We start from the raw sequence: 72,089 nt of genomic DNA, 5'->3' as shown, positions 1-72,089 counted from the left end.
TTATCTTAGATTTGTTCTTAGCAAAGAACAAAATCTACGCACACTCAAGAGCACTTTTACGCACATTTGAGTGATGACAGTTTGCTCCAAATAATTGGTTACTGCATTTTGTTTAATTCTACAGTCGTTTACAATGATAGTATTTTACTGTAATGTATTTGTTGAGAAAATTACATCTTCAATTGAGCGACGTTGTCCAGAAACAGAGTTCACGGTATCCGTGATCTCCTTTCATGCCTCCGTTTTGTTGGTGGCTTTGAAACCACTGGAAACACTACTAAACAGGGGTGTAGCCAGTGTATTTTGAGTGTATTTTTATTATTATGAGTGTAATATTATTATTTTATACAAAGGTTAAAATTGAACAAATAGCCAAGGAAACAAACAACCACAGACTAAATAGGCCTATTGAACTGTCAGACAATCCAAAACATAGAGATATGAAACAAGCTTACTTCAGATTTACACAAAAACAAATCCCAAATGCTTGCCTGAGCATCCAGAATGGAGAACAAACCAGGAACTGACTAATCAAGTGAAGCTGGGGGTTAATCACGTTAAATACAGAATTGATGAGACCACAAAATAGAAATATAATTAATGTGCATGAGCGTCACAAAATTGCTCGATCATTATAATTCCTCAAAGCATGCGTGACATGTTTTATGGCTTCATATCTCGGCGTGTTGCAAGGGCCGGGTTTCTTCGCACATCACACTAATGGGATTCCAATTTTAGGAACATCATTTGGAAAATGTCAATGTTCAAGTTCCATTTCCCCTCCAACCCTCGCAGGATCCAATCCCTGACGCACGTCTTCAATTCAATCTCACCTGATGAGGCTCGTTTTTTAATCAGACAAATCCCAGCTCTTTCTTTATAGGGCTTCTTTGACCCAGAAACGAGACATTACTGGAGTACCGTTACATAACGTTTACTTGAGAGAAATCTGAATTAGGTTAAAGACCGCAGCGTTATTCTGGAACCTGGATTGTGTGATTCAGAAACACAGGCAGGGCTTTTGTGTATATTGTTAATCAATAATTATTTACGTGAACTTGATGTATATGTTTTGCCATATCTTGGGAATCTTTCTAACCATTTTAATAAAAATATACAATATTGCTGTGGTGTTCTGCAATGCTGCCCTGTTGTGGTTTGATATGTACAAGAAGGCTGAGAATATGGAGGAGGACGGTGTAAAACAGCAGGCAGCGTGAGTCATTGCTGTAGAACAGGTTTATTGGTGTCAGATAGTTCTTTAGAGTCATTATTTCCGTATTATTCCATTTTGTAAACAATTCACATCAATTTAACATTGCCAATGTTGAAGTGACTTATTAAGAACTAGCAGGAGTAGCCTATGTAATGTGGTTTTTAGAATAAGAGAAAAATATTGTAAATGAAACCTCTGATGAGAAGTTCAATTAAGTACCTATTTACCCTAATGGGTAAAAATCCCTTGTGTCTGACCTCATTAAACCAGAACACCTTAATGGTTTTCTGCTAGATCTATTCCAGAAGGGGTTTTGTTACATAAATGTCACTCTGTGTGTGTGTGTGTGTGTGTGTGTGTGTGTGTGCGCTGTGGAGTCTGCAGCAACTTTAAAGTCTACACTTCCTGAAGAGTTGTGTGTGTGTGTATCGCATCATGAAGAGAAGGATTTGACTGTCCTCTAGTGGTCTGTGTTGATTACTGCAGGAAGAGTTCTCAAGATCCATGCTCTTTCTTTACTTCACTCTTTCTTTAAAGGGATAGTTCACCCCAAAATAAAAATGATGTCATTAATTACTCACCCTCATGTCGTTACAAACCTGTAAGACTTTAGTTCATCTTTGGACCTAGAGATTTCTGTCCCTCCATTGACAGATACGCAACTTCCACTTTCAAGCCCGAGAAAGGTAAAGACATCACTGAAGTAAACCACGTGACTCCAAGGGTTTAAATGACATTTTATGAAGCGACGCTTTGTTTGCACACACACACACACACACACACACACACACACACACACACACACACACACACACACACACACACACACACACACACACACACACACACACACACACACACACACACACACACACACACACACACACACACACACACACACACACGCACACACACACGCAAAAGCATAATTTACCACTTTATTTACAAAATATCAATCTCCAACGATACAGCGTTCAGTTCACTTCTCTTCTCCTCTCTTCTCTTCTCTTCTCTTCTCTTCTCTTCTCTTCTCTTCTCTTCTCTTCTCTTCTCTTCTCTTCTCTTCTCTTCTCTTCTCTTCTCAGTATGGCTATATTCAGAAGGTTAATGTATTTTTTTTAAGTTGGGTGTCCACCGTAGAGATAAATCACCATATTTAAAATGAAAAAACATCATAAATACAAATTATGATATTAATGATACAATGTAATATTAATCATTGCTATACTTTAAAGCCATATTCAGTTATTATGGGATCTCATTCTAACAGTGTAAGAAACATTCAGAATCTTTGCTATTTAAATATCTTTTCTGTATTTTTTAAAATAAACATACAGTATAACAGTGCCAAACACACATTTCAGAAACACTTCTTGCAAAATACCTGAGCATTATTATTTATTATTAATATGACTATTTCTCAAACAATGAGTACTTTTAGCAACATTGATTGTGATGTTCCACTGACATCTGCTGGACTAAATGTTTACAGACTCATTTCTGAGGAACTCTCTCAGAACAATCAAGAGAAAGACACACACACACACACACACACACACACACACACACACACACACACACACACACACACACACACACACACTTCTTTCTTTCTTTCTTTATTTTTTTCTTTCTTTCTTCCTTTCTATTATATTATATAATTATCTTCCCATTCGCAGATGATATCCCACACACACACTTTGTTTTTCTTTCTTTCTTTCTTTCTTTCTTTCTTTCTTTCTTTCTTTCTTTCTTTCTTTCTTTCTTTCTATTATATTATATAATTATCTTTCCATTCGCAGATGAAATCCCACTGATGTTACAAAAGTTCTGAACACTAGTAACTTTATCACTTTTGATGTTACATTGATTTTGAATACGTTTTGAAGAGACTGACACCTAGTGGTAGAGAACTGGAACATCCGCTCTGCTGAGTGAACAGAACAGAACAGAACAGAACAGAACGGAACGGAACAGAACGGAACGGAACGGAACGAAACGGAACGGAACGGAACGGAACGGAACGGAACAGAACAGAACAGAACAGAACAGAAAAGAAAAGAAAAGAACAGAACAGAAAGGAACGGAACGGAACGGAACAGAAAAGAAAAGAAAGGAACGGAACGGAACGGAACGGAAAAGAAAGGAACGGAACGGAACGGAACAGAACAGAACAGAAAAGAAAAAAGAAAAGAACGGAACGGAACAGAACAGAACGGAACGGAACGGAACGGAACGGAACGGAACGGAACAGAACAGAACAGAACAGAACAGAACAGAACAGAACAGAACAGAAAAGAACTGAACTGAACTGAACTGAACAGAAATGAACGGAACGGAACAGAACAGAACAGAACAGAACAGAACAGAACAGAACAGAACAGAACAGAACAGAACAGAAAAGAAAAGAAAAGAAAAGAAAAGAACTGAACAGAAATGAACAGAACTGAACTGAACTGAACAGAAATGAACAGAACTGAACTGAACTGAACAGAACTGAACTGAACAGAACAGAACAGAACAGAACAGAACAGAACAGAACAGAACTGAACAGAACTGAACAGAAATGAACTGAACAGAACAGAACAGAACAGAACAGAACAGAACAGAAATGAACTGAACTGAACAGAAATGAACAGAACTGAACTGAACTGAACAGAAATGAACAGAACTGAACAGAACTGAACTGAACAGAAATGAACAGAACTGAACAGAACTGAACTGAACTGAACAGAAATGAACTGAACTGAACTGAACTGAACTGAACTGAACTGAACTGAACAGAAATGAACAGAACTGAACTGAACTGAACAGAAATGAACAGAACTGAACAGAACTGAACTGAACAGAAATGAACTGAACTGAACTGAACTGAACAGAACAGAAATGAACAGAACTGAACTGAACTGAACAGAAATGAACAGAACTGAACTGAACTGAACTGAACTGAACAGAACTGAACTGAACAGAAATGAACAGAACTGAACTGAACTGAACTGAACTGAACAGAAATGAACTGAACTGAACTGAACTGAACTGAACTGAAATGAACTGAACTGAACAGAACTGAACTGAACTGAACAGAAATGAACAGAACTGAACTGAACTGAACTGAACTGAACAGAAATGAACTGAACTGAACTGAACAGAAATGAACTGAACTGAACTGAACAGAAATGAACAGAACTGAACTGAACTGAACAGAAATGAACAGAACTGAACTGGGCTGAGTTTCCCAACTTAAGCTTACGATGCTTTGGGAAACGCAGATATGCACTGGTGATGTGCACCTTTATCGTGGTGCTTCTGTAATTGTTTCAGTTCCTGTGACAAAAAATAAATACATCATGTGCCTGAAACATTGTAAAAAATGATATGATCAGTAAATCATGGCAACTTGAACAATTTTACTTTGACTCATCAAAATAATTTACGAAATGTCAAAAATTTTTTGTTGTTGTTGAAAGTTAAACGAGATTACTCGAGTTTAATATAATTTAAGTCGAAATGACTTAACCAAGTTGATTATACTTGCAAATCTAAGATAGCAACTGATGATGAAAATCCAGCTTTTAATGTTGTTTATGTGTTGTTTATATGTCTATGTGGTGTTTTTCATAAGCTTTAAGACAAACCATGTGTAAATTCATTAGTCGACACCATTGCTGAGTATTTTCTCCTTAAAACTGCAGTGAACCAAAGACAGTCTCAAAAGCACGCTTTGAAATCGCTGGTGTTTCTGACGTCACAAACTACCTTGTAACCAATCAGATCAACGTGTGATCGTCAACCAGTGGATCTCTGAGCTGAGTGAGTGAGTGGAGGCGGGGCTCATTTGCATATTCATAGAACCGTGTATACTAAATGAGGCAAGGGTGTCGAGTTACATTCAAGCTATTTTAAGGCATGAAGAATTTTGCAATTCCAAATATGTCATTTTGGTGATCAAAGATGAGTTTTAAGGGATAAAATGTTTGACTATAGGGAGACTATAAGTTTTTAACTTGAAACAGGTGGAAATGCATTTGTGCAGATCTGTTGTGATGTGTAGTGCTTTTCACATTCCATGTTGTCTGTAAGCAACTTTACTATTTTATGTTGCAGACTTAATTTATAGAGAGGGAGGCTTTATTGCATCAGATACTGTATATGCCACTTCTCACAATCTCTTTCCTGGAATATCCTGCAGTTTGCCTGATGGTACGACATGGATCTAATAAACTTGGGTATAACATGTATTGAATCGTAGGCTACGACACAAGTTAGTATAGAAGGATAAACATCATCAGCATGCGCTAGTGGTGAACAAATAGAGCAAGATGAATCGCACTTTGGCAATTGTGGTTTTTAGACGAAGCGAAAGTGGAGAATATGGACGTGATCACGGCTAGAGAAAAGAGGCCGACTTGGTGTAATGTTTCGTATTCCAGTGAAGAAACAGTTTTATAACTTGTTATTGTCCTTTCAGGTCCATATCAGCAACCGAACATCTATTACACTGGCATCCAATCTCTACACTCTACAGGCACTGTAAGTGTTATACTACTGACACCTAGTGGTTAGTTTCAGTACTTACAATTTATCACCACATCCCCTTTCCTTTAGAAGTAAAGAACAAGTTATTACAATTAATTATTTAAACTTATAGATTAGCTAACCACTAGCAAGCACTGTACAAATTATACAAGATGAAGACGTAATACCTCACAATTACAATCTCATGAATTATTTACATTGCAATTACTGTAATAATCAACAGATTCCATTTTGCATTTGATTTGAATGGAATTGAATTTGATGGATTTGAGCATCCTCTGTCCTGACAGTGTAAGATCTTGGGTTCACCTCCTCCAGGACTGTGGCTCCTTTAGTCCAGGTATTGCAGTCCTCAAGTCTTACTGTGTCATTTTTGGAGAGTGGTTCTTGGCATTTTGACACCTTGTCATAATTTGCTTTTTGTCTCCGTTTCAGGTGCTTTTGTTTCCTTTTTAGGTATTTGTTCTGGTTTAGTGTTGTTAGGCCAGGAAGTGTGGTTCGTATTCTGCGCCCCATTAAAATTTCCGCAGGAGACACACCATGTTCGAGTGGAGAAGCACGGTAATTCAGCAGCACTAAATTAGGATCTGACCGACTGTCCACTGCTTTCTTGATTAGTCGCTTCACTATGTGTGCTCCTTTCTCTGCTTTTCCATTCGACTGCGGATATAATATGTCACATGTTGAAACCCATATTCCTGAGCAAAGCATCTGCCAGACTGTACATTACCTCCATATCATATACCTCTGCAATCGCATCATCATTCGTTGGATTCTTGGAGACATTTGATTCAAGTTATTTTTAATGATGGCTATTAAAGGGACGGTTCGGAGTAAAATCAACCTAGGGTCCTTTGCACCATGACGTCGAGCCAAACACCCCCCAGAAGCTTTTTTACCTTGGTCGAACATGATTAAAGTTAAAGCTTATTTAGAGATATCAGCCGGATGGTTTAGTGCAGGCGCTAATGGATCCAAGGTTGTATCTCGTAAATTACCCCACTAATAATGCCCAGAATGGCACCAAACTTCTACAGTAGTACAAATAGGTTCTGTACTCATAAAATGAGGCATTGGAAAGTTTGTAAGTACATCAGGAGTTTATTTAAATAACACTTGTCTTACGGCTCATGCTACCGCTAACCCGGACGTCGACGTCACTTCAGTGGTTTGGGAAAAGCCTGTAAAAGTCAACGGGTATTTTTGGTATATTGGCTTTTTTTTCCCTGAAGTGTTGACAACTTAGTGTTAACTAACAATGGTTGCAAACTGATACTACAAACAAAATATTAGTGCATTCCTGGAACTGGGCGTCATTACACTACATCCTTATGCATTGCTTTCTGCCAGGACTTTAACAGGCTTTTCCCAAACCACGTAAGTGACCTCGACGACCGGGTTAGCGGTCTGTCTCTGCTATAAATGTCAGTAAGCCGTACACATGGCTGTGAAATCTTTCCACTCCATGCACCAAACCCAGGCACTCTTACTATCTGTGCATAGCGACATTACGACGGAGTCATCGATCTCGAGGCGTTCGCGACTGGCCTCCAGTTCTCTCCCTCCGCCTGCAGTAGAACTGCACCCAGTCCATCTTTGGATGCATCGGTCGAGATCTTTGTCCTTTTTGATGGGTCAAAGACTGTCAGCACAGGCTCTGTAGCGAGGAGAGTCTTCAGTCGTCCCCATTCTTGTTCATGATCAGCTGTCCATTATCACGTAACGGTTCTCTCAAGCACACTGTTTTAGAAGACAAGTTTGGTATGAACTTTCCGACGAAATTGATCATCCCCATCACTCTCAATACAGCCTTTCTGTCTGTGGGTTTGGGCATTTTGAGTATTGCTTGCACTTTACTCTTGTCTGGTTCCCCCATCCGAAAGCTTGTCTCCTGAGAATGTGACTTCCTTCACTCCAAACTGACATTTGTCTTTATTCAACTTCAGCCCATATTCCTTACTCGCTGTAGGACTTCCATGAGCCTATCGTGCCACAACACAATATCATCCACATACACACGCACACCCTCAATGCTTTCAATGATGTTTTCCATAGCCCATGTGGAATCCATCAGGAGCTGAGGAAATCCCGAACGGCATCCTCAAGAAGGAGTATCATCCGAAGGGTGTGTTGAATGTGCATTATTTTGTGCTGTCCTTATGTAGTTTCAGCTGTCGAAAGCCCTGAGATGCATCCAACTTTGCTCCTGCCATCTCACTTATAATTTCCTCACGTGTCGGAATTTGATAATGTTCTCTCTGAATGTTTGCGTTTAAGTCCTTTGGATCCATACACACACACATGTAGATCACCATTGGCTTTCTTCACACACTCACACCACTGAGTTAACCCACTCTGTAGGCTCTTCCACTTTTTCTATGACTCCCATTGATGTCCTCTTTCCAGCTCTCGCCTCATCTTATACACGCTCCCTTTGAGACTGTCCACCCTTTGAAAAGCATTGCCTGGCAAAATGATTCTGCCCTTTACATTTGGCACAGACTTTGCCATAGGCTGGGCACTGCTTTGGCAGGTGTCTTTTGCCACATCTCTTACAGGCAGGGCCATCGCTAGTGGGGTGAAAGGTGGTGACGATTATAAAAAAGCCCCACACAATCCAACAGTTATACTATATAGGCCCCTGTTGTATGAATAATTCTAATATTTATGTTAGTTGTATGCCTGAGATTTAAATGAAAACCACAAAAACACGCAATTTAGTTAAATATTTTTTCCAGATATCTGCTTCTCTTACCTCCCTAAAAATGGTTTAGTCCGATCTAAAGTATTTATTTATTCAATCAGTGACAAACATCAGAAGGACCCAATAAAATTGTGGTTCCCACCCCAGCTCGCGAACAGAACCAGTCAGAGTTGAGGCGGCAGTGCCTGAAGTTAACGATGAACTTGGTGGAAGAGCAGGAGACTGACTGACTGACTGACAAAATGTCGGGGAAAAGAAAACATAAATCAGGGAACCAGAAACGCTGTGAAAGAAGGAGAGGGAGGCCAAGAGTTATTGTATCCCAGTCGATCAATAAGTCCTTAAAGACAGGTTGTATTGTTATTTCGCTGGGAATAGGAAAACTACCGTCTCCAGCCTGCCGGGTTCTGTCACCCTTCATTATCGGTGCGCGCCACAGTCGACTAAATGATTACTGTTTTTTCCTGTTTACACTATTGTGAATAGAGTTAAAACATTTACACGAGTAAATGAGTCACGAGTCATGCATTATGCACCGGACCTGCCGGCTGATGATGTATTTATTACATCAAGAGAACACGAATACAACACACGGCACTTGGTCGAATACATTTATTAGCATTATTTAATAATATTACCAGTTCCATTTATCTTTATTAAAAAATTAGACAATACATTTTTTTATTTTTTTAAATTTGACTGCATTCTTGTCAATTTCTAAATGTTTACTTTTTGATTTATGAATTATAACATGATTCTGATGAATATGACTGATGGGATAAAAAACAAAAACATTATTGTGCTGTTACTTTTTTTAAATTGGTGTTATTATTATTTAACAATTTCTTGCTTTTTGTTAATTTTTATGAGTTGTAATTTTTATATAAACATTTAACTTTTAAAATAAAGGATTTACACCAACATCACCATCTTCTGTTATATGTGAGCCTCCATGCTCATCTTTTGTACAGTATATGATATTGGTGGAGGGTGGTGGGGTCCCGAATCCTCTAGCTATGGCCCTGCTTACAGGTAAACTGTTCTTTCTCTTTTTGCGGTTTCTGTTTATTCATTCTGCATTTCTGCATTCTCTCTGTTACTGCAGCCACAGCTGTATTATCACTTCCACTCATCTTTGTGTTGTCACCAAAGGTTTTAGCATGCAGAAGAGCTGGCGTGACATATCCTCACTGCTTCATTCAAGGTCAGCTCTGTCTCTCTCAAGAGCCTCTCCCTCACTTTTTTATCAGTGATGCCGAACACAATTTGGTCTCGGATCATCGAATTTTGCAACAGTCCGAAATTGCATGTCCTTGCTTTCAACTTTAAATCAATTAAGAAACTGTCAAAAGTCTCTCCCTGTAGTTGTAGACGAGAACGAAAAACATACCTTTCAAAAGTCTCGTTTTGTTTCGGTGTGCAGTGTGAATCAAACTTCTCCATTACCACGTCGTATTTGCCTTTGTCCTCGGCCTGTTCAAACACGAGTTGGTGATCAACCCCTCTCCTGGTACCATGTAATGTTTCAGCAACCGAACATCTATTACACTGGCTTTTTAATCTCCACACTCTACAGGTAAGTGTTATACTACCGACACCTAGTGGTTAGTTTCAGTACTTACAATTTATCACTACACTTGGCATGCCAATTTTGCAAATGGAGTTGATCAATACGCTATTTCATGTTGCATTTTTATTGGCTAGTCAGTAGAAGTATGTCGTAGCAGCAAACACACTGTAAAATGTTCATGCTAAATTTATGACACTGTCTCAGGCTTTCTGTGGTTAAAAGACACAGTCTGTGAACCTCTCTCACTGTACGATGTTCATGAGCCACGACCACAGAAATCGCTACGATTGCTCATCTTTCGTCTGGGACAGCCCACAATCATACAATGTGTACCGGGGCATTATACAACATGAGAAGATCAGGCTCTTCCTATCAGAGCTACACAACTCTTTGTCCAAGCTCTTGTTCTATCCAGACTGGACTATTATAATGGGATCCTTCCAGCATCACTGTCAAACCTCTGCAACTGATCCTGCAACATGACATCATGACTTTGCGTAAACATACATGCCACTTTCAAGTCAAGTAGCGTGTTATTTATACGCATTTTGAGCTATCTGCGTGTATGTCCACGCCGAAACGAACCGGCATCTTCCGCGTGTATGTCCACGCCGTTAAACGTCAGAGTGATTCCGCGTGTATGTGTACGCCGTTAAATGTCCGAGCGAAACGGAGCAAAATGTATATCTACATCTGGGGAGCGATATTTTTTTTCCTAGGATGGTAGGGGAACACTCATAAATGGTATTAACCCCAGTGACGGGTAGGTTTAGGGACGCGGTTGGGGTAGGTCATATATAAATATACGGTAATGTAACGTTAAGTCAACGGCGTTGATAAACACGCTGAAAAGCGATTATGCGTGTTGATAACACGCTAAAAATGGAAATACGAATTGGCGTGTCATACATACGCCATTTCATGAGATCAGTCTGGATCCAGATGCTGCAGCGTGTCTTTAACGAGTCGAAGAGACACACGTCACACATCTCTCCTCATAAACCTGCACTGGTTGCCAATTGACCGTTCGCAAAGACCCGCCCCCTTTAGTTGTTTTTGTTACTATGTCCGACAAGCCACGCCTCTCTCACACACACCATGTTCTCACGCAGTGAAAAATACATCGCGGAGCAGAGAGGACACTGACAACACGCTGACAGACAGGACAGACCAGGTTACTTTTGATATGAAACAAAGTCTCAACTTTCAAATTTGGTCATTTTTTAAAGAAATTTAAACAATAAATACCGTTTTGTGTCTCTTTAATGTGTCTGACAGATCAATCAGTTAAAGCTGCTCGTGAACCGATCATCTCTTCCTTCTAGTTCATTTATAGCATCAAATAAACATGAATGAACATCAGAAGGAATGTTGTTTTAACCGCGGGAAGACGTCAGAACACACCGTTTTTCAAGTTCTAATCCTCCAACGTTAATCTACTAACTCTCCTGACTGCTTTGTCGGACAAAAATGGCGGATTCGGTGGATGGCGGATTGTGATTGGTCAGATCGCCTGTCAATTCAATGCGCTGATGTTTTCAGAACAACACTGGCTGTGCTCCTCCACACCTAAACTCACTACTTCAGACCGATGTGTCTTCAGAAGCTTGAGTTCTGCAAGTGAACGGTGTCTTGTGGTGCCATCATCCCAAAGAGGCACAAAATCACTTTCACGAACCTTTATCTGGACTGTTCCTGCTGGTGGAATGACCCACCGAGTCTTTAACCATTTTCAAGAAACGGCTGAAGACGCATATTTTTCTTCAACACTTGATCCATTAATACGAACACTTACTACTCTATTAATTATTTAAAAAAAGCTTGCTACTGTAACGGTTCTGATGTCTGTTACAGTTCCATTTTTCATTCTGTTTGATCTGTTCCCGTTTGCCTGATTTCCTATTAGTTTCCTCGTTTGTTAATTAGGCCCACACATCTGTTCTGTTTCATCCTGATTCCTCATGTTTATAAGCCCTGTGTTTCCTCAGTTCTTACTCTGATGTGGTTTATATTAAGTGTTGCTATTCTGATTTCTCCTACGCAGGGCTTGACATTAACACCTGCCAAATGTGTGTGTGTTTCAGCAGTGTGTAACGCACTCACTCCTACTAGCCACTTTGTCGGGTTGAATTTTATATATAATATACATTTTGCAATTGTAGTCTTTTAAAAAGGCATCTGAAAAAGAAAACAAAAACTAAGTGCAATGTAGTGTTTTCAAAATACTGAAATCTCGGAAACATTTCCAATACTCATTTTCCGCAGAATAGACACACAATACCAGCTGCTCGCTCTCTCTCTCTCTCTCTCTCTCTCTCTCTCTCTCTCTCTCTCTCTCTCTCTCTCATCTCTCCAACAGCGAGTTACACACAAACCCGCCTCTCTTCACATAAAACCACCTTGAGTTCGTTTTCACTGTTTAATGCACTTAAACAGTCAAATACACACAAAATAATGTCAAAATGGCGGTCTTGGTGAGTATTCACGTAAACACAGTCAGTTATGTTTTAAGTGAATGTAAACTGTTGCGGCATAAAAGTATATTAAAGTATAATAAAGTGACAGCAGCCTAATATACCTGCTGCCAAATTATGAGATATTAAAAAAATCACACCTAACGCGTTTTTTTGCAGTGAGAGGCGCCTTTTTTCAATAGTTTTCCTATTCTCCAGGTCGGACATCCGGGACTTTTACTCCCATAATGCACTGCGCGCGCATAGCAACGCGGCGAAGGGTAAAACAAACAAGCGCCCGCCATTAAGCAACACGAAGCGGAAGGCAAATGAGCGCAAATCCTTCGGCAAATCATGCCGAAAAACTGTTCTGTTGTTGTCTATATACCGATAAGACATTCTGTAATAGAAGAAGAAGATCTGTATTCGGCTCCCGAGTCACATCAGAGCATCTGGCTCTTTGGCAAAAATTATGTGGCTCGTCTCTCACAGTCTCACTCAACCTCAACAAACCATCGATGAAACAATTAAGACACATCAACAGAGATCGGCTCTCTGCAGAAAAAGCAACCAATTACAATTCCCTTGTTGTAGCCTAGTACAGCCTACTAAAGTTAATGAAAAGTTTATGATAATAATAATATTAAAGTTGTACCGGCAAAAGTGCGTGTTCAGTGCTGTTCGCGAGTGTCACGAGTCACCACAGCAATCAGCTAACGTTAACCACTTACGTTTCTGGTAACCTAGCAGCTACAGCTCCTGCACTGGCGAAAACCATCCTAGAACAGCGGCGAAAATGTAAAAGTAGGCTTTATAAATTTTAATATATAATTTTATTGAAACGGGTACTTTTACTGCGCAAAGAGACATTTCACCTGCTGACCGCTGGTACTTTTCACTTTTGCCTCAGAGACCCTTTATGTCCTATAAATGTGTCGTAATAATCCGCGCAGATTTCAGTTGACGATTCTGTTTAAAGTTATTAATAACAAAACATGAATTAATGAGAAAGAAAATCATCACTTGGTAACTCAACCTCACAGTGAAAGCCCTGCACAATTAATTCCATATTGCAACTTATTTATTGTTTGCTGAATATTTGTTTGTTTTTAGTTGTCTATGGACTGTTTTTTTTTTTTTTTTTTTTTACTGTGGCTATCCAAAAATGAAAAAATGTCTCTTTGGTCAAAAAGGTTCCCGACCCCTGATATAGCGCCTTTCACAGACATGTAACGTTAGCTAAGTTAGTCACAAAGCGCTTTACATGAGTGTTTTATTACATTCACTTCTCACCACCGACATACATTCGCATACACAGATATAGATAAAGTAGTCCGTTAGTATCCATAACTGACGTAATCCACAGCAAAACTTCTGTGAATAGATACCTTTTTGATTTGGCTCGGGCTTTGCCTTCGGTTTGTTTTACCCTTCAAACATGGCGGCGGCTTGTTGCTATGCAAGTCACATGATTTGTGACGTAACGCCGACCAAGAGAATGGCGCCTCGCGTTTTATCGCCTGCTGCGCCTCGTGTTTTTTGCAGTTGAAAAAAAAAAGCATCTTCGAGTGGAAAAAGTGCCCGACATGGTGTTTATTTCCACTGTCCAATCGATTGAATGGAGAGGCGGGCCTTCCGTTGTAGTGATGAAGTTGCTTTGAACGCCCGGAGAGTGCGATGATGGAGGATAAACTTGTGGTAATCTCGTGGGTTACCAGGAGCTTAACGACTTCACGAACCGTAACTACCACAATGTTACCAGAAAGTAAATAAAGTTAATAAAAGGCTGTTTTGACGTTTACTTGACTGACAGGACGGCTGTTTCGGTGGTTGCCTAGCAACATAAAAAATGCAGCGCACTGCTCGTTCTATGTGATCGGGGCCTATGGCAGGTTTTCTCCATGGTATGGTCAAAATTGTGGCCAATGAAAATGTTGAGTAGCTTGTAACTTTGGAAAACCACTAGCCACAGTCGCCGGTGAGCAAAAAAGTGAATGTCAAGTCCTGCTCCTATGTGTTCACATTATTAAAAGACTCTTTATTCATCTTTATTTTGTGCGTGTTAGTCTACACGTTACAGCTACATGCACTAGACTAACTGGGTCTAGACCCAGCACTTGCATATTGTTGGTTTGATTGCTTCTATTATTCTCCTCATTTGAAAATCACTTTGGATAATAGCATCTGCTTAATGATTAAATGTAAATGTAATTAAGAAGAACATTGAGTGATAATAATTCAAAGTGATTTCTATAATTTTGACTGACAATAAATATTATATTTACCTGCTTTATAAACATTCAAGTAAACACTGCTTATAGGATTAGAAGTGAAAAGGGGAGACAAATGTTAAAGCATCCGTGTGAAAACAATCCTGGAAAGAGATTTGAACGAGAGATTGTGCATTCCAGTGATTTATTAATGGGATACATCACAAATTTAATCAGGAGAGCAGACCAATAATGCGCAGTGCATATGTCGTGCTTTTTCATACTGTTACAGCAGAATACAAAGAAAAAAGAAAAAAATCAGTAGGAAAAGAACGCGACTGAAAGAAGCTCTTGCTCTAGATATTTTTGTTATACCACATCACATTAAAATACCAAGCGTTAAGTTATTCACTTGAAGTCTGAACATAAGAACATGAACAAAGTTTTACAACCCATTCAGTCAAACTGACGGATAAGGATTATTTGTAACACAACTTTATGATTTGAATGATTTGTTTCAGTCTTTTTGAGCAGAATTTCCCCAAACCAGAAGTGTGCCTCATAAACGCAGTGGGGGAAAAGGTGGATAGAGAAACCTGTTCCAGTTTTTGTTCTGGTAAACAGTTAGTTCCAGTCCTTGATTCTGATTGGTCAAATAGCTGTTTTTTATTCAGGATAAAACACGGCTATGACGGTGCAGGTGAACAAATGAGTCCTATTGAAGAGATGAGTCCGAGCTTAGGACCCCATTAGTATGCCTGATCTAAATCTGTTCTTGCGATAACTTGTAGCTAACGTGAGCTGTCTAAACTGTTAATAAGAAAAATAGTAATATGCACAAATAAACATTATTTTATGGTTCTTTTCATTTAAAAAAAGAAGTGTACTTGTAACTCGGACTCATCTCTTCAGTAGGACTCATTTGTTCTATGTCTCACTACACAACACCGCTAGCAACCACTCTTAGGAACGTAAACATATGTTTGTTCTTATTGATATTGTAGTAATGTATTTCAAAAATGTACATATAAAAAAATCACAGTTAGCTAAAAATGTATTAATTTAAACAATTTAATTTAAGGCAGACACAATGAGCTCATTGAAGTAATTCATAACAATGTCTGTTGGCCAAAACAATTGTTTTAAAGCAACACTATGGAACGTTTCCTCTGCGGTCGCCCTACAGGTTGGAAGCGGAATTGTCCATTACCGATGTTGTAAATCATTTTGCCTACCGCTGCCTACTGTCGCACGCTCGCTGTTTATCCAGCACCGGCTTTGGAATGAACGATGTCCACGGACAAGGTAGAGTATGATGCATGATTTTATGAAAGTATGATGTATTGGGCCATCAGAAACGAAGAAAAACGAAATAATGACTATAGTAACGCTTGCCGTAAAGCAAGGCAAATTTGTAGTTTTCTTATGTCTCATTAGAACTACAGAAACGCGACCCGATCTGGCAAACTTACATAGTGCGGTTATAGCAGATAAAGGACCGCAAAGCGGAGGCAGAAGTGCCTTTCACCCTGTTACGACTTGATGAACCACTGAAACCATTTTGGAAACATTATTTTAAGGTAAATTTTTTTACATAGTGTTGCTTTAATGCTGTTTAAATTAACTGTTTTATGTTTATGATTGTTTTGCCTTTTTAGATTTTGCTGAACAAATGTCACAAAGTAGATACAAATATAGTGGAAAATGTTGTTGTTTTTGTTTGAATAGTATATATATATATATATATATATATATATATTATTCTCATATTATTGGTACGGTGGCCGAGAGAACTCAATGCGCAGTGCGGTGGATTTTTTAGAGATAAGATTAATTATGTTACTAACCATGGAAATCTGACTTTAGATTTTAAACTTATGATAAACTTTTATCACACTTCCCATTTTCATGTGACTAACTTTCCATTCCAGATCTAACAATAAAACAAAATAATTCTTACTTCCTTTTATTTAGGATGTAGCCATCAGACGAACTTTCAATATGATCTAACCTTCTAACAACCTTTTGACTCACTGTAACCTTGGTCAAGTGGAACTTTGGAAATGGACTCAATGTTCTGTTCTTTGACTGTTATTGTGAAATGATTGACTGGAATATTAACCCCTTACAATGTTTTTGATATTTTGCTGATGTCTTTAAACAATTTAACCAATCATATTGATAGAGCTTGACATGTTAGTCATGATGATTCTATTTTGATGTGTCTGGCTTTATCCTAAGCCTGTTGTATTCTTCTGTTGGGTCGAGGTTCTTTGAGTATTGATCAATAAACCTGAATCTGAGGGACATTTACTGAAGTCTGTCTCTTATGTTATTTATGCAAAGAAGTCAGGGTAAGAGACTCGGCCACTTGTCGACGGAAGACGCAGAGGGCTAGAGTATAAAGGTTATTAAGTGTCGATTTGCAGACACTTGGTGTCGATCAGTAGACGCGACAGATTTATTTATTAAGTGTCGATTTGCAGACGCTAGATAGTCAGGTTTAGAAAAAATCCATTACAGCAGCAACTGAAGAAAACACATGCAAATAATAATAATAATAATAATAATAATTCATTACATTTATATAGCGCTTTTCTCGGCACTCAAAGCGCTTTACATAGAAGGGGGGGATCTCCTCAACCACCACCAATGTGCAGCATCCACTTGGATGATGCGACGGCAGCCATATTGCGCCAGAACGCCCACCACACACCAGCTTAATAGAAAGACAAACACCCACACATTAAGAACATTGCAGCGTGTTTCTGTATTTGGTTGTGTTGTGAGTATTTGGAGCACACATGTGTTGTGAAACTGATGATGTTTTCTTAATTTGCGGATGTTTTTTTCGTATTGTCAATAAACACTGGTTCCCATCATGTTAATTAAGCTCATATACTGTATTATGACAACATGCCCCACAAATACTGTAAACCGGACTGAAGAGGCGCAATAAAGCACACCATCAGGAGTCATAAATGTGCTTTCTAACAAACATAAGTCCGGCCTACATGACATAAGAGACTTGTCAATTTGGAAAGAGATTACAAAATGTATGTTTGTTGAAAACCTTGGCCGGTCCTGCTGAGAGTCTGTTGAATCAATTACTGTACAGCAGTGGTGTAGTCTAGTTTTTTGTAGTGAGTATACTCTAATAAAACACTGTATTATTTTAAAATACATTTTACTGTGCAATTCCTTTCTAATTAATTTGAGTTAGACCGAACTTTTATTTTGGTGGGTTGTAGACATTTGAGTTTCTGTGTGTTTTAATAAACTATTATTATTATTATTATTATTATTATTATTAGGCCTGAAGTATACTCTGTGCAATAGTAATATATTTCTGTTATAATTTCTTCAAGTTATACAGAACTTTTATTTTGACAGGTTGTCGTAAAGACATAACAGTTTCTGTGTATATGAAACGAATGAATGACGATAGTTTTATCAAATGAAATGGTGAAATTCTCATCAAGTGACTCTCATAGCAGCTCTGCGATGAAATGCACATGTGTAGCTTACATCATGTCTCAATACAGTGAAACGCTGAAAACACCAAGAGCGTGAGTCACGCGTGCTTCTGTGTGTGTGTATGTGTGTGTAGTGGAGCATACACTGAGCGCTCATTCCCAGAGACGCGTAGAACAATTGCAGTCTCTTTTAGCTTTAATATTCATAGACACTAGTCCATATCGAGATTTGATTCATTGTACAGCAGCTACTTTTAATTTATTCATTCAAAAATAGCCTAATTCCGTGACGTTCTGCTTTATATATTAAGTTCCATTTGTGACTGGATTCCGCGATTCGATCCGTGGCTTCGCAAACACTGACGGGGTGAATTTATGAATGAAAGTGTGAAAGTTCTGACACAAAACGAAGGTGATACGTATCCTCACGCTTTTTTTAAGTGGGTATACGCAAATCCTTGGCCTTTTCTAGTGGGTATACGGCGTATACCTGCGTATCACGTAGACTACACCACTGCTGTACAGATATTTCACACTGCAGTTTAAAAATAGTCTCCATCCAGCTCAAAAGATCTTGAGCAAATTTGCAGAAAATATTCTAGTCTATGTGTGCAAGTCTTCCTATAGTAAATATAAACTCTATGTTAAATGCATTCAATTATATTTTTAAATGATTATTTCAAGTAAAAGGGAGATCGGGGCTAGTTGTCACGTGCATTCAATTTGGTATTTTGTCACATTAAATAAGAAGGCTTGAAAATTCTGTCATTAATTACTCGCCCTCGTGTCGTTCCAGAACCGTAAGACTTTCGTTAATCTTCAGAACACAAATGAAGATCTTTTTGATGAAATATGAGTGATTTCTGCCCCTCCATTGACAGCTACGCAACTACCACTTTGACGCTTCAAAAAGTTCATAAAGAGATTGTAAAACTAATCCATTGAGCGGTTTAGTCCACATTTTCTGAAGAGACTCGATCGCTTTATACGATGAACAGATTTAATTTAGGCTTTTATTCAGATATTGTTCAGCGAACAGAAACAGAAACTCAACCGAACCTGCTTGACGTGCGAGAACATTTGGACTAAACCACTCCATGGATTAGTTTTATGATCTCTTTATGAACTTCTCGAAGTGTCAAAGTGGTAGTTGCGTAGCTGTCAATGGAGGGACAGAAATCTCTCAGATTTCATCAAAAATATCTTCATTTGTGTTCTGAAGATGAACAAAAGTCTTGAGACGAGGGCGAGTAATTAATGACAGCATTTGAATTTTTGGGTGAGCTATCAATTTAACCCAAAGCACTGTCTGTGGGACCGATCTCTGTATCTAAAGAGACTGTTAGGACGTCCCACTGGAGACCCTGTAAATAAGGGATCTCCAACCTTTTTTCATTCGAGAGCTACTTTTTAAAAATGAAAGTGGCCGAGAGCTACTCATTTAATACAATACTTAAATCTCTTAAATAATGTCTCATAACTCTCACATTAACAACTATCCAAACTGTTTTAGACCTAAAAGAGTTTTTGTAGGGCCTATATATGCCACCCTTAAATGTCAGAGAAAAAGAACAGAATCAGAGATTAATTTTTTTATAGAAAATTGTACTTTGCATATTAAACTGTAAAAACATATTTATAGTTGAACAAAGTTGATCAAAGTTGATCATAACTAGATCATAACTTCATTTCATGAAAATAGTGACAAAAATGATCATAGTTATCACAGGATCATGTTCAAAAAGTACTAATAGACCTACTACACATTTACAATGAAATCAATTCACCAACTTTTATGTCGAAAACCAGCAAATAAATAACAAATAAAATTAGCATCAATATGCACTTTTTGTTTACATAAACTTAAAGGGGTGGTATAATGCCCTTTTCACAAGATGTAAAATAAGTGTCTGATGTCCCCAGAGTGTGTATGTGAAGTTTTAGCTCAAAATACCCCACAGATATTTTTATATAGCATGATAAAATTGTACATTTTTGAGGGTGAGCAAAAACGCACCGTTTTGTGTCTGTCCCTTTAAATGCAAATGAGCTGCTGCTCCCGGCACAGGGGGCGGAGCTACAACAGCTTGTGTCCTTTTACCTCACACACACATGCACTGATTATTTCAAAAACTTTTAGCCTTTTATGTTCAAACCGGAGTCAGACAATGATGGAGAGACTCAAGAAGAAGTGACAACATGTAGACGTAACAGGACATGCATTTATGTAGATGATCTGTAGTTATCTTCTAGTAATTGATAAGCATATTCTGTCTTGATAATCAATAAATCGTGTTCAGGGGGCGTAAATTATGTATGATGTGATGTTCATTATGTACATTCTATGTCACTAACCCGGGAGGATTGTTGTGTAGTCTCTACCAGCCGTCTGTTGTAGTCCTTAAAAAGTGAAATCTTTAATGGTACTGTGTTGCCTCCAGGCAACATAGTCTATTTTAGTTTATTTTTAATAAAATGAGACACCCATTTATTGGTCAAACCTATCTCAGAGGAGAAGAACTCAAAAACTTATCAATGAAAGTGCAAAAAAGTGGTCACATGACCCACAGGGGTCCATTTTGTGTCTTGTTTCAGCACATGTGCACAGGTCACATGGCTCCATATTTTCCCCAATGAATTCCCCAATTTTCACTAATTTGCATCCAGTTAATTAATCACCTACAGAAAATATGAGTCACCTTCACTGGTAAGTAAAGGAGCATTTTCAAGAACTTTACATCATTTATCATCAAATGTTTTAGAGGACATAACAAAAAACTGTACCACAATGGAATCGCATAAGGCCATACCAGGCATACTAGGTTGGATACAAATATATTATATTTGTAAGGAAAACTGTTAGAATTATCTAAATATATTTCCATTTTTGCATGATTTTGTAATGCACTTATGAGAATAGTAATTTTCATACTCTATCTGCACATATTATGATCTGCACGTTTATAGTACCTAAAAAGGTATAAAACACAACTGTCAGTTGACGAGGGTGAGGATGAGGTGTCATACTATGATGAGGAAGATGAGGTCATAGTGACATAGTGAATCATGCAGAGAGAGAGAGAGAGAGAGAGAGAGAGAGAGAGAGAGAGAGAGAGAGAGAGAGAGAGAGAGAGGGTGGGAGCGAAGATGCGATGATGATGAAGATGGATATGATAACTTGATATGATAACGATGATATGATGGTTTGGTAATACTTGTGTTCCACTATGGTACAATGTTGCCCGAGAGCAACAGCTGGATGTGAAATGTTACTTTTTATTAAATAGGGGATTTGTAATACATTAAAAACTGGATAAATGTGTTTGTTCAAATGTCTGGTTAAAGAAATTTATGTTTTCAATGAATATCTTTATTTGCTCTATATACGTGAAAATGTCAAATGTTTCAATTTGTCCGTTGCCTTGAGGCAACAAACTTTTAAAAATTAAATAAATAAAAAATTAATGAACATATTTATTGATATTGTTATAGTGTCCAATTTTAAGCAGGAAAAACACCACAAATATTTTTTTTTCTCAATGATATCATGTTGCGTACCATATTAAAAGCGAATATCTCCCTCTGCTTTGAACTTTGAGTGTTGTAACTTTACAGATGTTTATGCTCAAACAGCAACATTACACACTAACTAAAGTTAGAAAAGTCAAATCATAATCAACCACCCCTTTAAAATAATGGCCAGTTTTTAAAAGAGTGTCTTGCAACATGTCATCTACTAACACTTACCAGTTTAAATAAAGTTTTAGACAAAAAAGGTTTTATAAAACTGGGACTGGTAGCTCGCGAGCGACGTGTTGGAGACCCCTGCTGTAAATAATCCTTTTGAAATTCTAATAGCATTGGTCGTCTCCATGTGTGTTCGGCTGTATGGGCCATTTGGGTCTCAATGGATTATTTAAATTATCATTTGCATTTGGGTTACAATGCGATTAAAGACAATACACACAATCTTGTCAATGTGACTGCAGTCAGTAACTTTAAGCATGAATACTAGGTTTCTCTGGCTTGTTGGTATCCAGTTCAAACTGGTTTTAACTAAAAAAATGTGTTCTTAGGATAATGTTTTTTTTTTTATATATATATATATATATATAAATTAACTAGATTTAACTAGTTCATGCCAGCTTGAGTGCATATAGCTACCATCATTAAAACAAAACATGAACATCCCAAATACTAGGAAACTCTCACATTCATGTATTTTTCATTTTAAAAATATATCCTTTTTTTTTTTTTTTTTTTTACAAATGTTACACATTAATTAAAGATGAACAATACTTCAACAGCAATTTATTAATCTTATAATATCAACAGACATTAACTAATACACTTTTAAGATCAAAAGTTGTATAATAATATTTCTTAATGCACTGTGAACCGACATGAACATTTTAATTAACCTACATTAACAAAGGTTAATAGATGCTGCAAAAATATATCACTCATTGTTAGTTTCTTAACAAATAAGAGCTTATTGTAAAGTGTTACCAATAGATCTATGGGTCTAAAATAAAAACAGACAAAAGACAATCTGGGTTGGAGGGTAAAGAGCAAATTCATGTTTTGTTTTCATTTTTGTATAAAATACTACAGGATATGAGGTGTGTGGGGTTGTATTGGCAAGCTTCTAAATATGAGAATTCACAGAAACACGTTTTTCTTTGTTTTTTTGAAAATTAGAATTTGCATGACAAATTTCATGAATTGCATTTGTTTCTGTCCATCCTCAGACTGGCCGCTAGAGGCGCTGCGGGGCGAGGAGTGAAGAGGGGAAACAAGGAAACAGCACAGAACACATAAAAGTCCTTTCATTCGAGCTTTGCTATTTCCATGGTTTTTGCTACAAAAACGTGCTACTGATATCATTTTTATTTTCTATAAATCAAGGCATTCATATTTCCCTCACTACATGTTTGTGCATCTCTGTAAAGCATTATGACAAAAATGTGGCTCTAGTTAAAATTCAGGCAAAAAACCGTGAAACAAGTAACTTGTGGGTCTAACTTGTAGTTTTTTTTTTTCTTTTCTTTTTTTTCATTCAGACAGAAGAAAAAGAAGTTTGGTCATAAATGTGAAAAAAAAAAAAACTTGCAACTTGCATGGACAAATTTATTATTGCATTGAAACCCCACAGGTAAATGATTTTGCTTTTCTAACCCAAATGCCGGGCCAGCTGACGTGACATCAGCTTCATAAAGGCATTGTGTGAAATTAATGCATTTGCAAACTGAGAAGAACCTGCCCGAGCATGATGGCGGATGAGTGTGTCCGTGGGGCAGACCGCAACATTTCTATAGCATCGAGACATCAGGAAGAGAAGAAGCAAATTCACTGAAAACAATTTCTGGAGCTCTGTTTCTCGAAGAGAGAGAGAGAGAGAGAGAGAGAGGGGGAGAGAAAAAGAGAGCGAGAGAAAAAAATGCCCCGGAAAGACCCGCTCGTTTCGTCATTTTGAGACCCGAAGGGGAGGATTTCTTCATTCCCAGAAAATTTCTCCGCATGACCCGCATCATTTTGGGAGGAAACAAAGTGGCGCGCGCGTCTTTCCTCATTCACAAATGATACAATGTAACGGGCGCTTTGATCGCAATCATCCGGAGCTCGTGTTTGTGCGCGCGGTAAGATCGAATCCCAATTCTCTCTCAGATGTGATCTGAATGTGTCGTGCACTGCATGGATCTGGTGAATTTTTTTTTTTCCTTTTTTTTTTTTTCTCTTTCTGCGGATCTGCTTTCGAAATAAAGTTTTGCAGCGAGTTAGTGTTGCAGTGAATTGTTGCATGTGTCCTGCAGTGTGTGTGCTCGTATCGAGCCGAGGCTTTTTGCAGCAGATTTGTGGAGTTGAAATCAGACGGGGTAGGGTAGAATCTGAAAACACAAAAAGCACACGCAGCAGCCATGTTTGCTGAATTTTCCTGTGAATTTTTGGAGCCCTACTCTTCTCTGGCGACGGGAAGGAGAGCTCGTCTCGAGCTGCTCGCTCGTGCACTAAACAACTTCACGCGCTGAACTTTGATGCAGGTGAAAGTGATGGAAGTGTGATTACAGAAAGACAGGTTTATTTTCGATGAAAGCAGAGTGTAAATGTCGTTTTCGTTTTTGCAGCGAAATTAGCGCCCTCTGTCGGGAGATATTTCGAGAAATTAAGAAATTGCAATTAATTTTGCTTGCAGGCATATTTATTTTTTTCTACATATTCGACACTTCCTATTATCTCTGTGAATTAGACTGATTCGTTTGTTGTTGTTTCAGACAAACTTCTTCATGCTGTTTTGTATTCATTTTTTTTTTAATATATTTTTATTTCTTTTTTGTAACGCAGCTAATTTTCTCAATGTATTAAGAAAACAAAACGTCTTCAAATGACAAGCCACTCTTTCCAGCTGGCATTTTTTTCTTTCACACACACATTGATTTTTCTGTTTTCTTTTTGCACAGCCCAACTGCAAATCTAGTAGTGATCAGTGAGAGCTGAGAGAGGGTGCAGAATGGACGGGATTTTGTTCCTGTGTCATGAACAGAAAGCAGTCAGATGTAATGTTCACACGTGTTGGTGTTGGAATGATTTTTTGCTAGTTACACGAGGGAAGTGAGAATATTTTTAACTTCCTTTTAAATGCACTGAAAACAGCACTTGCATGTAACAGTTAAAATACATTTGTTGTGAAAATTGAAGGATTTTTTTCCTTCTTTTTCTTTCTGTTATTAAAATAAAGCCATTTTTTGTTCGCTGTTTGCATTAAATAGCAATTTCCTGTTCTGTGCAGCGGTCTTTTATTTTCTGTAATTTTCTGTCAGCGGCTGAAATTCAGGTCCTGCTTTTAATTTCATCTGTCTGGAGGGAAAAACATCAAAACAAAGATGTCAATGTACATTTTCAATACTTGTGCCCGAAAACAAAATGTATAAATGTGCCACTGATAATAATTGAACAGTCGCTGCAATCATTGACAGACTTGCTATTTAGATGGACAGCCTTTTTATATGTGGAAATATAGTTCCCCTTACTTGTACTGAATACACATGAGACAAATGCAGCATGCTTTATGACCTGCTGTTTTCATCATCATCTCATTTTAGAAAAAGGGGCCCAGCATGTAAGAGGCTTTAAAGGGATAGTTAAAAAATGAACAATTCTGTCATTTACTCATCCTCATGTCGTTCCTGTAGGGCTGACTGACTTCTGCGCGACACGAAACATGCTCTGAAAAATTCTGGGGTGCAAAACGGCTTTGGACCCCATTGACATTCATTGTATGGACAAATACATTACAAAAGAAAGTTTGAGTAAATGATGGAACGTGTTATTTTTAGGTGAACTATTCCTTTTTTTTTTCTTTTTTTTTTTTCTTTAGTGGGCTCAAAGTCTGAGAGCACTAGTGAAAATGCGTCTCTTTTGCATTTTTATAGTTTCATGCAACATTAATTCCAAATTCAGGCAAGTTCATTTACGAATGTTATTATCAGCGTAACAATTTTAGAGAGGTTGAATTGGAATATGTAGATTAATTTTTTTTTTTTTGCATTTGTTGTTTCGCCCTTTTCTTTAATGACATTATGAACTCTGCTAGTTTTTGCGAAACCATGTTGCGTATCGTTTCAGAATGATTTTGAGCAACCTCTGTGTTTCAGTAGGAACATGCTGACCTTTTGTACAAAGCATCATGATTTTGTGCATGAATCATCATGTTTTCAAGGCTTATGTCACAAATGTGACCTAGAATTTTTTCTTTTGACATTTTAAGAATCCTAAGACTTTATAGTTAAGTTTACAACTGAAATAAAATCCCAGGTTTCAATGTGTCCATAGAACTTTGGAACCACATAAATTCCATTTGTTCCCCCCCCCCCCCCCCCCCCCCTCTGCTTTCCTAAGGAAAACAACATCGCAACATAAATGTCAAAGCATGATTTTTTTTAAATGCTTTTTATGCTTTGAGCTGTAAATGGTTTGGTCGGAAGTAGTATTGAGCTCTACATTGGTGGATCAGGCTTGTTTAGGTCAGGATTTTCTGCTCTAACACCAAACCCACACTCTGCCCTCCAACTGTTACTAATCTAAGAATAGAATTTTCATGGAAATTTTCAGAAGCATGCCTTTCCCCCTTTTGTGTAATAAATTTAGGGATTTTCCATGCAAGGCGTCCGAGCTCTGTAATTTTCCACTGCATTTCAATGTCAGTTGATGTAACTTGGAACAAGTGGCTAATTTTTAACCCTTTTGTTTTCAGATCTTCCTCTTGTTTGGCTGATTTCAGGAGAGAGGGCAATAGAAGAGAGCGGTCGACTCCTCGAGCTCTGCACCTCAAGGTAAACTGCCTTTACTCAGGACGTTTCCATCACCCTTTCAAGCCATGTGAGGTAGTTGACGGTGGTCTTTCCGTTTTACTCGCTGTACTTTATGATGACTTGAGCTTTGAAGCTGCTAAAGGACCACCGTAGAAGTGTCGTAAAGTAGTCTGTACCTCTTGTGTGGAGCGTTCTGAAGCCGTGCGATTGTCTTTGTTTGAAAAACAGACCCAAATTAAAGTCATATTTCCTTTCCTGCTGTTTTCAAATATCATTCCCCAATTGAACTGCTGCAATTTTTTGTTCTCAGTGCAAGTCATTTCTCAGTGATTTCACAGCTTTGATGGAATACAATTATTTTTTTTATTTTTTTTTTTTTTATCAAAACTTTTTTTTCTGTTCTTCACACAAAGCTATTGTTTGGTTTCAAAGGACTTGAAATATGGGAAACGGTTTTTTTTTTTTGGTTCGGTTAAATTTATTCAAAAATGCAATTCATTAACATAATGAATTTAATGCTGCTCTTTGATGTTTTTTTTTTTTTTTTTTTCTGAATTAAAATAAATTTTAATAGGCCCCTCCACACCCCAGAAAATAAAAGATGCATGTTCTCATATCATAATGAAGAATAGCCTCATTAAATGAAAGAAAATCTTTTAGTTTTGCATAATCACCGAAGATGCGGTAGCATTTGCAATTGTTTTTCTTTTATCCCGAATGGGAGTCTATGGCATCCCTATGATCCGTGAATAGGAAAATGATGCACACTTATAGAGGTGGTCCTAAATAATAATCTGACGAACTCTATAGCTCCACCACCAGTTCAAAAATTCTTATTGATATAACTTTTGAATGCCTTTAATGCCTTTCATGCTGAGAACAATGAATGCCTTTCGTATAGACTCCGCCCCTTTACATTAGTCGCTGTTTTCAAATGTACTGTAATCCATTTTTTTTTCACCACTACTATTTAAAATTTTGTCAGATTCTTACCCAAATTGACTCAGATGATCACTGGGCCAAGCCACGTGGAAATGACTGAACAAAATGTTAATATTAATTTTTGTTCAAAAGTTATGATGATGTGAAGCTAACCGTGTCGACCCAAATTAGATTATATGTTATATCTTGGCAAAACTTTGATCTATTGAAATGAAATTTGGTGTACTTCATCAGCACCTTGATCTGAGGGTATGTTCCAAATTTGGGAACAGCGCCACCTACAGGCCATGAGATTTGAAAATTTTTGCTCATTAGTTTTGAAATGTTGATCAGAAAATCTTGTCTACGGGTTAAATCTTGATCTTGGTGTCTACGGGTTTCTTGGGTCATGCAGAATCCACCAATTTTGCTAGGACCATTTTGAAACATTTTTGCTTACCAAAACCCCTTTCAAGGAAAGTCTGTTCACTTGGCGGCATATTTCAGAATGTTGTAAATGTATATTGAGGACCACTGTAGACATGTACAACTGTGTGTTAAGGTCAATTAAGACTCTTAAAATTATAATATGATGATTTGATGACCATTTCAAATTTACTTCAGGTTGTAAAATGTGGCGTGACTTTAATAATTCATGTGTAACGGTTAAAATATATATTTTTTACCTTAAAATATTTTTTTTAAATCTCTTTGAAAATAATGAATTAGAAGTGTTCAACGTGACACTGAGTGAATGACGACAGTATATATTTTTGGTGAACTATTCCTTAAAATTCTTCATAAAATGGAGCAACTAAGCTATAAATTAACGCAGATGATGCATGCTGTGTTTTCCTTTAAATCCCTTAGAAACTCCATTAATGTCCTGCTTTTTCCCAAAAAGCAATGAATACAAAATGACTCTCTGATATTGCGGCTCTGTAGGATAATGCTAAGCCCAACTGCCTGTATGTAAATTTGTGCCTTATTTTTTATTCTGGTAATTATTAACGTTACATCACTCTGGAAACGTAGATTTCATAATGTGCTACATTGACTCCATATACTGTTTGTTGCTCACAGCAAACTCTTCCACTCTCGCTGCTAAACCGCCACAGTTCAGAGGTCTCCGAGAGGAAATTAGGACCAAATTATGGATGTGTGAAGGGGTTACGTTTTTTTTTTAGGCCTGTATTGATTTGAAAATTAAATGGCAAAAATTAGTTGAATGAGTTATATTTCTGTATACATTTATATAATTTCTATTGCTGAAATATTTAGCCCCAAAAAGTTGAAGTAATGTCTTTTTTTTCTTTTTTTTATATAGTTTTTATTATTAACTAAAACCATAAAAACATTACTTAAATAAAACAACTTTATTACATTAATATATTTATAATAATTGTATGTATTTATCACCACTAATAATAACAATAATAATGTTGATAGTTTGACGACTGACGGCCAACACATTCAATAAATGATATTACACCGTTTAATTTAAAGACTGTAAATAACACAAGCATAAAAATTGCAGCATATTTTACATAAGATTCATCCAAATAAATGTGTGTTCCGGGTATGCCTGCATTTAGTAGCTGTGTTCTCAGCACTGTCAAAATAAAAGTCCCTCTTACAACACTTGGCCAAACAGAAAACGGATTGGCTGATGCCAATATATATAACCACTAATTACAACATTTACAATAATAACAACACTGGAAATCAAATCATTCTAATAGCTGTGTTATGGATCATACTAACTGGTTTCCAAACCAGCCACTAGCTTACGTCTTTCTGGGTTTTAAAAACACAAGAATATGTCTGTCATTAGTCTGGAATTATGGTATTATGTTTGTTTTTAATTCGTTGAGCTGCAGAAGGTAACTTTGCTCCAGTGACTCCTCACACACACTAAATGTCTGGACATACGTAAAGCTAAGCTATCTCACGCCAGTCTGACACCTCCTGCTTAAACCCAGAGTCTGAAAGATCACTTTCATGATGTTATTCTCAGTACAGAAACAGTCCAAGCCCTTCTGCAACGTGGGAAATGTCTCATCTGCCCAACCTCGCCTCAGGACAAACTGCCACCTAATAAACATTAATTCATTTAATTATTCTTCATTTATGTGGGTAAAAACTTGACACCCTTTCTTCTGTGGAACATAACAAAAGTACTATCGAAGTCCTTGGAGTCCAAAACCAGCCTTTTATTGTATAGACCAAAAACAAACAATCAAAAAAACATTTAGCCATTTTAAATCACATTTTGTGTTACACAGAAGACAGAAATGCAGACAGGGTCGGAGCCACTGAGAAAATGACAGGAATTTCAGTTTTGAGTTAACAATCCCTTTTAGCCATGGTGATTATTTATTTTAATATTTAACCTTTTAACGGCCACCTCCTGTTTTGAACATGTGAATTTAAAATGATTGCATTGGATTACAGCGCTACGGTTGAGCTCTTTCTGAAGACACTCGGCAGATTATTGCTGACGTGGAAGCAGTTCTACAAAGTTTACTGTAAAGCAAATGTACTGAACTAAACATTTATTTGATATAAAATGTATATTTTAGAAAATGATTTGGACTCGAAAATTAAAGCCACGTGTCTAACCAAGTTGTGTTCAAAGATCACGGAAAGATGAGCTCGCTAAAGGTTTTAAAGAAACATTTTCCTGGTAACACAACGGCCAATTTCAGGAACGGTTTTCACAGGATTCATTTAAGCGTTTAATCTTTCGAATAATACATAATTTAGGATGAGGTTACTAAACAATAAAAGCATGCCTCCAAAAGTCTTGCAACCAATAATCTTTGTTTTAAAATTCAAATATTTCTTTACATTTTGTTGGTTTTGTTTCTTACTATTAAAAGGTTATTTTAGAAGTTTTTTTCTTTAAGTTGAAAAGGCAAATTTGTTGTTCATACAAGTCATTAACAAGTTATATTGTATTGTGTATAATATGCATATTTTGTCATTATTTGGCATGTCCTGGTTTTGCTTTGAATGGCAGATCTCACTCAAACTGACATGCGATTGTTCACAACTGATGATCCATGTTATCCCAGCATGATTTGTGAAATTTCCAAAGAGCGTCTAGTGTGCTTGAGTGGAAGCAAGAAAATCTGACCTTTTGCACAAACATGGCCGGTGTCGCAAATGAGCTTGCATTAGAGACTCAGACGTACTCTAGAATCTAAAAGCAATAGTTCACCCAAAAATGAAAATTCACTCATTCACGGCATTAAATGTTCTGTGGAATACAAAAGAAGATATTTTTTTTCAGCTATTTTTTTCCCATTCAATGAAAATCAATAGGTTGCTGGACTTTCAAGCTCTAAAAATACATAATGTATAATATTTCACTAAATATAAAATGTCATTTTGCAGTGTGTTGCATTTGTAGCTTGAAAATGAAGCATTGGTGATTGGATCGGCATCGGTTGGTCATAGTCTCAAATGTATTGGTAATCAGCATGACTTTTTACACGGTGTCGGCTAGTGTTGTTAATAGCAGTGCATTTACAACATCTGCATCTGCTCTGTGGAATATGTTTTTGTCCTTTACATTTTTGGTATCACTTTATCTGACAGTCCCGTTCCCCATGTACATACTACTTATTCTAGCCATTACAGTAACTGGGTAATACCTAACCTTGGCCTATGTAGTTACCTTATGTTAACCAGTACTCTCTTAGGTGAGCACACTGTAAGTACACATACTGTAAAATAAAGTGCAGCCACATTTTTCATGTAGTAATTAGTCGTGTACATGTTATTTCATGGTGGACTGTGAGTTGCCGTCGGCTTCTTGATGGCCTCCTTTGGTACGGGTCTTTTTGGAGGGTTGCCAGTTCTGGGCAGATTTATAATAATTGTGCTACATTTCCTAACCTTTTTATTATTAGTGGCGCTTGCTAAATCCCATGCACTCACGCTCCAAACGCCCTAGAATTTAGGATTAAAATTTTGCATGAAGAGCCACTTGTTTTTTTTAATTTAGTCTTAGTCGTAGTGCTGTCAAATGTAGTTTTTATCATAATCAAGTCAAGCTTACACTGCTTTTGTTGCATGAAGCCGGTTTCAGTTGCTGCTACCTGTTTTTCACGGTTCCGGAGCAGGTTTATTCTGGCTTAGAGATTGATAACCAAAACTGTGCCAGTCAGTTGTGAGCAAAGTGACAGATATCTGATGTGCATTGTTTGTAGTGCAACCTTATGTTTTTAAAATGATTTGTCTGTCTGTTTGAGTGGAACACGCAGTAGGCTTGTTAGGAAAAAGGTGGATAGCGAACGTTGTGAACCAGATCTAAACCAGGCTGGGTTTGTAATGGTTTTGTCAACAGCATTCAAGTCTAGTTTTAGTCAATTAAAATACTTTTTCGTCTTGCTGCATAAGCACGATTTCATGGCTGGAATTTATAATAGCAACGATTGTTGTCATCTGAGAATTAATTTGTACATTTCTTTCATTTTTGCACTTTCACCTATAAACACAAATCAAGAGAATGTCAATCAAAAGCATGGTTTATTTTCCTCACCTAGTTCCCTGGTTTATTATAGGCTATCAAATTAACTCTATATTATGAAAACAGGTAAAGCTTTTCTCATTAGGCTATATAAAACAGTGAAATTCCTATTAGTAGTTCCAAATTACTTGAATATTTTTCTGTTAAAACAGCAGCAAAAAAGACAAAATGAGTAAGTGCATTCACTCAGCAACCACGATCACAAAAAGTCGAGATTCATGTTTGTATTTCTTACAGTTCATCACTAAGAAGCTTAGATGGCAGATTTAGTGTCAAACAAACAGCGCAGTCGTCTCGTGACAGAACACAGGCTGGCTGAAAGACACTTTTAACCAGAATATCTCGATCTGAGATCGCTGAACTCCAGTGTACATGTTTGTCAGTGTTTTCAGTATAGAGAGTGTGTGTGCGCAGGGTTGCCAGATTGCAAAGACAAAGTAAAACACCGGTCAATAAATTTATCCATTTAAGATAAAATGTCTGATTGGGGGATTTAAACTCTTGACATAATGAAAGCTCAAAGAGGCTTGTAATATTTTGCCGCCTCTAGTTTCTATTTTTAACTACATTTTTATTCTCGTCTTTTTTACGATATTGCAATGATATAGTCACAGTTATTCTTTAACGACATTGGTGTCTCGTCTTAGTCATTTGCTTTGAACAAATTCATATTGTTAAAAGCGCTATATAAATGAAGGTGACTTGACTAGACATGGGAAAAAGCTTGTAGACAAACATTTTTTGTCTTTGTTTTCATTAAATAAAGTAATTTAGCTGATGGCTCTTACTCTTAGAAGAACAGGTTCCTTGAATGGCTCTTTTAGGCGCTTCATATATAGAAACTTTTAGGGGTGTCCTTCATGGGATCAGTTTCTTGGTTTGGTTTTATTAATTTTGTTCTAGTTTTATGATTTAAACCATTCATAAACGCACTTTATCACTAGAAAAATGTTAAATGAGCATTAAACATGAAGGTATTATGCAACAATATTGTTATTTCCGATCGCGTAAAACGATAACATGTTGATGACGCAAAAGAATAGATCCTGTAACCCATATTTGTAGTGTATGGCTTGTCTCAGTCTTCATCGGGTAAAATAATAACTGTGCAGGTTATAAAAATAACACCCAACCGCAAACATGCTCTCCTTCCTCTGATCTCTGAGAAAGACTCGGACGATTAAATCTCTGAGGGAAAAATAATAAAACATCCAATAAAACGAAAAGGTGGAGAATGTCATTTTGAATACAGTCATTTTAAAAATGTATACTTCATATATTATAATAAGCAACCCTAATATGACTTAAAATATACACACAAAATTGTAGGAATGTAATGATTTTATATAAATGTATTGGTGTGTCTGTTTATATATATATATATATATATATATATATAATATAAAATATGCATGCATATCCCTCCATCCCAGACCAGGTTCAGTCATTTCATCTCCTGCTTGTTTTGCAATTTTGATTTCCATCAAAAATTTAATCAGGGCTCAGTGCTGGCCTGTGTGCTGCCCTGAATTTCTAATTTTAGTCTATTCTTTCAGGATTTATTTTTTGTATAATTCAAGGGCGCTTTTCAATATCTCCCAGTTATTAAATTTTAATTCGGAGATCATTAGCATATAAATTGAAAAGGCTTTTTTTTTTTTTTTTTTTAGGTGCCCACTCTTTCAGATGAAATTTAAGAGGCAATATTTCTTTTTTCACCACTTCCATTTAAATGTAAAATAGCAAAAAGAAAAAGGGAAAAAAAAACAAATAAACAAAAAAGGAAATTATTCATTTTTTTCACATTATTCATTTTTATGAAAGTGGTACAGGCGTGCCAGGGTTTTTCATGATGGGAACGTGTCAGTGTATTCTGGTTCAAGGAAACTAGGGCTGTCGGTCTAATCTCTTCCAGTCATCTCCTGAAATAGCCTGAGAGTAATAAATTCTCATTAGGTGACAGTGTTGAAATTCTCTTACCACAGTTTGGAGTTGGTTTTGAAAATGAATTGGTGAAAGAGCGCACCTGTGCGCACTAATAATGCCTCCTGGCTCTTTTTGTGAAGGACATGTAATTTAAGAGGTGCTATCTGCACTGCACCATATAGTGTGTGTTGGCTTTTTTATTTTATTTTTTGAAGAAGAAAAGTACATTTAAAAATGATTACTTTGTGTTTGATTTGTTTTTGTTTTAAATTTGAGCATTTTAGTCATGACAGTAACGTTTCAGTCAAGGCATGTTAATTTGGTGTTTTATTTATTTATTTACCTTTTTTTGTATATTTAGATTGCTCTTTCTATTAATAAAAGGCCTGTAGCACGTGACTGAGGATCCAGCTTAGGCTAGAATCACGTTTCAAAAACCAAGAAAAATGTAAGCTAGTGGCTGGTTTGTTTGTAGAAACCAACTAATGTGATCCATAACACAGCTACTAGCATGATTTGTTTTCCAGTGTTGTTATTATTATAAATGTTGTAATTAGTGGTTATACTGGCATCAGCCAATAGGTTTTCTGTTTGGCCAATAAGTGTTGTAAGAGGGACTTTTATTTTGACAGTGCTGAGAACACAGCTACTAAATGCAGGCATACCCGGAACACACATTTATTTGAATACATATTATGTAAAATATATATTTAATTGCAGCAATTGTTATGCTTGTGTTATTTACAGTCTTTAAATTAAACTGTGTAATATCATTTATTGAATGTGTTGGCCGTCAGTCATCAAAAACTATATCAACATTATTATTGTTATTATTAGTGGTGATATACATTTATTTATTTATTTTTTTCAGCATTGACCAATAAGTTGTTCTGTTTGGCCGATAAGTGACTTTTATTTTGACAGCGCAGAAATGCAGTGTCATTCATAAATCCTCTCCCGTGGCCTCATGGGATAGTAAAGAGTCTCGGTGGAAGTAGTGGGTCATCCGGGGACTTTTCACTACTGTTTTATGAATGCTATGCGTTCAGACGTACTACTTTTTTTGCTGTGCTGTTTCTTGCATACTGTGTAGCAGGGAAGTACTCGATTTCAGACACAGCCATGGTTGTAGACCTGAAAAAGAAAGCTGGTTGTAAAATAATTCATATTCTAATATCCGTTATGTCTTCCCCCTCACAATCACAAGCAATTTTATCAGCTGATGATGAGCCAAAAATAGTGATTTTATGCATAACTCAATTTCATGTTTTGTGATATTTAGCATTTTATTCATATATTTTTTTATTTTTTGCATTATATTTTCTCAAAGAAAACTCTGGTAGATATAGACAGAGCTGTAGATTGCAGACACGTGTATCAAGTTGATTTTATTTCTCTGCAGAGAGTTCTGGGTAATGCATACACAGTTGTACTTCTCTAAAACATAAATCTCCGCTATTCTGAACTGTTATGAATGTCTCCCACACAGAAGGGAAATATTGTATGCTTCAAAACAGTTCCTCTGCATTGCAAAATTCAATGTTAAATTAGATAATGCTACTGTATAAAGTTTCTGAATTTGATTGCTTCTAGTTCTTCTCTAATCTTGTTCTTATTGTATTTTAATAGTTTACAAGACATGGATTGCCCCAAATTCACATTTGGGAACTTAAAGAGGACATATAATGCTTTTTAACGTGTTCATTTTTCTTTAGTGTGTAATGTTGCTGTATGAGCATGAAAAAGCTCTGCAAAGCTCCAGTTATTCTCTATATCAGTGTCACTGTTTCTGAAACGCCTCCATTGTAGTCTTGAGTTTCTTCCGGGAACGAACACGTCACAATATCCCTCATTTAAATAATTAATGCGCAGAATAAAGGGGCGGGGCCTGGTTGAGTTAGTTAGTAGTGTGTTAAACTGGCGGTTATGGAAAGGGGCGGGACATTTCCCAAACACACTCGAAGCCCTAGACCAATCACAACACACTGCTCCAGCCAACCAATCAGAGCACAGTGTGCTTTTCAGAAGGAGGGGCTTCATAGAGACAGGAACTAAACAGAGCGTTACTGACCGACTGGGGAGAGAGGAGCCGCAACAATGGAGAATATGGGGAAAAAAAAGTTACGCTTAGTGCATGAAAACCCTTATGCGGTAGAGCCCCCCCCCCCCCCCCCCCAAATAAATAAATAAATAAAAATAAAATAAAAATCAAGACTTTGAAAATGAGCATATTAGGTCCACCTTTTAAATGCCGCCTCGTGTTTTTGTTTTTTACAGTTTCCTTTGCTCTTGCTGAGCAGTCGTGGAGTCATGAGTTGTCAGGAGGTTCCTAACCCCAGCCAGGAGCCGAAGGACACAGCTGTGGTCCCGACTGAGGCAGGAGCCACGCAAGCGGTCCCGACAACCTCCCCGAAGCTCCCCTCAGTCACCGTAAAGACCGAGGTGGCATCCACCGCCGAGTCTGTGGCCAGCAACGGCAAAGCGAGTGACGGGAACATCCCGGCTGAGATCTGTGTGGTTTTGGGGAGCTCTCGCAACTCGCAAACACAAGGTATGAAATAGTTTTTAGTCATGAGACATTCTACAAATGGGTGCCATGTGTATCCCTCATATATACACACACTACTTGTCAAAAGCTTGGAATTAAGTTGTAATGATATTTTACAATACAAAACTGTATTTTTATTAGTACATGCAACCTTGGTGAGCAGAGGAGACTTCTTTCAAAAACCTTTTTTTTTTTTTTTATTATTTCAAACTTTTGACCAGTAGTGTAGGTGTAAATGTGACTTTATTAGTGAAAAGGTTATGCAAACTTGAAGTCTCCACCTTCTTTATTACTTTATATTCTGTTTTATGTTTGTCAGGAATGATGTCATGATTGATGATTGACAGATTTGTTTGTGGTGAAAACCCTCTGTGGTGAAAATCAAGCTTTTAATGTTGTCTATGTGGTGTTTTTAATATGCTTCGGATGAGACTTTAAACCGAGGTCCTGACTCTCTGTGGTCATTAAAAATCCCATGGCACTTCTCATAAAGAGTAGGGGTGTAACCCGGGTGTCCTGACCAAATTCCCTCCGTTGGCCTTTGCATTCCCCATCCATTAAATTGGCTCTATCACTCTCTCTCCTCTCCACCTATATCTGGTGTGTGGTGAGCGCACTGGCGCCGTTGAACTGTGGATGCTGCAAACTGGTGGTGGTTGAGGAGAGACCCCGACATGATTGTAAAGTGCTTTGGGTGTACAGAAGTACATGTGAAAGCGCTATATAAATGCCTCATTCATTCAAAGCATGTGTAAATTCATAAGTCGACAGCTTTGCTGAGTATTTCCTCCTTAAAACTGCAGTGAACCAAAGACAGTCTCAAAAACACGCTTTGAAATCGCTGGTGTTTCTGACGTCACAAACTACCTTGAGTGAGTGAGTGGAGGCGGGGCTCATTTGCATATTCATAGAACTGCGTATACTAAATGAGGCTAGGGTGTAGAGTTACAGTCAAGCATGAATACAACATTTTCAAGGAAAAAATCCTTTAAATATGTCATTTGGTGACAAAGATGAGTTTTAAGGGATACAATTATTGACTATAGTGTCATGAAGCACTACATTATTAGATATTAACATGTTTTCAGTGGCGTCAAAATAAGGCACTTGCAAAACAGGAACACTCATCGGCTGATGTGATCATTAATAAATGCCAAATATCGGCAATTAGTTGACCGTGATTTTTATATAGTGAGCAAATCAGAACTGAGAAGTGGATATTTGCAGAAATATCTGAATGAAATCTGTTTATTTCTCTCTCCAAGGAACAGTTTTCTAACACTCGAAACATCTTTGTCTGATCTTTCCGTTCTCTCTCTTGCAGGCTCTTACATCTGTGGAGTATGTGGCAAGAAGTACAAATACTACAACTGCTTTCAGACGCATGTCCGAGCTCACACAGGTGCGTCCCATTCTTGACCTACTGAATTTGATTTAGGATAGTTGTAAGTTCTCAGAACTGCAAATGAAGTTGACAATAAACAGACAACAGTATTTTTCTTCCACACACATATTGTTTTGCTTCGGAAGACATTGATTCATCCGCTGGGGTCGTATGGATCACCGTCACAATCGCTTAGTGTGTTTTTTTTTAAAGCGTCAACTGAACGGCAGCCATTCAATGGCATTATTTGGGCTTAGAGAGATGCATTATTTTTCTAAAAATATCCGTTTGTGTTTATCTGAAGAAAGAAAGTCATATACATTAGGGATGTCATGAGGGTTAGTAAATGATGAGAGATTTTTCAATTTTGGGTGAAATATCCTATTTGCAGAATCATACAATTCCTTACATAACCAGTTTATAAATCTGTCTGTATTTTGTGTGGTTTTATTTAGAGGCCGAGGGCACGGCTTCAGGAGAAGGAGCATCTCTGGGAATCAATAGTGAGTTGCACATTTTCTTATTCGTGGGACAGATATTTGGGTAATTGTCCTGGAATTTTCTAAATAAAGTGGATAAAACTTTGTGACAGAAAGAGTTCTGTCCCAACATCTTGTCACACAATGATATCTAAAGTTTCTATTCATAGAAGTCTGTTTTTCCCCCCCCCTAATCCAGGTTCTTTCCGTTATACATGTGACGTATGTGGGAAAAAATACAAGTACTACAGCTGTTTTCAGGAGCACCGAGACCTCCATGCTGTTGATGGTGAGATGTGTATTCCCTCTTTTCATTTGTAATATATAGTTCTTGGTTTACTATAGTATGTCAGGAAGCACATGGTTGGTGTCACTGCTGTTTGAAATGTCTCAGTATTCAGTTGATCCATGTGCGGGTAATATTTTTACATTGTAAAACCTATGAGAAATATCTGTTAGAAAGGGCAGAGTTGTAGTCAAGACCATATAGACCTTGAACAAAACTAGACCCTCTGACATTTCAACCTCAAACCTTTCAGTTCAGGCGCTTTAATGAACCGATGAATGACATTTAAATCGCTTAATAGTCTTTCAAGGTACTTTCCACAAATATGATAACAATTACTTATTTTATAATCACAAATCACATGTTTTTTGTTGGTTTAACTATTATATAAAATATACCCCAAAATATAGACAAAATATTACCCTGTTGCTGCTTTTATTTAAAGGGATGGTTCACCCAAAAATGAAAATTAGCCCATGATTTACTCACCCTGACATCATCCTAGGTGTATATGACATTCTTCTTTCAGACGGATACAATCGGAGTTATATTAAAAAAAATTCCTGGCTCTTCCAAGCGGCAGTGAATGGCTGGATGACTTTGGAAGTCCATTGAAGGCAGACGGCCGTCCGTATCGACTTACGCCAAAAGAGAAATGCCTGAACTTGACACACAACGAAATGATGGCAATTGATGCCTCTCGCTAGCCTGGTTAAAACCAGACCATTCTCAGTAGTAACTGAGTTATGGTCTGGCAAAGCTTCATTAATAACTCATTTCCAAAGGGGCGTCACCAACGGACGTCGCTCAAATGCCTCTGGGCGCAATTGGATAGACCTAAAACCAACCAGAGCGAACGTCATCGTGTAAAGCCATATGCTGCGTCCCAATTCTCCTAAGTTACACACTACGCCATAAAAGTATGTACTCTTTTTGTGAAGAAAAGGTATTTACTTTTGAATGTGTAGCAAAAGAGTAGGCAAGCTTTGGGACATACTACTTCGTCATCTTTATCGGACGGATCTGTAGCGTGCGTCCTGTCACGTAAACTGCCCTGTCAATCATCTTGTCACAGTTAAAATCCTCTATTAAATCTCATTTAATTTCCTACCGTTTCGGAGAGAAATGTATTAGCACGTTCATCTGCCAGTGGGTCTTTCATGGAGACTGTCCTCGTGTGTTTGCAATTTGAATATAATAATTGCATTTAAAAGTTGTTGCGCTTCACCAACGGACGTCGCTCAAATGCCTCTGGACGCAATTGGATAGACCTAAAACCAATCGGAGCGATCGTCATCGTGTAAAGCCCGCCTCAACGTTTCTGATTGGTGCCGCGATTTGGACGGATTAGAAATCGGCTTGAATGGGCTCTTTGCCGGACTTGCAGAGCAAATCTAAATTTGCCGGAAGTTTGTCTGGGTTTTCCCAGGCTAGCCTCTCGCGGTTCAGACAAACAGGGTTGGGCAACCGCGTTCGTCATTACGTTGTGCGTCAAGTTCAGGTCTTTCTCTTTTGGCGTACGGCCGTCTGGCGGAAGCTAGTTATTTTAGTCGATAAAGTTTTAAATATGGATATTTTTCTTTATTAACCTATTTCATCCCTATTCCCACATTTGTAGTAATGACACTATAACGCAAACCGGAAATTGTAACGCGTGAGCACGCGAAAGTTTCTCGTGAGCACTCGAAAGTCTGTATATTTTTTATTTTTGCAAAGGTCCCTTCAGGGGCTCCGTACTAACCTCATAAAATGCAGAAAAAAATAAACGGCTCAATGTATTTAGTTTCATCTCCAACATATTAAATTTTGGTTGACGGTCAGCATTTTCTGAAGGTTGAGTACTGATCATTTCCCAAGTGTTTTGGGTCCTATTTTGGACTATATTTGTGGAAAATGTCTCAATTTAAAGGGGAAAATATGAAGAAAGCTGTCTTTTTTTTTTAAGCTGTCAATAGAACTTTTACCTAAACCAGTCCTAATTAACAGAAACAAACTTTGTTGATCTTGATCCTACAAAAAAAAAAAAAGTCCCCATAAAAGCTGATGGTAAATATGTATAAACATCTTGACATTAATTGCTGATCGTAAATTCTTTGTCTTTTATTATTTTCTTTCACTAATGAAGCGAGGGCTGTAACTCCAGTGGCAATAAAACCGCTGACATTTTCATGAAAGATGAATTGTGACCCATGCTGGCAAAATGAGTGGGAATGCACACGGGATAATGTCGAGATAGAGGCAAAACAAGTGAAATATGTCAATTTTGGTCGAATTTGAGCTTTTTTTTTTTTTTTTTTTACAAATATGAGTGCATTAAGCTCTCGTCTAGCGATCCCAATGCTCCAAATGGCAATTAAACATCTAAAATTATCTTTATTTGTACGTTTTCTGAGGGGAGTGCCTTTCCTTTGTTTCAATAATCCATTAAAAAATGTTTTTCTCTGCTGGCTCCTCGACAGCTGGTGCACAAGTTTGGTATCGTTGTAATTCCAACTTTGTGAATCTTCTCAGTGAATTCTCGATGGCATGAGTCTGAACCATTGAAATGTGATTTTCAAACCCAAGCTGATGTAAACAAAACCAGCTATTGTTTATGCTAATGTTATTAACCAGTCGCAATAACGCCTTCGGTGATTAATCGAAACACCCGGTTGTGCATTGTCATATCGGTGAACCTGATTTCAACAAATGAAACATTATCCTGGATCAATGATCTTGGAACAACATTCCAATCAATCAATCAGATTTGAGGGACAAGTTTACAGTTTATGTCAAGTTTAGGCTTACAAACAGGGTTTGGTGCTTTTACATCAGTGTTATTCATTCATGTTATTCATGTGTAGGGTTAGTGATAGGGTTAGGACTAAATTTACGGACAGGAATGTTGTTCCAGGATCAGTAAAATATGTTGCACTTGGCAAAATCACGGTGTCCTTGTGATGTCTTGTAAGCGTCCATCCTCTGAAAACACGAAAAGTAAACACGGCAGAAATTTCTAATTTTCAAGCTTTTAATTCAATATTTCATTGATATATGCCTGTTTTGTAATGGATATGGTAGTGAGTGCTCAGTCGGTCTGCGAATCTTGTTGAACTTATTAATGACTACTTCAGTGATAATGTGCCACCACCAAAACAAGATGATTGTGGACGTTAATGAAGCAAATCTTGAACAGTGGTTGGGCATCATGGACACAATATGAAACTGTCATGACTGTATTAAAAAGGACTTTGCTAGCTATTTTGATGATCACTATTAATCTGGCCACACATCCATGCATCTAATTTCACAGAATTTAGTCTTTTTTTTTTATTTAATTTTTATAAGCTTGTTAACATGAGATGGGCAATTTGTTATTTATTGTTATTATTAATATTTTGTCGCATACTTTTTCTTCACGGGTAGCCCTTAACCAGTGACACGCTTCTCAATCTGACTGCTTGGATAACAATGTTAAATATTCTTCACATAATTATTTTCATATTATTTTCAATTTGGTGTTATTACCAGTGTTTTTAAAGTATGTTTGCTAGGTGATTTTTGTTTTGGTACCTTCAGAAAACTTTAACTAGATTTTTCTCAAAATTGACTTTGCTGACTGTATCGATTTCAAACAATGTGTAGCTCGTTCATTTTTTGTCAGATTCCAACAAATATACATAATTTTGATGTTTTTTTTTTTAACGGAAAATGTGAAAATAACTAGAATTCATTTGTGAAAATCTGTTCATTCTGACTCCTTTTGCCAGCATGGGTCACAATTTTCTAAGATGGTGTTTGAGATGCTATTGATCTTCCTCTGCTCTTGTTCACGGTTTCACTATTTGTGATGTCAAAATACTAGTTTTAACATTGGTAACACCTATGGCGTGAAATTATTTATAAGACCCTCATTATGTGAAGCAGTACTTTTATGTCATCTTTAGAGATCTTATACACACACGTATGAGTCTGCTAAAAGGTGAAAAGGATTACCTACAATAACTTTGCATCCTCTTTTTGTTGTCGTTCAGATCCATATGACCATGTGATACCTGTAGAAGACCTAAAAGAGGAGACTGAGTCATACCAGAAAATGGGACCAAGTAAGAGTGCTCTAAATCTCTGTGACTCGTGGTTCCCTTACATGTCAGTCGGTTTGATGCCGCGTCAGCAGCTGATATTATGAACTCAACCCAGGAGTGATGACTTCGGATGACCAAATACACTGCAAAAATCTGTAAAAGTTGAGAAAACATGATGCAGCTTCAACGTTTGCTCAGCTTATGGAAAAATTAAAAGTTTCAATTTATACACTGCAAAAAAATAATTGTTGGTTTAACTTAGTTAACCTGGTTGCCTTAATTTTGAGTTAATTTAAATAAGAAACCTTTAAATTGCAGTTTGTTTGATGGATTTTTTTTTTTTACAGTGTAGAATCATGCAAATGAGTTTTCATATACCGTTTAAGCCCCAGTGTCCATATAACCAGGATTGGGCCATCTGCATGATAACTGCTCCACCGCGGTCAAAACACCTTTTTGTGCATATCAATGTTGTTGTTTTACGTGGGTATTAAGTACACGAGTGACGGATGAAAGTTTGTTTGCAAAATAAATTATTAGTTAGTAGCCAAATGTTACATCACGACCATGGAAACATCAGGATTCTGAGTGAAACGGCTTCTGGAACAAGAACAAATGAAGGGCGGGGCTTAATTTTGTCTGTGGGGAATTGATTGGATGGTTGTGGTTTGCTATTGGTGGATCTCGTGTCATTGACAGGTTGCCCCGCCCTCGTCATCAGAGAAGAGAAGAGATGCTGCAAGAGGGAGGGGAAGTTATTCTGATTCAAGATTACGAGGCACATGCAAAATAATGATGATGTGCACGGATAAATCATTTTATAATAAATACTGCAATATTCCATAAAAATAAGAATTGTCAATTATGGTTTCATGGGGACTTTAATGGATAAGCTGCTGAATGATGCTGCGTTGAAGTGGTTTAACCCCAGGTCCCTGAAAGAAGTAATGATATGCTGCAGAATGATTCGAGTAGCTTCTTCAGATGAACATGACACTGATCCCTCAGTTATATGCGCATATGGGCGGAGCTTAAGCACAATCAGCCATTAAATTGCTGTGGATCTATTCAGGTCGACAGAAGTCATCGCTCCTGGGCGGAGTTTCCACCGCATCAGTTCCCACATACAGGGAACCGGGTTATATTTAAAACCCAGACCTTCTAATTGTGACGTATAAGATTGGTTTGTTTCCGAAGTGATAACATATGCTGCAATCAAGAAAATGAATGTAGGATTATGGTTGTGAAATTGCAGCTTAAAGCAGTGGCTCTCAACCTTTTTGACTCCAAGGCCCCACATCGTCCACAATAATATCTGAAGGCCCGACGGCTACTTTCTGTAAATTAAATTCCATGATTGCAGAAGTATTAAGAGCTGAATGCTTTTCAAGGTTCACACTCTCTTTAATCAATGAATTTACATGACTTTTCTATTCATATGCGATTTATGGATAATGATTTTCAAAAAATATATTGTACTCACAATTTCTGTACCCGATAAAGTATTTTAGAGCTTGGCATAAATATAAAACTGTATATTCAATATAAAAATGCCCATAAAGTTTTAAGATTTAATTAATTGCATGTCTTTTCCAGGTCTACTAGAAATCACACTCTTATAATTAGATGAGTAAAGTTTGATAACACACTTTGATGTTGGCTTGACAAAGCCAGGTCTGAAAGTTTCAAATAACTTTGAACAGCTTGAAGTTTAATGGTTTTACTCAGAATTTTTTTTTTATTAGCATGTTGTAACATATTGTTAGCATTATTAACACGTTGTTAACATGATTAGCATGTTGTTAGCATGATTTAACATGTTGCAAACATGATTTAGCACATTGCTAGCATGTTTGAACATGTTGCTAACAAGTTTGAACATGTTAGCATGAATTAACACATTGCTAGAATGAATTAGCATGTTGCTAACGTGATTTAGCACTTTGCGAACATGATTTAGCACTTTGCTAGCATGAATATTATTAAATGCATGTCTTTTCCAGGTCATTAAAAAAAAAACTCTTAAAACTAGTTCGACAAAACAAGGTCTGCAAGTTTAAAAGAACTTTGAACAGCTTGAAGTTTGAAGGTTTTACTCAAAGTAAAAAACAAACAAAAAAAAAACATGTTGCTGGTATGATTTAACACGTTGTTAACATGTCCTAACATGTTGATAACATGATCAGCATGTTGTTATCACGATTAGCATGTTGTTAACATGATTACATTTTTTTGCTAACATGATTAACAGGTTGTTAACATGATTATCACTTTGTTAGAATGTTGCTAGCATTATTTAAAATGTTGCTAGCATGATTTAACATGTTGTTAACATGAATTAGCATGTTGTAGCATGTCACTAGCATGTATTAACACATTGTTAGCACATATGAACATGTTACCATTAGTAGCAGGTTGCTTGCATGTTTTAACACGGTGATAACATGTTTTATCATGTTGTTAACATGGTTAGCATGTTGCTAGAAAGTTGCTAGCCATATTTTTAGTGTGATTTAGCACATTGCTAGCATGTTTTAACATATTGATAGCATGATTTAGCACATTGCAAGCATGAATTGTCATGTTGCTAACATGATTTAACACATTGCTAGCATGAATTAGCATATTTCTAGCATGAATTAGCATGTTGTTGATGATAAAGATAAGAGACTCTTTCAATTTTGGCTCAGAAGAAGAAGCTTAAATAGTAGATCAGTATGTTGGCTTTGTCAAACGAACATAATCAGGCTATCGCACATATCCAGGTTTTCCAAGACAACCCTGTTTCTTCAAATGCATTTAATTTTTTTGTATAAGCTTATTTTAAAGTTTGTTTTAAAGCTTTATTTTTAATGCCTTGTTTTAAACCATTAAGCTGTGTTGAGGTCCACCTGGTTGAGAACCACTGGCTTAAAGGAACAGTGCACCAAAAAAAAAATTCTGTCATTATATTCTCACCCTCATGTCACTGCAGAGCTGAATACAGGTCTATTTGTTATTTGAATACGATTTTGTTTTTTCTCCAATGGGTGCCAATGTAGATTTGGACCCTATTGACTTAGTATGGACATAGTATGGACAAACACAGTTGAAACATTCTTCTTCAGAAAGTAAGTCATACATGTTGGGATTGACATGAGGGTGAGTAAATGATGACAGATTATCATGGTTTAAGTGGAGAGTTTGTGGTAAAGCGTCTGTGGCTAATCACTGCATGTTGACTAATTACTGTATTTTGTGTCCTGAAGAAACCGGAAGTTACACGTGTGAGTATTGTGGGAAACAGTACAAATACTTCAACCCCTATCAGGAGCATGTGGCTCTTCACGCTCCGATGAGTAAGTCCTCACCTCACTTCAGTGTTTTGTGGTGTTTATCTGCGAATGGATGAAATAAAGCTGTGGTAGACCTTATAGATTAGACACTTGCTGTAAATGATCTATAGCTCTAATCATTAAATATGGAGATTGTGGAAGCTTGTTCACGAAACTACTAGGAAACGCAATAACCAAGATCATAATTCCTGTTGTAAAAATGCCCAATCTGTCTGCAATGAACCTCAAATTGTTACTGCAAAGCCTCTCCTATTATCTTCGTCCTTCGTCTCTCCTCTCATTTTTCTCTCAGTCCTGCGTTGAGTTTGACATTGAAAGCTATTTAAAGTATGGTGAAAATATAGAAGTGGGTCAGAGAGACTGTAGTGATGCTTCCAGAATTAAATTTCAATTTGTATTGAAATTTGAAAGAGTCATGGTTTTGCAGGGAGATGCAAATTGTTGTTTGGTAAAGCATGTTCTTTTTATTATCAATAATTGATAAATGCCTGTGATTTTTATTGTCAGTGAAACATGTTTGGTGATTAAAATCTTATGCATAGAAAACATTTCAGACTCTCTATTATTGGCATAGGCTAGTCATTGCCAGTAAATGTATAAATATGGGAATGTATCACTTTTCTGCGATGCTTTTACTTCGCCCATCAGCATTTATCAAATAAGTTTCCACTTATCACTCTCAAATGAGTTTGTTGTGTGTCGCTTTCCATGAATAAGGTACCCTTTTTTTAGATGACATGTTTACATCTCACAATTCTGACTTTATTTCTCAGAATTGTGAGATATAAAATCAGAATTGAGGGATGTAAACTTGCAATAAAGTCAGATTTGTGAGATTAAAAAGCCGCAATTACTTAAAAAAAAAGAAGATTTTTATCATGTGCTAATGTCAAACAATAGCGTTTTTTTTCTAAATTGCCAAAATAATTCTCAATTATCATCCCCATTTCCAGTTAAAACCTCAGAAGAAAAATTGCATACATTTGATTTCTGATACTTTATGAACTCGTAAACATATTTTGTCTTCGCCTTTTAGTGATTTTCTCCACTTTTGAAGCCAAAAATAAGTCATTTATGTGATTCGTGCAGAATGAGTTTTGGCGTGGGTGTTTGGGGGAATCGGTCCAAAAAAACAAACCAACAATTAATTTGTAAACAACCCAACCTAAGAGCTTTATCATTTGATGAGATATTATACATCCATTTATATGTCAGCCTTTTGTGAAATGACTTTCGCAGATGAGGTGCATTTGGAAGCAAATTTCGAGAATCGGGGTTGTTCTCTGTAGTCGTACAGAGTTAGGGTAATGATTCACTGATGTTTTAAATAATCTACAGTATATAAGGAAAACTATATATATATATACGGTATATTGAACATACATATATATATATATATATATATATATATATATATATATATATATATATATATATATATATATATATATATATATATATATATGAACATTGCATACATACATACATACATACACACACACATATATATATAATATGTGTATGTATGTATGTATGTATGCATGCGTGTGTGTGTGTGTGTGTATATATATATATATATATATATATATATATATATATATATATATATATATATATATATATATATATATATACATACAGTGGGTACGGAAAGTATTCAGACCCCCTTAAATTTTTCACTGTTATATTGCAGCCATTTGCTAAAATCATTTAAGTTCATTTTTTTTCCTCATTATTGTACACACAGCACCCCATATTGACAGAAAAACACAGAATTGTTGACATTTTTGCACATTTATTAAAAAAGAAAAACTGAAATATCACATGGTCCTAAGTATTCAGACCCTTTGCTCAGTATTTAGTAGAAGCACCCTTTTGATCTAATACAGCCATGAGTTTTTTTGGGAAAGATGCAACAAGTTTTTCACACCTGGAGTTGGGTATCCTCTGCCATTCCTCCTTGCAGATCCTCTCCAGTTCTGTCAGGTTGGATGGTAAACGTTGGTGGACAGCCATTTTCAGGTCTCTCCAGAGATGCTCAATTGGGTTTAAGTCAGGGCTCTGGCTGGGCCATTCAAGAACAGTCACAGAGTTGTTGTGAAGCCACTCCTTCGTTATTTTAGCTGTGTGCTTAGGGTCATTGTCTTGTTGGAAGGTGAACCTTCGGCCCAGTCTGAGGTCCAGAGCACTCTGGAGAAGGTTTTCGTCCAGGATATCCCTGTACTTGGCCGCATTCATCTTTCCCTCGATTGCAACCAGTCGTCCTGTCCCTGCAGCTGAAAAACACCCCCACAGCATGATGCTGCCACCACCATGCTTCACTGTTGAGACTGTATTGGACAGGTGATGAGCAGTGCCTGGTTTTCTCCACACATACCGCTTAGAATTAAGGCCAAAAAGTTCTATATTGGTCTCATCAGACCAGAGAATCTTATTTATCACCATCTTGGAGTCCTTCAGGTGTGCTTTCATGTGTCTTGCACTGAGGAGAGGCTTCCGTCGGGCCACTCTGCCATAAAGCCCCGACTGGTGGATGGCTGCAGTGATGGTTGACTTACTACAACTTTCTCCCATCTCCCGACTGCATCTCTGGAGCTCAGCCACAGTGATCTTTGGGTTCTTCTTTACCTCTCTCACCAAGGCTCTTCTCCCCCGATAGCTCAGTTTGGCCGGACGGCCAGCTCTAGGAAGGGTTCTGGTCGTCCCAAACGTCTTCCATTTAAGGATTATGGAGGCCACTGTGCTCTTAGGAACCTTAAGTGCAGCAGAAATTTTTTTGTAACCTTGGCCAGATCTGTGCCTTGCCACAATTCTGTCTCTGAGCTCTTCAGGCAGTTCCTTTGACCTCATGATTCTCATTTGCTCTGACATGCACTGTGAGCTGTAAGGTCTAATATAGACAGGTGTGTGGCTTTCCTAATCAAGTCCAATCAGTATAATCAAACACAGCTGGACTCAAATGAAGGTGTAGAACCATCTCAAGGATGATCAGAAGAAATGGACAGCACCTGAGTTAAATATATGAGTGTCACAGCAAAGGGTCTGAATACTTAAGACCATGTGATATTTCAGTTCTTCTTTTTTAATAAATGTGCAAAAATGTCAACAATTTTCTGTCAATATGGGGTGCTGTGTGTACAATAATGAGAAAAAAAAAGACCTTAAATGATTTTAGCAAATGGCTGCTGTTGTGATGAGGCAGAGACAGTGGGATCCATTTGCAGCTTTATTAGAGAGTAGTCAAGACAGGCAGGGTCAAACACAGCAGACAGGGCGAAGCAGGCTAGGCAGAGACAAACCAGGTGAACAGGCAAGGGTCGAGGCAGGCAGCAAGAATCAGGAATCAATAGACAATCCAGGTCAGGGCAGGCAGCAGAGAATCAGAAACGATAAACAGTCCAAGGTCAATAACAGAAATCAAACACGGGAATAAACGCTCAGAAATGATGGCCGGGGCAGAATCAAGACTTCGCACTGAATGTGTGTGTGGAAGTGGCTTATATGAGTGTGTGTAAATGAGGTGCAGGTGTGTAACGCAGTCAGTCCCAGGTAAGCGGTATTATGGGAAATGGAGTTCAATGGGTAAAGTTAATATTCCAGGGAAGGTTCCCTCCGGTGGTGAATTGATTGGATGGTTGTGGTTTGCTATTGGTGGATCTCGTGTGATTGACAGGTTGCCCCGCCCTCATCATCAGAGAAGAGAAGAGATGCTGCAAGAGGAACTTATTCTGATTCAAGATTACTATTGCGATTAATTTCATGGTGAATTTAAGAGTCCATACGAGGATTGATTAGAAATAAGAAATCGGTGATCCACGTTGCGTAAACGCTAGGGGTGTAACGATACCCTCATGTCACGATTCGATACATATCACGATACTGAGCTCACGATACGATATTATTGCGATACTCCAAGACATATGGTAAAAGGTTAACAAAAAATGAACTGTTGATTTAAATGCTAAATTTGGTGTTACATTGTGTGTGTAAATGAACAGGCTTGGACTTGGTGCTGAAACCCAAAGCACAGGACAATAGAGACACCAGAATAACAATATTCATAATTCTGAAGCTGAAAATACAGAATTATTTTAGACGAAAAAGCTTGCACTCTGTCACTGACGAGATATATTTAAAATAATGTAGGACGCTTTTACTGGTAACATCAGACATTTGGCATTATCAGAACACACAAATATTCCCCCATTGCATTATTATACATTATATTCAACATTATATATAGTAGTGTAATGTAGTACTGACACTAAAACTCTGAACACCTTATTTTTTTTCTCACACAGTAATTTTTATTTTGGGTGGACTATATACAATATAGGTGCTGGTCATACAATTAGAATATCATCAAAAAGTTGATTTATTTCAAGAATACAACTTAACAGGTGAAACCAATATATAGACTCATTACATGCAAAGTGAGATATTTCAAGCCTTTATTTGTTATAATTTTGATGATTATGGCTTATGAAACCCACAAAATCAAAATCCCAGAAAATTAGAATATTACATGAAATCACACAGTAATTACACAGTGATACCATGGTCACTGAACCAGGTTTGGGTTATGTTGGCAGTGTGGGCAGGTGCAAATCCTGCTGGAAAATGAAGGAAGCATGAAGTGCTCTGAACATGTCCTGGTAGACGGCTGCGTTGAGTGGACAGCACAGTGGACCAACACCAGCCGATGACCAACACAGACTGTGGAAACTTCACACTGGACTTCAAGCATCTTGGATTGTGTGCCTCTCCATTCTTCCTCCAGACTCTGGGACCTTGGTTTCCAAATGAGATGCAAAATTTGCTCTCATCAGAAAAGAGGACTTTGGTCCACTGTGCTTTATTACATCCAGAGTCAACGCAGCCGTCTACCAGGACATTTCCAGAGCACTTCATGCTTCCTTCATTTTCCAGCAGGATTTGCACCTGCCCACACTGCCAAAAGAACCAAAACCTGGTTCAATGACCATGGTATCACTGTGTAATTACTGTGTGATTTCATGTAATTTTCGTCGGGGGTCATTTTGATTTCGTGGGTTTCATAAGCTATAAGCCATAATCATCAAAATTATAACAAATAAAGGCTTGAAATATCTCACTGTGCATGTAATGAGTCTATATAATATATTAGTTTCACCTGTTAAGTTGAATTCTTGAAATAAATCAACTTTTTGATGATATTCTAATTTTATGACCAGCACCTGTATATATATTGTCACTATCCACGATATATATTTTTGCATTTTTGTATTGCATTTTCAATATATTGTTACGCCCCTAGTAAACGCTAATTGAACATCACTGTTTTGGGCAATGATTTCATTCCCTCCAAATCTGTGCATATCTCAATGGCATTTGCATCTTTGCTATGGCTACTCAGTTCTGGACGTCGATCTGTATTTGTTTCTTTGAGTCAGACACCCGAGGAGCAATTGTCATGTGACTTGATCTCTCTAGAGCTGTAGGAAAATGTATATTAATATCTGATGGAGTTGCAAAACCTTCGACTATCATGAAATGTGAAAGGCAGCAGACAAGTAAAAAAAAAAAAAAATCTATTTCAGTTTTGTAGGAGCCCTCCATAAATCAAGCACTGGTAAAACATCTAGTATATTATAATGACATCTTTTGAGATTTACAATTTGCTTGTCAAAAAAAAAAAGAAAAAAAAAAGAAGTTATTGATCAACTTACAATTCTCAGAAATCAAAGAGAAATTGCTTTAGTTCCCTATTCATGGAAAGTGCCTGTTTTATTTTGAGCGATGCACTAAAGATGACAAAATGAGCATTTAGTTATTATTTCTCAACTTTGACTGATTTGATTTTCGCACTGCAGAAGGAACTTATGGCCTTAAAATGGAAGGGAAAATGTCTAGCCAGTCAGGCCAGTCCAGTCGTGCGGACATCAACAATTCCCAGAACTCCAGTGGTAAGTGACATTGAAATCTTTGAAATCTTTGACCTTTGAATCTCGTAAAGTGTTTGCACTTTGCTCAGAGAGTCATAATCTGCAGGTCTGCAGTGTCTCTCTCCACAATCACATTGCTTCCCCTTTAAATTAACCGTATCTTTTGCGGCTTCATGCACGTGTAGATGCTTTCACTGGAAAATGAGTTTGATCCTTGTATTCACTATATTGTCTCTTAAAGGGCACATAATATTCAACACTTTTTCTTTTTCTCATGTTTCTCAAGGTTGATTGCTTCAAAACAGTCGAATTACATTTTCAAAGTACATTTTCCAATACTTTTCTGACTCTTTAACAGGCGGTTTTCTGTGCTACATTTCAATTATTTCTATATCTACAGTATGTGACCCCTGTTATGATTGGGTAACCTTTTTCACTTGTGAATTGTGTAACATCATTTGCTCACCGGTTGTGGGTTTGCGGCGCTGTCCAATTTAATTTGTGCGGCTCCACTATTCATTTGCCAGGGCTGTATTGCATTGCAGCAGATTCATAAAACAAACTGCTTTGCCATTAAAATCAGACTAAAAGATCAGAAGACGGCGCACCATTTGGCAGATTTTCAACTGGAGCTACATCTCTACAAACTAGGAAATGAAATTATATAAACATGAGCTTCAACTGTTCAAATACGAGTGTCAAACAAAATGGGTTTGATCAAAGCTGGGAAAGCCTCCAGTGCATTTTATCACAGAAATCATGAGTGAACTACAGTAGAGAATAATGTACACCAACCAGCAACACAAAAATGAGAGCCGCTTAATACCCTGCCCTGTTTTCAAATGGAAGAGTTTTATTGAAAATTTAGACGAAATCAACCAAAAAAAAGTGCATGTTTAATGCATCAGGCTTTTATGACTCGTATTGTGTGATATAGTGAGAATATGCAACTCAAACGCACCCTGAATTTATTTAGTCTCAAACAGAGCAAAAATGTGCAATTTTGTAATATAAATAAATCAGTGAGATCTTAATAACAGTATAGCTGATACTTGCATAAAACGCATATAATTATCATTCGTCACTCTATATCAGCCGATAATAATCTTAGTAAGGTGATATTTAAATGCTGTTTTATGGTCAAAGCTCTGTAGTTTCAAAACATATAATGCACCTCTAATAATATAATATAATAATCCTCTAAAGCCTGATGATCATATTTGAGACTCACGATTGAACGTGATTTTCAAAAAACAAATGTAATATTGATAATCAATTAGTTACTACATATTGAAATATTACTGGCAATACGTTATTCTTATTACATTTACTTTAGATTTCACAGCAAAAAGACGTGAACCACAAACTGAATTTGGACGTTTTTAGAGTTAGACTGCACTTTAACTTGCTAAAAGGTATGATTTATCAATCAAACAACAGAACATGTAGTAGATTACTGGAATAACCATGTTTGATCATGATGATAATTTAGATTCCTTAGAATTTTCATCAAGTGAGACAGTAGGCTTAATGTCCGACTAAAGAGTTCGAGTAATTATTGAACCCAGTCCCAGTGTTGCACTTTGCATGGAAGTGTACTCATCATAAAAAAAATGACATGAATTATTTGTCTTCCAGATACCCCAAACAGCCGGACCTATGCTTCCCTCCCCAGCCCTCAGAGTATGTATTGTGGAAATCAGTTGTACCTTTTTCATTTTCACTTGATATCACTCATTTCATGCTCCATATAGTCTGTTTTTTAGTTTTTGTAAATCATGACTGACCTCACTCATGCCCATCATTTTTATGCCATTTGCATGGCTTTCAAACCTTGCAGGTTTCTTAACCTTTAAGTAAAAACCTTTTTCCTGAATGCCTGATGCTGACCTACATTTGTTAGCTGTATGTAGTGCTCTGATGTGAGGCTCTGTTATGAGAACATTTCTGTGTTCTGAGAGAAACTGGACGTTTCGTTCCAGAAACCTACACGTGTGGAGCCTGTGGAATTCAGTTCCAGTTTTACAACAACCTCCTGGAGCACATGCAGTCCCATGCTGGTGAGTGAGCCCAGAAAATGAAAACATTTTCAGCTGTGAGCTCATCCAAATTTGGACTCGCTCTGTTTTGTGTACATTATTTCTTTGCATCACCACTTGGGTAACGGTTCAATGCAAAGGGCGCATTTTTACAGACTGTATAGTGTGTGCACTGCATATTGAGTTTGTTTCCATCATGTGCTTTTTACATCTGTAAACTATCTTAACATCTTTACTCATCACTTATTCATATGCATGCATGTATCTGCGCAACTCCATAAAAACTCCACACGGTTTTATTTCTCGTCATTCATTTGTTCAAGCTCACACTCCCGACATTGCCATTTTGTTTAACACTGTCATCACAAAATATTTCAACCCAAATAAAATTCATCATTTACACACTGTTGTGTCATACCAAACTTCTATGATGTTTTCTTCAGCGGAACACAGAGGATATATTATCATATATTAAAGAATGTTTCAGCTGTTTTTGCTATTATGAAAGTCAATGGACCCCTAAAATGTTCAAGCTTTCAAGCCAAACAGACATGTATGCCTTTATTCATAAATCAAAACACTGATCATCACAAACGCACACAATACACCGACAAATATGGCAACCTCAAATCTCAGCTAATGTCAAACCTGGTTCTCGCACATCACATGGCACACACGTTTTTTTTTTGTCACCATATTTGATTGTATGCATGCACTGATCAAGGATTTGATTCGGGAGTGAATAAAAGCTTACATTTCTGTTTAAAAATCTGTTAAAAAAGTGATTGTCACTTCAGAAGACTATGTGGATAAATTTCACACTACCTTTATTTTGATTTCGGAGATGAACGTTCAGACAAATTGACTTATAACATGGACAAAAACAGCTGAAACAATTTTCAAAATATCTTCTTTTGTGTTCAACAGAAGAAAAGAAAAGAATAAGTTTGGAACGGCATGAGGGTGAGTAAATGATGACAACATTTTCATTTCTAGGTGAAAATTGTGTTTCCAGGCCAGGAAAAGTCATGGAAATTCCTGCAGTGAAAAGAAAGAAAATGTGGTTTACCACTAAAATATTTAGCGGGCTTAAGATGGTTATTTGCACATTGAGTTACTTTAAAATGAATTGGTTTCAAACTAAAATGTATGGAAAATCTATATATCTATGAAATGTGTTGGTTAATTGTATAATGCTCAGGTCAATTATGCAGATTTTCTGTCAAAATCAACTCTATTCTTTGTGGACCTTGATCAATTAATCATTCTAATTTCTGATTTCTAAGTTGGTTTCACCCCAGTGTATTTCTCTTGTTGGTTTTCATTGAATACCTTCACTTTTTCCAAGAATGAGTACATAACATGTTGTCTTTATTCCTTTTATTCCCCTTTTAGCTGATAATGAGAACCATGTTAAAGATGATTCTCCGAAGCCTTCCCAAGCGCCTGTGGCCACACAGGAGCAGATGTGGAAATCTCCTCAGCAGGCACAACAGAGGAACCACGTACCACCGACTTTTCGTGAGTTATTTCTTACCACCACTACCAGAATCCATTCGCACTCATTTCATTCAGGAAAATGTTTCAGTAAAAAGTGTTGTTGTTAAAGTTTGTTTGTTCCAAAGTAAATTAAAGGTGCAGTAAACAATTTCTGAGAAACGCTGTGGAAAGTGGAGCGGACCAAGCACCAAAACACACTTGTAGCCAATCAGCAGTAGGGGGCGTATCCACTCATGAGGGGTGAGGAGAGAGAGTGAGCCAAACAGTAGTAGGTGGCATGTCTACTCATGATGGGGGAGGAGAGAGAGTGTGAGCCAATCAGTAGTAGGTGGCGTGTCCACTCATGATGGGGGAGGAGAGAGAGTGAGCCAATCAGCAGTAGGGGGTGTGTCCATTCATGATGGGGGAGGAGAGAGAGTGAGCCAATCAGCAGACAGGGGCGTGTCCGCTCGTGGTTTGGGAGGAGAGTGAGTGAGCCAATCGGCAGTAGGTGGCGTGTCCACTCATGATGGGGAGGAGAGAGTGTGAGCCAATCAGCAGTAGGGGGCATATCCACTCATGATGGGGGAGGAGAGAGTGTGAGCCAATCAGCAGTAGGGGGTGTGTCCACGCATGGTTGGGGAGGAGAGAGAGTGAGCCAATCAGCAGTAGGGCGCATATCCACTCATGATGGCGGAGGAGAGAGAGTGAGTCAATCAGCGGTAGGGGGCGTGTCCACACATGATTGGGAAGGAGAGAGAGTGAGCCAATCAGCAGTAGGGGGCGTGTCCACGCATGGTTGGGGAGGCGAGAGAGTGAGCCAATCAGCAGTAGGGGGCGTGTCCACTCATGATGGGGAGGAGAGAGTGTGAGCCAATCAGCAGTAGGGGGCATATCCACTCATGATGGCGGAGGAGAGAGAGTGAGTCAATCAGCGGTAGGGGGCGTGTCCACACATGATTGGGAAGGAGAGAGAGTGAGCCAATCAGCAGTAGGGGGCGTGTCCACACATGGTTGGGGAGGCGAGAGAGTGAGCCAATCAGCAGTAGGGGGCGTGTCCACTCATGATGGGGGAGGAGAGAGAGTGAGCAAGCGGGAGATTTGAAGAAAGACTGTAGAAAGAGAGATGGTTGAGAGACATTATAAAAGAGTAAAGGTCAGATCAATATCACTGGAAAAGAATGTTTATGAACAGGCAAGAGCTTTAGGAACCGCGTTAATGTATTAGAAAAGCTTTCCAACGCTTGAGCGACCTAAGCAGGAAGGCCTGTAAAAAGATGCTGAGGTTGCGTTATATCTGCTCTGTACATGAGTACCGAACCAAGATATGCTGTTGTTGTAATGTTAGCTATAGTAACAGGACAGTTTTGAATGTCATTAGCTGGGTTTCCATCCAAACTTGAAGTGAATCTTTTCAAAGTTCGCAAAAAAACAAATGCGAATTAGGCTGTTTCCATCAAGTTGTTCAAGCGGATGATGATGGTATTGGTAACCTAGTAACCAACAGTAAATTAAACCCCATCAGCAGAAACAGAAGTGATGTGTCGTTCCACTCTATGAGCCGGCTACTTTAAGTGAACGTGAGAGTCGGTTCCCATCTGAATAATATGATTATCCTTTCGTACACTGCTCAGCCATATGTCAAGTAGTCACTAGATGAATGTTATTTGATGTGTATGTGCATGCCATCGCGTGTGATGACATTTCCCCGGCGCTCTCGATTCATCTCACGCACAATACAGTTACAGATTAACATAACACACACTAAAGTCACTGCATGGAGTGTGTGTGGTCGAGCAGTTTGGTGAAAAGATCATCCTTAATATTGGGTGAGAAAACAAGATGAGTAATAATCGCAAATGAAGTAGCATTTGGATGCATTTTAATAGACAACATAAAGGCAGAATGTAGAATTTGTAACGTACAACCTTATAGGTCTAAATGTTTTCTGTTTTAAGTGTGATTTGCTTGGAATGGTTTTATTTAGAATAGTTCAATATAAATAAAATGTTCCATACATGAGCAATAGTGTTCGATAGTTTTACATTAGCCTATACGTTTCCCCCCCCCCTCTTATTACTGGTTAAATGATCTGGTTCCCTAAAATGAGCCTGAATTCCCATCATGAGGAAACAACCTATTAGTCACGTGGGTTTAATGTTCGCTACGTCAGAATTTATTCAGCAAATGCATTTCCATCTCCCATTATTCACATGAACTCTTTTTCGCACAAGTCAAAAACCACCTCAAGCGAGCATAAAAACTAATTCGCGAATAAAGGGATTTTTCCCCCCGAAATGTGGCGTTTCCATCACTCGTTTCTGATCCGATACTTCAAAATGCGCATAAAAAAGGGGGATGGAAACGTAGCTATTGTTTGTCTGGAGCTGCTGGCGGCTAATACTGAACTCTTGCTTGTATAAACTTGTACTAGTACTATATACTTACATTTTTTGCTTTGCTTCAGCTATTATAAAGAGACATCCAATCTTGCATTGTGTGTTTTCTGCATTTGGGGGGCGGAGCAATGAAGGGAGGGGTGTGTTTGTTTGGGTTGGTATCAAATATCAACAATGTTTCTCAGAAATTGCTTACTGCAACTTTATTGTAGGTGTCCTTATTGATTTTCTACGTTCATTTAAAAATCTGAGGTGACTCAGATTAATCCACAACACACACTTTTCAAGATTTATCTACAGATTTTTAAAATTCAAAAATGCCATACCATAAAACTTCAAATAATAGCCCGGGCTTTCATTTTCCCAAATCGCCGAACTGCACCGGCTTGTATTTGAGACTGGCGTCTATATGAGACAGGCCTTTAATTTAGTGTAGAGATGTTGTTGAGTGTAGGCCTAGAGATAAAGATCCAAATAGCATAGGCTGATAGACGGAAAGCATGACAGTAGGAGGTTACCAAATCTGTGTTTGTGTTAAACACATCAGTTTATGTAAGAATTAGCCTACTATATTTCCGAATGTCTAAAGGGGGTCGCACACCAGACGAGAAGCGCAGCGCCACGTCTTTAAAATTCAAACACATTATTCTCTATGAGTGTACATTGTCTCAAATCGTCGTCAATGTATACTGACTTCACCCTGTGCTCCAATATACATTCAGTTGTACACTCATTTACAGAAATCAGCTGCTTGAATGAAAATTGCTGATGTTATCGGATTTTCAGGTGATATTCTCAATTCATTCAGTTAACGGACGCTCTGAGGTAAAGTGAATTCAGACTAAGCAACGATTGTATTTAATTGTACAGTACAATCATAACAGTACAGACATGATATTAATTCCATAATATCCTTAAACATAACAATATTGCTGGCCATAAACTGACAAAGTGCGCGTCTGGTGTGCGATACCTTGAGTTGTCATAGACGCGACGCGGCGCTGCGCTTCTCTTACGGTGTGCGACCCCCCTTTAGATTATTGGCAGCATAAAAAAAAACGAAACGATGTGACAGCCATGGGCTGAACAATACAAGTTACCGGTAATATCCATCGAGCCTATGAACTAGTTGCCCGAAACACATCAACAAGAAAGAATGAAGGCTACCCTGTAAAACAACTGCAATCATGTGATACAAAAGGACCCTATTCATCACTATCATCATCACCGCGATCCTCAACTACAAGTTCATTGGCGAATTCCTCCTCCTGGTCGCTCTCCTCCACTTCTCCCTCTCCGGCCTCCGCTAACTCTGCCTGCCTTGCTTGCGCTAACAGCTCCCGCCCAGATGCGCAGGGCTCTCTTGCGTGCGCAATCTGCTCCATAGAACTGGCTTAAAGGGATACTCCACTTTTTTTGGAAATAGGCTCATTTTACAACTCCCCCAGAGTTAAACAGTTGAGTTTTACCGTTTTCGAATCCATTCAGCCGATCTCCGGGTCTGGCGGTACCACTTTTAGCATAGCTTAGCATAGATCATTGAATCGGACAGGACCATTAGCATCTCTCTCAAAAAAATGACCAAAGAGTTTCGATATTTTTCCTATTTAAAACTTGAGTCTTCTGTAGTTACATCGTGTACTAAGACCGACAGAAAATTTAAAGTTGCGGTTTTCTAGGCTGATATGGCTAGGAACTATACTCTCATTCCTGCGTAATAATCAAGAAACTTTGCTGCCGTACCATGAGTGCAGCAGGCGTAATTATATGACGCAGCGCCTGAAAATAGGTCTAATAGGTTAGACAAACTTGGTCCCGGTCACGTTGGAAGTTACCGAGCTGGGGACTATTTTCAGGCGCTGCGTCATATCATTACGCCTGCTGGACTCATGGTACGGCAGCAAAGTTTCTTAAATTATTATGCAGGAATGAGAGTATAGTTCCTAGCCATATCAGCCTAGAAAATGTTTCGGTCTTAGTACACGATATAACTACAGAAGAGTCAAGTTTTAAATCGGAAAAATATCGAAACTCTTTGGTCATTTTTTTGAGAGAGATGCTAATGGTCTTGTCCGATTCAATGATCTATGCTAAGCTATGCTAAAAGTGGTACCGCCAGTCCTGGAGTTCGGCTGAATGGATTCCAAAACGGTAAATCTCAACTGTTTAACTCTGGGGGAGTTGTAAAATGAGCCTATTTCCAAAAAAAGTGGAGTATCCATTTAAACAGACGATCTGATGGGTTTAGAAGATTAAATACAACCCGAAACAAAAAAAACAGACCAGGCCTCTATTTGAGACCAGCCTTTATTTATCCAAACCTGTAGCCACAGCAGGCGTGTAAAAGAGACAGGCGTCTATTTGGGACTCGGCTATTATTTGAAGTTTTACGGTATATATCCTTCCTAGGTATCTTGTGTTACTCTTGTATGTGCCGCAGCAATATTTTACTGTACTTTTGTTTTCATATGATGGATTGTAACTGTTGCTGTTATGTATGGATGTTTTGTAAGGTCACTTAACGTGTCGAGATAACAAACTAATTAAATTGTCTTGTTCTGCTTTTGCAGAGAACAGATTACTCCCAGAAAAGGAGAGACAACAAGTGGCTGAACGTCTACTGAGAGTAATGTGCGTAGACCTTGGCCTTCTTGGCGTACTCAGCAGCAAAGACTTCCTAAAACTTGCGCAGACCCTGGTGGACACAGGTTCACGTAACGGGGCCTACTCCATTCGTGAAGCCCTGGGAGATATGAGCTCGCTGGCATTAAAACAGCTCCCCCGTATGTACAATCAGGTCAAAGTGAAAGTCACCTGCGCCCTGGGTTCCAACTCTTCCTTGGGCATTGCAGTGACCTGCCATTCTCAGACTATAGGACCAGACTCCTGCTATTTGCTAACAGCGTATCAAGTAGAGGGTGTGCGACTCCGACGCTATGTGCTGGGACTCAAGGAGGCCTCTTTAAGGGAGAGTCCTGAGCAGATACACCACTGGGTCCAGAATGTTCTGTCGGAGTTTGTCATGTCAGAAATCCGCACGGTCTACGTGACAGAGCCACGCTTGTCTGCTCTGGCCTTTTGCGGTCGCACCGGAGTTGGCCTTCGCTGCGCAGGTTGCTCTCTAACTGCCACGGTTCAGGCTGTTCTCGGTCGTCGCAGCCTGCAAGCACGAGGGCTCCATGAACTAGGTGAGCTTTTGGCTACGTGCCGTGATATTGCTGCAACGACCAGCTTCAGTAATGAAGGGAAAGCTGGGGAAGAGTCTACTGCTCCGCCCTGTTGGGATTCAGTCGCGGAGGCTTTGCTCAAGGTTCACGAGAACTTCGAGGCCACTTGCGAAGCGTACGGCCGTTCGAAGAGCACAGTGCCACTATTACAAGGCCTGAATAAGCACCTTCTTGGCACGCTTGCATGTTTGCTTGCGCCGCTAAGACAGGCAGTGCAGGAGCTGAGTGTGGAACGCTGCCCCACAATCCAACACGTCCTTCCCGTCTACCTCCGTCTTGAAAAACTTTTCACCTCTAAAGCCGGTGAAGTGGGTGCTGGCAGTAAGCTTTGCCACTACTTCCTAGAAGCCCTGAAGGAGAACTTCAAAGTGGAACGTATCCATCAAGTCGCAATGATCCTGGATCCGCAGCTGAAGCTGCGGCCAGTCCCCGCGTATCAGCACGAGGATATTATCACAAGGGTGTGTGACATGGCTGCTAATATGAGGGAAGCGGGAAGCGGTGGTTCTGCAGGTACTTCTGTGGATGAGCGGGATGGCGAAGGGCTGTCAGCACCCAAGCGTGGCCGTCTGGACTGTGGATTAGAGAGGCCATCGTGTGATGCTGAAGAGCCACAGGTACGAAAAGAGTTGTTCCAGTACCTCGGCGAGCCACTGTTCAGTGGCACAGGTGACCTGCTGCAGTACTGGAGTTCGGTCATGGACAGATACCCCAGGCTGTCGCGGTTAGCGCTGTGGTTGTTGGCTGTACCGGCTGTAGCTGTGCATGGGGAGTGTGTGAGCATATGCGAGCAGACCTTAGCTATGAAGAAAAAGCAGCAGGTCTCTGCGGAGGAGATGAACAAGCTGGTCTTCCTCAAGAGTAATTTTGCTTGAGACGGCTCAGGGCTTTCAGCTAATGGCACCATAGACTGTTTGAAATGGAGACTTTTTGAAGCAGATGTACCATCACTTCTCTTTACCCCTTCCGAAAATCCTGATTTACCGTAAGTGTCTATCAATGTGGCACATGATAGAGATTTACAAAGGAAAGGTACATTGACAATTAATTCTCAAACACCCCTTCAGTCCATAGCTTGACTTTGGCAAGGACAACAGAGCAACTCGATGAAAATACAGTCTGCCCGTGGACACGGATGTGAACTTGTGTTTTCGATGTTTCAGTTGAACTACCACTTAAAATTGTGATGTTTTACAGTATGTGGTTCATCCATCCTTCTTTTCTTTCTGTGAACCCATCTGAAATTCAGTTAATGGATTATTGAAATTACTTTCAACTTTCCATCTAGAGAAGGAAAAAACGGGGTACTTAGAAAAAGCCATTTTTTTTGCAACAACGCCTTTATGAAAACCACAAACACTCTTTGCTGTGACAGCTAAACAATACCTCTCTTTAGCGGTTTATTAGTGGGCAGGTCAAGCTGTAGAGGTGTAAGTCTTGTCTTAGCCAGGCCCTGATTCAATAATCTCAGTTAACCGGTTTGAGTGTGTTAAGCTCTTGTTCAGACTCAGGAGTTTTAGCCCAGCAGAACTCAAATTTATACTTGGGTCACACATAAGTAAACTGTTTTGCAATTATTTATTTTAATTCTTTGTCAGTTCTCACAATAACGTTGCAATAAATGTTCCGTAGCAGAAGTTATACTCACAAGCTGACTTCGATGCCTTGCACCTTTGTAGCAACCTTTTTCCCCATTACAGCTCACTGGGATCATTTCCTTCTACAATACAATCTGCAATACCTGAAACGGCCACTTAAACCCCAAGATTGGATTTCCAATAATATTGGGTTATGGAGGTGTATGGGAATGATCTGATGTTGTGTTAAGTTCTGGTCCAGTTGATCTGATAATCTTTTTTTTCTTTTTCTTTTTTTCCTCATCTTTTTTTTTTGAAAAAGTGGGAATAGGGCTATGAAATGCAGAAACTGTCTGTCTCTCACTGTCTCAGTACGAACCTCGCTGAACAGAAGCAGCTGATTGCATTATTGTTTGAATGCATTTTAAGAGGATAAAGCTAAACAAATATTTCATTATTTATGCACTGGATTTCTCTTATTATTTTCCTCATTTATCTTCAGCAGGTAATTAGATTAGAGATAACATTAACTAGAGAAAACTTTGCCTAGATTAGGACCAAAGTATGGTTTAAAAGTAGTTTGTCATTGTGAATAATTGCCGTTTCCAAACAAATTTGTAGAGTTATCTCATAAAACTCATGCTTCCTCATAACTGTTTCGCCCTCATAAATTTCCACTGCCTTTGAACAACTGTTTATTTCAAAATTGTTCTAGTCAACGAACAGAAGTAACAATTTTCACTTCCATGATAAAATAAACGATCTTCAAGAGTATTTTGCAGTAGTTTTTCCAAGGAAAGGTGTGATTTAGTATTATATAGTTTGTCTTGTTAATGCCTTGAACATCTTTGTGATTATACAGATATGCATGCAGACAATATAAGAGTTTTTTATCTTTAATAAAGTGGCAGAGATCTACAGACGTATAGTCTACGTTCACACAACAGCAGAATACAGTTGTCAGTCCTGTTTTGAGTGCTAAATCTGGTTCCGTTCATTCACCGATCAGTTATACAAGAGTGAGAACCGTATTCTGTTACAAAAGGGATTAACTCAGATTTGCAGGAGTCACAACCAAATTAACAGTTGAGTTGTGTGTGCTAAAGGAACAAAACGGCAGTCAAGTAGTTGTCAATCACACTGAAATGGGTTTAGCATGAGGTGTGCGCTTGGGCCCGTTGACCTCTCAGGTTATGCATAATAGTATCGTGTGGTGGGACAGAGAGGGACTAAAGTCTACAAGGGGGGAAAACAGAACTGAAGAGTTTTTGACCACATATATGAATCGTTTCAAGTAAATACAAAATCTTGAAGATATTTGCATGCCTAAATGGGGACTGACTCCAGTTACCTGTCGTTATTCTCTGCTGTTGTTAGGTACAAAACAATTTGAAAAGTTACACCAAATACGGTTGTTAATCCCAAACACTTGATGGTACGCACCCCAACATTTTGGAATTGACTGAGATAACCAGAGCAAACACTCGTTTTGGTCTCATGATTGTGAACAAGAAACATGTATAACAAGAGTTTAATCTATTTGGTGTCCACTATGTTTGACCAAAGATTAGCGACCAAAGACACATAATATTGTGCAATTTTAACTAAACCACCATTGACAAAGGCGCTTGGTGTTTTCTTAATACTCGTGAAGCTGCTGGTTTTAAATGGCATGCTCTTTTTTTTTTTGGTTTATTTTGCCGTAGAGAGAGAGACTTCTCAAAATGTGCAAATGAGTCAAAACATGTACCTCTTTACCTGTTATTTTCTTGTAGAGACTGTTACGCTTTTAATTGCGTCATTGACAACAAGTTGTTGGTTTCTTTTTTTGTGCATACCATTTGGATTTAATGGTAATGCTGTTGTCAATACCTGAGATTTTTCAGAAGTCAAGTCAGTTGTAGAGTGGATTATTACCGCGTTTCAGATGAAGTCAGAGGTGACAACTGAAATTTCTTGCTTCTGACCTCAATGTGAATTACATTACACCACAAGATAGTGCCATGACCCACAATGAATATTTCATGTTCACATGCCAAAAAAGTAATGAACACTAAATCAGAGGTCTTCAACCCTGTTCTGGGGATCCACTGTCCTGCAGTTTCGCTTCAACCCTAATCAAACACACCTGAACCAGCTAATCAAGCTCTTCAGGATCACTGAAAATCACAAGCGGAAGCAGGTTGGATATAGGCAGTGTTTAAGTCCACTTTTTTATGCCCTTGCCTCACTCACTTCTGCCCATCTTGTTCACTCGGATGCAAGTCATTTTACCTTGCAATCGTGATGCATTGTGGTCTATGGATCTGCCTGAAGTGTACATATGAGTAGACTCACTACCTCTTTGAAAATCAAGGGGTCAAGGGTCTGTCCAAATAAACTTCCCTCGTCCACTTGACGAAGCTGAACGCACTTCAAAATGGCGGCATTGGAAGTGCACAGGGAAGTTCATGAGTGTATGTCCAAAAGTGGAGTTAAACGCAGCAATAAACGTTGCAGAGCAGTGGGTCTCCAGGAGCAAGGTTGAAGACCTCAGCACTAAATGCTAGGGTTAACTTTAAAACGACAAGTGGAAACAAAAAAAATCAAGGAATCTTTATATATTGCATTAGGCTATAAACTTAATGTTTTGCTATGCTCGTCTGTCTCCGCCATCTTTGAAATATCTTTTTCAATAAGACCGAGATAATTGATCTAGGTTGACTGATGTCAGACTTTGAGCATCGTTCCAGTCATTATTTTCAAAGTAGGAGTCTGACAGTCTGGCTCCAATACAAAGCACTCAACAAAGGAATAACAACCGTATTTAGCTCCAATGTGTTCGTAGCCATTGTGTGAACGCAGCCGTAGGGCCTGAATTGCTTAAAGTTAGCATGAAACAGAATTTGCAATAGTCGTTTCTTCCCTACTGTGACTATCCGAGTGAAACGGCTTCTGGAACGGGGTTGAAAACAAAAGGCCAGGGCTTGATTTTGTCAATGGGGAATTGATTGGATGGTTTGTGGTTTGCTATTGGTGGATCTCATGTGAGTGACAGGTTGCCCCGCCCTCGCGCCAGTAAACACGTTATCAGAGAAGAAGTGTCACTGCCAGAGGGAGGGGAAGTTACGATGGTTGCGAGACACATGAAAAAAATAAAATAAATTACTTGCGCGGATAATTGATATAAAACACTGCAATATTCCAAAAAAAAAAAAAAAAAAAGAAGGATTTCATGGTGACTTTAAGAATTTAGTTCGTACAAAACCGAGCAGGGACGCATGTTGATCAGACTTGGTATCTCACATTAACCCAAAATACAGATGATGATACTGGCTAGCATGTGCAGAAATGTTCATATGTAAAAACTATTTTGATAAACCTGGCCCAGAAATATAAACAGCTGCTTTTGAATATTGTCGTCTTTCTCTGTCACCACAAGAGGGCAGAAGTGTCTCAGAAATCTGTCTTTGCAAAGAGTCTCCAAACATCTTACCTCTGTTTTCTAATCAAACATTTCAACTATTTTGATAAACTCAGTCTATGAATATGTCAGACTTCATGAAGGTGTCTTTTTTTTTTTTTTTTGACAAATGTGTGCATTTCTGGGGAAACATGAAAACTGTTCAAATGCTCTTGAGCAGCAGTCAAGTTTGTGTTGACAAATACTAATCTCTGAAAGTATAAAACACTGTTTAAATCACAACTATTTATGGATGTACAACATTAATTAGTATCACTCATTGTTTGTCTGAGAAGGTTTTTTTTTTTTTTTTTCATTGTAGTCCAGCCTACATTTGTCTTTGACAGGCATTTTTCTGATTTGGTGTATTGAGTTGTTTCAGCTGTAGGTCTAATTTATACTTTTTTAACAACACTATTTTTCTAAACATGACTGATAGAGTTTTCTCTCCTTATCAACTGTCAGTAGTACACTGCGCTGTTCTCAGAATCTATCTACTCCTGTAGTATGTGCTGTGTGAATAAAATATTCTCAAACAAGCCAAAAAAAAAAAAAAGTTTAGTCTTTGTTTTAGATGGTCACTCTTTATATTTCATTATTTCACCCAAAAATGAAAATTATCCCATAATTTACTCACCCTCAAGCCATGTATATGACTTTCTTCTTTAAGCCAAACACAATCGGAGATATATTAAAAACATATCCTGGCTCTTCCAAGCTCTATGATGGGAGTGATTTTGTAAGAAAAGTATCCATACCGGTATTTATATATTTATAAACTATAATCCAGAGAATGTCTAATAAGGGGAGAACTTCCACTCTCAGTAAACTTCTGGCTTCTGAACTGGTTGCAGTTCCACTCTGGTTCCATATGAGGGCGCTCACAGGACGAGTGCAGAATGAATGGAGGTCTATGGCGGTATACCCCTCAAAATCCACTTTTCTCAGGATATCATTTTTTGTCTAGTAATTTGAATGTTGTATTCGAAAGGAGATGCAAAGAAATTACACATTGGGTGTTAGACTTTTTAGAGTCACTTATTTGCTTTAAAAAGTCTTTTAAAATGTCAATGACATCATACACATCGTACGACCAGAGATACTGCAATCCTTCAGTCACTTTGGTGCTTTTGCGCTCTGCACTTTCTTTTCTCTCGAGGCATCGACAACACAGCTGACACAGGGAAATACACGTGCTAGAAGAGTTTTTGTTTTGTTGTTTTAAAAGACCACGCCGAAAATACACACACACACATGATGCCATCAAGTGGTATCTCTGGTTGTAATCAGTCCTTCACTGACCAATCAGCGTTCATTAGCAGAATGCTAGCGTGTTATGGGCAGCAACAACTCAACCTGTAAGAAATCGAAAGGACATAAGTACTCGCTCATTCAACTTTCGACCTAAAACCCATGTTGAACTTGCAAAACCTACAATCAAATCTGAGATTTCTCAACGGCAATCGGGTGAAAGAGACAAATTTAGCCGTCTAGCGCCATAAACTCCCATTCATTTTGCGCTCATGGGCGATCGCCCCCAGTGGAACTCTGGTGGAACTACAACCAAAATTCGGTACAATAGGACTTCATAGGGAGTGGCCAGGCTCTCCATAGACGGGCTCTGCTATAATCACTGGCTTCCAGTAATGGACATACACGAGTCGAGTTCCGGCGGAAGAGTGACTTCTGACCTGACATATTGGCGAACGTGGAAGTGCATAAAATCGACCTATTATACATTTTAAACCAAAAACTTGATGTTGATCAATGAAAGTTCATGTCCATGTTATGTACCAGTTACACAAGAAATTCCAAGTAATTGCTACTAACTGTTTCTTTTTTTAAAGGTATTTTACGTGAGCATCGTGTGTTCTCAATTCATTTTTAATGAGAGAGAGCAGATGACAGAATGGGGTTGTCGTCACTATTTCACAAGATTCTTGCCAATATGTCATGCACAGCTTCTTGTGATGCACACTGCAAAAGTATAGACATGCATTCCTATTGTAAAAGAAAAAAAAAAAGTCGTCCAATATTAAATATAAAAATACTATTTACATCTTAGCTCTCAGACTCTTTCAACTGAAGCATCACGCTGGAATTCATGCTGCTTCTGTGAACAGTTTAGCCCGCCTTCTATGATTTGATTGGCCATCTCAATAATTTTGACATTGACGAGCGCTGTTAAACCGCTGTTTACTTTATATATGTGTATCATTTTTTTCTTGTCATCCTGGATCAGAGGATTCTGTATAAGCTCAATAATAAACTAAATTAAATAATAAATTAAAACAAAAATAAAAATTACAATATATTAACAATTTTAAACAATAAAAAGAGCAAGAATGGACATCTGCAATAAACTTGTTAGGTTCAGTGTTTTTTTGTTTTTTCTTTCTGAAATTGATTTTAATATTAAAAGTGTGGGTGTTTAAAACAAATATTTCGATGAGCTATTATTAACCACGCCTTAATTTACGTTGTTATCAAAACAGCAGGTATGATGAACTGAGGAATAAACGTTCAGCAATAACACATTTTGTACCTTCAAATGAAACTGAGAAAGTACCACCATGTGTGTTTGTGAGACCTGCTCATGTCTTTCCCTAAACCTAACTATCTGGGTCGTCTCCAATCGTCGTTCCCTATATAGTCTACCTGGGTCGTCTCCAATCGACGTTCCCTAACATCTCCAGTCGACGTTCAATATATAGTCTACCTTACTAACTTGCTTCCCTAACTAGCTTTCTTGCTGCGCAGCAATGATCGACAAACAGACTTCAGCAAATGTCCTCTAAATGCTTTAATCACGGCCGGAAGAGTTCCCGAGCAGTTCTCAGGGAATCTCTCTCAAGAAGAAGCAAGGCCGGAGGATCTCAGACAAATTCTATTGAGAATCCCACCAGCTAAAAGAATACAACAGTTTTTATAGAATAAGGAGGTATGGCAAAAATGTCATGCTGCATTACATAATTTCCCCACAATTTGATTGGTTCTTCATAGACAAACCCTTCTGTTACTAGGTAAAGCAAACTTTGTTTTAATGATTACTTTATTGTTAATCACAAGGTTCAAACCTAGTCATCTGTCTAGTTTCATTTCCCATATTTGTTATTTTTACTCTCACACAACCAAAGTAAAAGGGGTATGGCAACACAACATACAACATTCAAAAACACATGACAGAACGTTTTAGTACATTGTGTTTCAAAGTGTTGTCATGTTAGGCCTAAAAAGGGAAGTAAGGTAAGGTGTTAGAGTTCATATTAGTTTGATATACAGTTTACTATTTTATTCATTAAAAATCCACCACAGCATGTGACTCAAATAAAAACTGGTTACCAGCGTATCCTCGGTTCCCTGAAATTACGGGAACAAGCATTGCATCAGAGATCTCTACGTTCCGTTTTCTTAGAATACTGAAGCCTGATTGGTTCACGTCTGTGAATTTCAGAGACAAATGACCTTTCTGCCTGCAAGAATGGGCAGAGCCGACTGCCTATTTAAGTCACACAGAAATGGCTATCTAGTCAGACTGAACCATGAAAGTGTGGAGGGCCCCAGGCAGGCTACTAGAGTTAAGGACTTAGAATGTCCAGAAAGGGTGACCTGAAGGTATGGCAATTTTAGAAAACCCACTGAGGGTGGAGCCCGGTCTACATGTTATGTCTATAGAGGTGCCTGGTAGAAGGTGCCCTAGCCTCAGAGATCATGTTCATGACTTGGAGGCTACCGTCGAGAGGCCATAGGTGGAGGCTCCACAACTCGGGTTGGGGATGCCAGATTGACCCTTTCGCTTGGGAAAGGAGGTCCCTTCTCAGAGCGATTGGCCATGGTGCTGCAGACAGCAGCTGTACCATTCCCGGGAACTACAGCTGGTTCTGCCAGAGTGGTGCCAAGAGTAAGAACGAGCATCTGTCCTTCCTGATTATCCTTCCAGGCTGATATCCTGAGGGGAGCAGTGCTACTGGAGGGAAGGAATATACATTTACATTTAATCATTTAGCAGACACTTTTATCCAAAGCGACTTCCAAATGAGGATAGAAGCCATTCAACTAACAATAGGACAACAATATGTGACCCAAGTGCTGTGACCCTTCCCAGTTTAGTCTAAAGCAGTATACATCATTAAAAAAAAGATATAGAATAGAAGAGAAAAGAAAATAAAGTGTTAGCATTAATGGATCAGATGTTGCCGAAAAAGATGCGTCTTCAGCCGTTTCTTGAAAATGGCAACAGTCTCAGCAGCTCGGATTGAGTTAGGCGGGTTATTCCACCAGCGGGGAACAGTCAAGGTAAAGGTCAGAGAAAGAGATTTTGTGTCTCTTTGAGATGGCACCACAAGGCGACGTTCACTTGCAGAATGCAAGCTTCTAGATGGCACGTAAGTCTGGAGTAATGATTTTAGGTAAAAGGGAGCAGAGCCAGTGGTTGTTCTATAGGCAAGCATCAGTGACTTGAATTTGATGTGAGCGGCAATTGGCAACCAGTGCAATTTTGTGAGGAGATGTGTGACGTGTCTCTTCGGCTCGTTAAAGACCACTCTTGATGCAGGTTCTGGATCAGTTGCAGAGTTTTGACAGTGATGCTGGAAAGCCTGCCAAGAGAGCATTATAATAGTCCAGTCTGGATGGAACAATCACTTGGACAAGAAGTTGTGTAGCCTGCTCTGATAGGGAGGGCCTGATCCTCCTAATGTTGTATAAGGCAAATCTGCAGGATCTAGCAATTTGGTCTGTGAAGTTCAATTGACCCTTCGCAGGGAGTTTGATTGACAGGCTATCTGACCGATCTGACCAATCATAATCCGTCGAATCCTCCATTTTTGTCTGACAAAGCAGTCAGGAGAGTTAGTAGATTAACGTTGGAGGATTTGAACTTGAAAAACGGTGTGTACTGACGTCTTTCCGCGGTTAAAACAACATTCCTTATGTTCATTCATGTTTATTTGATGCTATAAATTAACTAGAGGGAAGAGATGATCAATTCATGAGCAGCTTTAACTGAGGCGCTACTGCTATCTGTCAGACACATTAAAGAGCCACAAAACGGTATTTATTGTTTACATTTCTTTAAAAAATTACCAAATTTGAAAGTTTGAATTTGTTTCATATCAAAAGTAACCTGGTCTGTCCTGCCTGTCAGCACGTTGTCAGTGTCCTCTTTGCTCCGTTATGTATTTTTCACTGCGTGAGAACATGGTGTGTGTGAGAGCGGCGTGGCTTGTCGGACATAGCAACAGTAACTAAAGGGAGCTGGTCTTTGCGAACGGTCAATTGATCATCAATCACAACTCCAAGGTTCCTGGCTGACCTTGATGCAGTTATGGATGGTGAACCTAGCTGAATGAAGGACCACCACCTGTTGTGGTGTAGTGTTGGGTTGGCCGGGACCACAAGCAGCTCTTTCTTCACAAGGTTGAGTTGAAGGTGGTGGTCCTTCATCCAGCAAGAAATGTCTGTCAGGCAGGCTGAGATGCGAGCCGTCGGATCCTCTGGTTTGAATGAGAAGTAGAGTTGTGTGTCATCAGCATAACAGTGATAGGAAAACCATGTTTCTGAATGACAGATCCTAGTGATGACATGTAAAGTAGATGGAGAAGAGAAGTGGTCCAAGCACTGAGCCCTGAGGCACCCCAGTAGCTAGATGTTGCGACTTAGACACCTCACCTCTCCACAACAGCCTAAAGGACATACATGAGAGGTAAGACTTGAACCATTGGAGTGCGGTTCCTGAGATTCCCTTCGTCTTGACAGGATTGACAGGAGGATCTGGTGGTTGACTGTGTCAAACGCAGCAGACAGATCCAGCAGGATGAGAACTGAGGATTTGGAAGCTGCTCTTGCCAGTCTCAGAGCTTCAATAACTCAGTTGAGTGTCCGCTTTTGAAACCAAACTGGTTGTTGTCCAGGAGGTTGTTCTGTGTGAGAAAGGCAGAGATTTGGTTGAAAACAACTCGTTCAAGTGTTTTAGCAATGAATGGAAGCAGGTATATTGGTCTGTTATTTTCCAGATGTGATGGATTTAGAGGCGCAAAGGGGGCTACC

The 72,089-nt window shown here is 38.3% G+C and overlaps 1 protein-coding gene across 2 annotated transcripts; it reads left to right on the top strand.

The window, feature by feature from the left end:
* Positions 1 to 23,266: 23,266 nt before the first annotated feature.
* On the top strand, positions 23,267 to 62,659 carry znf618 (zinc finger protein 618). 2 transcript variants are annotated; one of them, XM_084413654.1, is made up of 14 exons: positions 23,267 to 23,804; positions 26,417 to 26,495; positions 36,136 to 36,409; positions 37,731 to 37,808; positions 38,246 to 38,293; positions 38,469 to 38,558; positions 42,569 to 42,640; positions 45,868 to 45,957; positions 51,807 to 51,899; positions 53,517 to 53,561; positions 53,861 to 53,938; positions 54,845 to 54,880; positions 55,313 to 55,438; positions 60,366 to 62,659. In XM_084413654.1, exons 3-14 carry the CDS (start codon positions 36,169 to 36,171, stop codon positions 61,895 to 61,897), a joined length of 2,529 nt encoding a protein of 842 aa, XP_084269780.1. In that variant the 5' UTR covers positions 23,267 to 23,804; positions 26,417 to 26,495; positions 36,136 to 36,168; the 3' UTR covers positions 61,898 to 62,659. The 2 variants fall into 2 exon arrangements, with proteins under 2 accessions (XP_084269780.1, XP_084269781.1); XM_084413655.1 differs by lacking the exon at positions 54,845 to 54,880.
* Positions 62,660 to 72,089: the final 9,430 nt, after the last annotated feature.

This window comes from Rutilus rutilus, assembly GCF_951802725.1.
Source record: "Rutilus rutilus genome assembly, chromosome: 7".
In the NCBI taxonomy this organism is placed as follows: Eukaryota; Metazoa; Chordata; class Actinopteri; order Cypriniformes; family Leuciscidae; genus Rutilus; species Rutilus rutilus.
The sequence above is the reverse complement of the archived record's forward strand: the minus strand, read 5'-3'. Positions and strand labels throughout refer to the sequence as shown.

Coding starts and splice junctions, on each gene's coding strand:
- znf618 (XM_084413654.1), top strand. CDS start 36,169: ATGAGTTGTCAGGAGGTTCCTAACCCCAGCCAGGAGCCGAAGGACACA. Junction 38,559..42,568: donor AGACCTCCATGCTGTTGATG/GTGAGATGTGTA, acceptor GTTGTCGTTCAG/ATCCATATGACCATGTGATA. Junction 42,641..45,867: donor ATACCAGAAAATGGGACCAA/GTAAGAGTGCTC, acceptor TGTGTCCTGAAG/AAACCGGAAGTTACACGTGT.